Here is a 72,089-nt window from a genome sequence, read left to right as displayed (position 1 = left end):
GGAGTCTCAGTAAGTCTACATTAAAATGCTGGAGCTTTGAAGCTTAATCCTGTCCTTATTATAGAATCTAAAAATGAACTTTTAGTATATAGAGGTAGTACTTTAAATATTTGGGGACCTCTTTAATGGTCTATTTTAGTAGCCCCCAGAGCAACCTGACACTTGCATTCTCTTAACCACTGTATCTCTCTATATAATTAGTAAATGTAACTGTTTAAAATACATCTGTGTCCCACATGCTGCCCCTAGATTTTTGATGCTGTGGGAAGAAGAGGCACACAAAAGGGCTCTCTAATTTCAGTAATTATTTCCACTTGAACTCTAATACTGGTAGTCATGTGTTGGTATCATTGAAACCTTTTCTTGTCCTGTAATGCATTTTCTACCAGCACAATTTGGATATGTAATCACTCGGGTAAATGGGGATACACACAAATGAAAATGCTCAGAAGAGATGCAGGAAGAATGTAATTAATTTTCTGTAATATTGTACATAGAGTATTAGGGAATAATGCAAAATTAACTAAAACAGTGCAGCATTATTTGTCTTAACTATATCCTTCTCTGTGACACACATTTATGGGTACTACTGCATTAGGTGTAGACCAAATCCTTTGTAGTGGATATTATTCCTGTTACAACACTGGTACAATAATCCATACTGCTATAGTCCAAAATCAAATAAAATGTAATATTTTATGGTAAATAAAGTAGATAATAAAAGTAGATAATAAATCTATTTTCCCCAATCATCAATATTGAATCATGTTATTTAAAACTGTGTCTCTAATAAGGGCCTCCGCAGGGTATTTCACAGTAAGGGGTAAAAGAAACAAAACCCATGTAGTAGACAGAACATAATTATGAAAAATCTTCCCTTGCAGATTTCTTTTCTGACACTCACTGAATTACACTCCAAATTCTAAGAATTTTTGGTTCATTTCAAATGAAGATTTTTGTCTAGAGCTTTGGATTCTTTCCCAATATTTTCATTCTTATTTATCCTGTATAAATGTTATTGAAGTCAATAGGATTTTATCTGTTTTATATGTTTTAAGATCAGCTTCTAAACTTAGAGTTTAGAATAAAGTAATTTCAACAAGAAATTTAAGGAAAAATTGTGCTTAAATCAGCCAGACTTTAACATTGTAACTCTACTGGAGACTGCACATCTCAGAATACTCATTTGTTTCTTGGACTAAATGTTAAATTAATTTAATGTATTTCTCCAGTCTTATGGTAATGCAATTTTGCACATTCATCTTTACTTCAAGGCCTTTAATTAAAGGTTGTAGGTAGTAATCCTATGGTCACATTTTCTTTGCTCTGCAGTCTGGTAACTTCCCCTGATAGAATCCTCTTCCAGAATTAGTGAAGATATATTTGCTTTTTAGAAATTAGAGGACTTGAAATGGCTTGTGGAAGCTGCCAAGAAAGAAATGTAATCTCAGTATGGTATTCCTTGAATATCTGCAAAGAATCCTTTGCATGTGTCAGGCAGATTTTTAGCTACTGCATCTAAAAAATCACAGGTATAGGACATGGACTCAAATGCTACTTACCCAGCATAACACTGATTAAGCCACTGAGCTATTAAACCACACTGTAACTTCTCCAGCTTCTTAAGATCTATATATAAGCCTTCTTTAGGACTGAGATATATATAAAATGGTTTTAGTAGTGTTCACTGAGGTCATTTTGGCTTTCCTGTTCTACACACAATTTGGCTCCCCACAGGTAAATAAACTACTTGAGTTTTTCATGTAATTCACACCTGCCAATACCCAATTTGTAAATTGCAGATGGATGCAATTAAAGTGTAAAATTACTAAATAAAACTGGTTCTGCAACTACTTATAAAAGCATGAAAAATCTACTTGATACATCAAGTCACAGACAATACAACTAAATTATAAAGTTATGTATACAAAAATGCAGAACCCTGTATAAATATGTATGTATAATCACAAATTAAAACCATATAGAGAGACTAGAAATATCCTTTGGGCATGGAAAAATATTACATTGTTGTAGAAGAGCATCTTGCCAGCACACTTAGGTTATACATTTGCTATTTTTTATGTGTTATATTTCATAAAATAAACTCCAGCAGATAGCTAATATTCTGAATCCATTCACCATCTCTCTTCTTAGTAAATGTAACTGTTTAAAATACATTTGTGTCCCACATGCTGGGACTATCAGAGAGCTACTGCAGTGGCAGTGAAATAAAATCATGGCTATTGTTACTGCCTCAAGTCAGTACAAAGATGTTGTTTGTCTTGGGTGCTGTTGGAGCACAGCAAAGCCAGCCCAAGATGAGGCAGCCACCACTCCATTCCATCCAGGCTCTTCCTGATTCACCTCCTCCTCCTCATTGGAGCTGGTACAGTTGTTTCTGTCACTGCTGCAGGGAAACAATCTGGGAGCAAAGTGCAAACTCACAAACAAACAAACCAACCAACCAACCAGGCAGCAATACCAGTTCACAGTATTCACACTACTCCTTTCATAGCCCTTTTTTTTTGTTGTTGTTGTTATTCCAGTGTGATTGATACAGCTTAGAAAAATTATTAAATCAGACCATCTGTGTGATGCTGTTTGCTCTGGAGGTGTTCCTACAACCTCATGCTGGCAAGAGGGATGAACTCAAGCCAGGGTTACAAGAAATAACAGGGATGTCAGCTGTCTCAACTACTATTGCAGCTGAGAAGAGAACAGGGGGTACTGAACCCTGTGAATAAAAATGAAGGAAAAAGGCATGTGTAACTGATGAAATTCATTTATTCCAGCACCAGGCTGCCTCATTCCCAAATATGCTGGCTCTTACTGTGCATTTCCAAGTCAAAATAACCTGCTAATTGAGAAACAAAAATCAGACAGGAAAAAGATGGAAGATGATGTCAGGTATATCAAGCCACAGTCCATCAGGAGAATTTAAATGCAATGTCTTTGGAATTAGTATTATCTGACAAGGAGCTAGTGATCTGTCTGGGCTGGTGTGTGAGTCTGGAACACTGAGCTTGCTGCACTTGCCATAAACTTCATCCACATAAGGGCTTGATAAAAACTCCTTTAAATAAAGCACTGCAGCCACCTAGCCTTGAAAATATGCAAGTGTTCAGGAACACTCTGATCACAGACTGGAATTAAGCAAAACCTTCAGTGTAGATCCTTCTGTAGATACTTCAGAAGCCAGTAAAAGATGGATCAGTTGAAACCAGTAACAGAGAAATAATCTGAATTAGGTAACAGAACAACCAAAAAATCACTGAAAGGTGAAAGTGATCCATCAGTAAATCCATCTCTCTTGAGTTCATCTTTACAAAGTGCAAGACAGTCATTTTTACTTGGCTCATAATCAATTCTTGCTAATGCTGTGTTCTCTGGTTCTGCCTAACACTGATGAGATAAGGAACAAAAGGATCAATGCTTTCATTGTGTTTACTGGTAAACCAGTAATCAGGACAGAGGACTCAATTCCCTGAATCCTAATGATACATGAATTTGCTCAAGTATCCATTTAGACTGACATCAATTATGAACAAACAACAACAGAAAGACAAGAATAGGAAAACAGTTTCAGAGGTAGAAAATGTGGACAGCATCAAACACAAACCTGTGCTGCTGTATGAGGGCATTCCTCACTTCCCTCTGTGGTCAACTGCTGTGCCATTCCCACACCTCAAATCACAAAGCAAACCTCACCTGCCTCCTCTCCAAAATTCTCCAGCTGGGCACCTTTTACCAAAAAAGACTCTTATTTCACTGAGATTACCTGCCCATCTGGACTCATATTCTGATTCCTGATCTTCTGAGTAATAAAGACAGCAAAGAAATTTTAGTAGTACCACGCAATAACACAAGTTAGCAACAGACATTCCTTTTCTCCCTTCTCTAAAGGGAATTTTCAATAGGTCAATCAGACTTTTGATGCTAGTTAAATACAAAAGTTAATTTTTAATTTTTCACTCAGCTACAGAACTAGCTGAGAAAAAAAAATACACACAACATATAATGAAAACTGAGATGGAAAACAAAAAAAGATTAAAAGAACAAATGTACTTCTTACTTCCCAGGTACCCAGTAGCTTCAGAAATTTCTCTCTTAAAAGGTATGGAAGGATTACAAGGAGATCTAGTGTGGAAGCCTACAGCATGCATATATCATGAGAGTTACAGTATTTTTCTCTGATGTGTTTGGTGCTGTCCAGTGTTGAGAACAGGCTGCTATGAAAACTTGTTGAGAACAGGTGTGTATGAATCCAGCTGGATAGTCTCTGTTCTTCTCATGGGCTATTTTGTTATTTTTGAATTCTCTGGAAAAATTCAGACTCCTCGTTCAAGAAAAATGCATCCCATTTGAAACTCTATCTAAGCTGAGTACACATACATTCATTTTTTAATCATCTCACTTGCAGATGTTCTATATGGAAAAAAAATCCAACCTCTTGATTACTGACATTTAATATCAACATGGTCAAACTGGTAAAATACTAAATTGGTAAAATATCAAATTGTATTAAAAATATTGTTTTCAATTTCAGTTATTCTGCTTGCTACAGTCTAAGAAAGATTCTTCAGAATAAAAACCTTGGACTTTTGATACATATTTATACATGAAAAGAACAGCCTTGTGCCATCCTCAGTTGTAGGAAGTGACAGGCAGAGCATGACATCACTTTTATTTTTAACTGACTGCTTTCTGGTGAATTTGTTTTGCTGTCAGTACATATTACAGCAGTGTTAATCACATTCAGGCTTTACGAAGACAGAAGCTCTGTGCTGAGTTTGATTCCACAAGCTGGGAGTTCTCAGCTTTTGAAGGAGAAACTTTATTTCAAATTTGCCACAATAGCTGATCTGCATATGGATCAGAAGAATTTGTAAGAATACAAATCTAAAGTACCTATGAAAGGTCTATAACCACCAAATGCATCCATGTGGATTTCTCCATTATAGCCACACCACACAGACTCACCACTTACAAAAGCATCAAATCCCGGACTCAGGAACACAGGTAAGTGTGTTCCTGAGTAATTGACTATAGATATTGAATTAAACTTACCTACAGATATTTAATTAAACTTATCACCAGTCTGACTTCAGCACATTTTAACAGCTTCCTATTATCACTGTATCACCGGTCTCCTTAATTCACTTGCATGCGATGTCTAAAATAAGACAGGGTCAGTAAGCTTATTACCAGAGAACAAAAACATGTTTCTATTCTCCTACAGACTGTGAGAGTCTGTAAAATAAACACGTGGAGAAACTGCATCTTCCTGATTCCCAAAGAGAGCAGAAATCCAGCACACACCATGTTTACGCTGCCTTGTCTCCACTGCCTTTCAAAATCCATTTGGCTTCTCTCTAAGGAAAACACAGCCATTCATTAATCCAGCATTAAAGCACACTGTAGCCTTGACAACTATCATATCATAATTATTATTACTAAATTATGCTACTAGTAGGACTAGTAGGAGACCAAGTTCTGAAACCCCAGGTTTCCAGGTTTAAACAAAAAAAAAAAAAAAAAAAAAAGGCACAAGAAGTCTGGTCTTTTCTCTGTCCTTCATTAACACTCCCACCCCAGGTGACTTTATTACTTGATTCAGGTAACTAGTACCATGAACTAGCTACTAGCCCAGAAGGCACTAAGACTCTGCAAACAGCACACACAATTTAAAGCCATAAGGGAATTACTTATTGGCTAATTCACACAGCAGCTGGAATGAACGAGTCATTAATCTCTGTTGGCCAGACACCTTATCAGTCGTGGCTGAATAAAGTCAGGCTTTAATGCTTTTTGCATCAGGCCAGTAGCTCTTACTCCTCCTGCCTTCCTTTCTCCGAGGATTCTGTATCTTTTCACACTTGAATCTATAAACTGCTGACTTCATCCCAACAATTTTGATTCTGTTGACAAATTTACCTTTCATGGCTTAAGGCCTTCTCAGTATTTTCTCACAAGTAGTTTTCGCGATTTTTGCGAAGTCAGAAGAAAGGTTATTTGGCTGAGCTGAAAAGAGGGTCTGTGCCCTGAATGCATTGTGTAGCCTACAAATTCTCAGCAGTACTGGGGAATTGCCCCTCGCCGCTTATTTTTCGACCCACCGATAAATAAGCAGCCCCAGTCGCGACATGACGTGTCCGGGGGCTCAGCAGGCGCCCGGCCGCCACGGCTGAGAAGGAAACTCCGGGGCAGCCCGCGGCTCTGGGAGCATTCCGGGAGGGACCTCCCGGCCCGGGGCTCCCCTCACGGACGCCTCTAGAAAAGCCACGGCAGCACCGTCCGAGGCAGCGCCAAGGGCAAGGAGAGAGCGCCGCCGGGGCGCCGCGAAGCGCAAAGCGAACCGCGCTGTGTTCTCGCTCACTCGTTTATTTGTTCTTTTATTTGTTTGTTTGTTTGCCCGCGCTGCTCGGTTCATTTCCTTCCGGTGCATCTCCGGCACGGCACGCCGCCACTCCCCGGCGTGCCCCGTGCGCAGGCGCGGCCGGCGGCGGCGATGGGCGGGCGGGTGACCCGCGTGTTCCGGAATTTCAATGTGGAGAACCGAGCCAGCCGCGAGATCAGCAAGGAGAAGCCCACGCCCGCGCCGCGGCACCGCACGGCCCGGCTGGACGCCATGGCCGGTGAGTGAGCGCCGGCCTCGCCCGCCCGCCGGCTCCCGGTGCGGGACCGGTGACATTGAGAGCGGCGCGGGGCGCGCGGGGCATGCCGGGAGCCGCGGCGGCAGTGGCCGTGGGGCGGCTGTGGGGGACCGGGGCGGTCGCAGCGGGCAGCGGCGTGAGGGAGGCTGGTGGAGCTGGCCTGGTGGGCTGGGAGACGGGGGCGGCTGCTGGGACGGCTGCGGGGGGCGGGGCGGTCGGTGGAGGTGGCTGGTGGGGACAGGACCTGGGGACAGTTGATGGCGCGGGTGGTTCCGGGGACAGCTGCTGGAGGCGGTGGGGTCGGTGGTGGCAGGGATGGTGGCACGGAGCGGTGGCTGAGCAGCACCGAGCGTGTGGGCACTGTGTCCCGCCGTGCTGTGACGGGTGACAGGCCCAGCCCCAATTGTGAAGCCGTGTCGCTGAGGTCAGGGCTGTGGGAGAGGAATGACACCTTTCCCAGAGGGCAGGTGCATTTGCGGGAGCCGTGCCGCTGGGGAAGAACTAGAGGAAACGATTTGAGTCAGATCAATCTTTTCTTTCTTTTTTTTTTTTTTTTCTCCTCCCTTCCCTTCTTCTTCTCACTGCCTTTAGATAGCCCAGAGATAAAAGAAGAAGTTTTCAGAAAGGACGATAGGTTCCTCACCTTGCTCAAAGACGTTTATGTCGAGTCCAGAGACCCACCGGTGCGGGTGAGTGCAGCTTTGTGGTCTTCAAACGCAGCAAAAGCCTGTGTCAAGAAAAATGCTCTTTGTGCATAAAAGTTACCTTTTTTTCAGTAGATAAAAGTGGTATTTTTATTACTCTTCTATACATCAATAACACTGAGTGTGTCTGACCCCAGGTTTTGAATGTGTGACAAATCGTAATTATGCAAGTTCAAAATGCTAACACAGTCTTCCTTTTTAACGTTGTGTTGTTCTTATATTGTTTTTCACCTAAATTCCTATTTCTGCTTCCTATGAGGCAGGATCCTTCTTGAGGCTTTTGCAAAGATAAAGTAGTTTGCCAGAGGTCATTTGTGGAGTTGTTGGAAAAGACTGGGGCTGCTGGGGGAGCAGGGATGTGGTAGAGGACAAATATGATTACTCTTTAACTCAATTAAATGTTACACAATGCAGAGACTTTTTTTATCCAGCTCATGGAAGTGCCTTAGGTTTTTTCTACATAATCTTGTGGGTTGTATGGTCATCATTTCCTTATTGCCACTGGCTGCAATCTTTTACTTGACAGGCTAAGCATACTCCTTTGTAAAATGCAGACTGGGGTTCAGTGTCCTCTTTTCTATCATATTGTGCTGTGGCTTGTGTGTTTTACCTGTTTCATTATAGGACCACTTTATTCCAGCTGCTTTATTCAGCAATAAAAATTTTATAGTCAGCTAGCAAAATCCCTAAGTCTCTCTAATTTGCCATTTATATGGTATTCAAGTCTAAAAATATTTAAAATTCAAATAGATTTCTGTAGTTTCTACCTGAAATTTTCAAGAAATCTCTATCCTTAATTTCCACCACAGAGGTTAGGACTCTAATCTTGAAGTGCTGAAGGCCTAAATTCAGTATCTTTGAATATTCATGTATAAAGCTGCCAAGAGAGATTTGAGAAAAAGCCAAAGTGGAACAGATCTTTGCTTGATTCCATGCCTACTCTGAGTTTGCTGCCACAGACTTGCCCTTGTGCTGTGTCTGCTTGCAGCTGCTAGAGCACAACTGAAATGTAATCACAGAGACTTGTGGGCAAAGCAATAGAGAAGCTTTCTCCCATTCCTGATGTTGTCCTGATGACTTTGTGCATTGTGTACATGATGTGCACACACCTCTGTGTATGTTTGGGGTGTCTGCCTGTGGTAAGTGGAAAAGCACCAGCTTGGGAGCCCTCAAGTGGCAGAGTCCCAGAGACAGATGATCTAATTGAGAGTTGAAAATTCATTCATTATCCAAGCGCAGTTTTAGCAAAAAGCAGAAGACATGGAGAACAGGCCAGACATTCCTTGTGGCTGAGAAACAGACACACAGGTGCTGTAGGATCCACATCAGTTTTCTCAGCATCTGAGTTAATACTGAGTGTCTGTGTAATAATCAGTGGTTCTAGGCTCTGATTACTATATAACCACTTCTAAATTTAAGATAAGATTAATTGTGTCTTTTTTTTTTTTCAGTGTGATTCACTGATTAAATGTTAAAAAAGGAAATATGAGGAAGTGAAAGCTGTTTTGGAAATTACTTGGAAATATGAAGGGACACTAGAGAAGACGCTTTGTTGCAGTAATCATGGCAATTAAACTCCATATGATGCTGCAAAAGAGCAGGAAAGCTTGTTCTCTAGACAGAGCAAAAGAAGGGATTTATTTTAGTAGGAAAACCAAAATTTGAAAACAAAAGGAAGGGGAGAGAGACTACATGAAAAAGTTTTCCAGTGGTATCAGAAGGATACCAATTTGTTGTATGATTTTTTATCTCTTCCAATGAATCAGTACCAAGTATTAGGGTATCTGGATTTACATTTGCCTACCACAATCTGTAGTTTGCCTTGTGTGAAGGGCTGCCAAGCCAAGACAACACTTAGAGTGCAGTGAATGGGAGCTTTTCAGCATTTGGCTGGGAGCTGATACTCTGTGTAGAATAGCTGTAGAAGAAGCTAGGCTGGCTAAGCTTTTTTTAAAAAAATGGGGAAAGCTAACAGGAAAAGCTAAACAAAAAATATTTAGGAAAGCAGCTTAGCTGCTATGGTATACATAGTAAACAGAACTGCTGTTGAGCTCTTTTTGTTTTCCTTCCCTCAATTAGGTAAAAGATGGAGGTGGTGAACATCTTCCAAGTAAACAGGAGGAAAAGAGACTTACAAAATTAGGCCACCTGGAAGGTCTAGATGTTAAAAAAGTTCCTAAAGGCAAAATATCCCTTGTGGAGGCTCTGACACTTCTTAATAATCATAAACTTCAACCTCAAGTATGGACTGCAGAGAAAATAGCAGCAGAGTACAGTCTGGAACTGAAGGAGGTCAACTCTCTTCTGGAATTCTTCATTCCTTTCGCTGTGCAGGAATTTCCTAAAGAAACCAAAAAAGCTATAACAAGCCATAAACCAAAACAGTTAACATAAAAATATTTGCCAAAACCTTTTGTGATCTCACTCGTGTCTTCATTTTACTCTCAAGTATATTCCATGTCTGAAAATTCAGTTGATAAGGTGTCATTCAGCAAGGCTACTTCCTTATGCCAGTGAATGTATTCAAGCAATTCCATTCTCCATTGGATGGCTTCATTGAAATGCAGCAACTACAGTTTGTAAACCAGAATATGACTAATTCATGGAATGACAGCATGTCACACAGTTCTGACTACCCCATTCAAATGTTATGAACTCAGTTAAAGCATTTTACTGTAAGAATTTTACTTTAAGAGATTGCCTTTCTCAGCAGAGACTTCTTGGCCTGCAGCTAAAGAGGTGCTCTGTGGGTGTTGGCTCTGTAATTTCATGTTGCACTGCTCTTTCAAGGAGTTGCTGTCAAGGTGTGTGTATATAACAAACAGCTGTGTTTCTTTTGTGTAAGAATGGAATGGTATTTATACTTTGTAAAGAAGGTTAACCACAAGGAAAATTCAACTGTGTCAAACATAAAATAAAAAGAAAGTGAATAGCAAGAAGGCCTCTTTCTGGTGCTGGAACAGCAGTGGTTCATATGTAACTCCTCTTATACTCTATTCTCATTTAGCTTAAGTACCTGCACCCCTCCAGGTGCTGTTTGTCAGGGAATTTGTAGTGATGATCTTCTGGCATAAGTCTCTTGCAGCAGCCCATGGCATCTGCTGTATGAGGAACAATGCTTCATATTAATAGGTAGCAAGGACATACAACTGGATCTACTAATTGGACCCACTGGTAGGTCTTCTGTGAATGTTTGCCCTTCCTGTTACAACAGTCCTTTTTCCCTGTGGAAGCCTTGTCTGATCCAAGTGTGGGCTAGATCAGGTCATGTTTACTCACAGCATGCATCTATACAGATGCCACGAGGGTAACACACACCATGAGGCGGTGGTGGATTTTAACCCCAATACTGTGACTAGTCATGTCTGTAGGTAAGATGTTTTGCAGTGATGGTTAATCCTGTAGCAAAATGCGGTCAGATAAGCTGGGGAGATGGGGCAGCAGATAATCAGAATTGATATTTAAAAAAGCATTGTGGTTGCCTTCCTTTAAAAAACAAACCCAGAATCTTTAATTTTATGCCTGTCACCAAAGAAGGTGAATTTAAAGGGTGTAAGTCTGTGCCAGGCTTACAATGTAACTTTCAAGAACCTTTCTGCCAAGTCTTTGATTTGGAGTCTGGTAAACGTCTTAGCAAGAAGATGATAACTTTGTTATTTCACAGCAAGATTCCTTCACCTTCTTTGAGTTGGAACTCAGTATCTCCAGTACAGTTTGCCACAGTGTATTTAAAGGTTATGTTTGATTCATTTCTGAAGTACATAACGCTGTACAATAGTGGGAGATGTCACTATGTGCATTGTATAAAAATTCAAAATTGTTAGTCTTAGGATGTGTGGCTTGTCATTTGTCCTCTAATACAATGGGATACAGAGCTGCACTCTGAAGGTAATACACCTGAGTTGTGTACCACATTAAGATTGCTTTGCACAAAATACTGTTTTATAAAATGTTATAACAGAAATACTTAATTGTTTGAGTACTGTTCATCCTAATGTAATATTTAAGGTAACACTCAGAAAACAGCTGTGGAATGCATTTGGTACAGATACTGTTGATATTGAAGATGCTGCAATTTCCTGTAAAATGAATTTTATTATGGATTGAAGTTGATTAAAAACACACTACAACCAGCACCAGACACCAGTTTAACCATGCCCTTTGACTACCTTGATATGTATTTTGGCATCTTTTGTGTGCCTTCATGAAAGTCTTGTGATGTGGCCCCACCATGACAGTGCTCTGTTTCACTTCATTGTACACTACTGTGTTGCTTAGGCCCTCCAGGAGCAGGCTTGTGCTTTGGGATGTTTGCTGTCATCCCATCCAGTGCCCCAGCCTACCTTCAGGACAAAATCCTATCCACAACTGTGATGATTGCAAAGCTGTTCCCTGTTTTGTGGAGCCAGGATCTCTTCCTCAGAATATATTATCCACAGTGGGAAAGCAGATGTCCCACAGCAGAGTTGGTGTAGGGATCCCAGCTCCCTGCAGGCAGGTGAACTTGTGGCCCAGAAGGCCCCAGGAAAATTGGATGCAATGCAATTTGTCAGCAAGGATTCTTCTGCTGGTCACCTGCCCCACCTGCTGGGCAGTGTCAAACCAGTATTACCAATACCAAAGGGTATTGCCAACGGTACAGGATCATGTAAAAATTTGTACCATTATCTATCCAAATCATCTGAGGTCTGAATGTTTAGCTTTCACTGTATCTTACAACATGGAGCATGTCAGTTCCCCAAAGCTCACAAGAACCTGGAGCATGGATCTTTCCTTTACTCTGCTGGGAAAGCCTGTCCCTGATCAAGCTCTCCAACACTACTATCTTGTACAATTCTGACCACAGCATGTGTGTGTGCCTACAGTGTTCCAGTATGTGTTTGAAGGTAATGCTGTCTTTTAGGCTTGATGTATGGAACAACTCTTCTCACTGTTGCATCTTTTCTAGAAGTACTTGTATCCTTTCTTCCAGTTTCAAGGGACATTTTACTCATCAGTTATCTTGCCTGGTTACTAGTTTCTAATTGGAAGAACAATGGTATTTTCTTTACACTTGAACCATGGTTGTGTCTGTGTCCCTTTGTGTCTCTATCCCTTTCCTGTTTGGCTGTCAGCTTAAGAAATTCTTCATGCAACTGTTTTGAAGAGGTAATTATGGGGAATTTGTGGGAACCTGCAGTTCTGTTTTCAGGTACTTCTATGTGAAGAATTTTTCATGTGTCATTGCCATGCATATGGTGAAACAAATTTAGCTCAGGTGGTTTTGTCCACCATGCAGAAACATTACATTTGGTAGGGAACAGCCTGTCTCACTGACTGCTTTCTTATTATGGAATTAATGCAACGTGTTGCAAGTACTTTGTGATCCTGCAAGGGATTTGTTTCATTTCTAGTGTGGCACATGGTTGACAAACTTCTTACATGTGACATTATTCTACCAGAGTTTCAAACATCACAGAATAAACCCCAGACCACTTTGAGCACCAATGCAGAGTAAATACACAGGAGCAGGCTGAGCCTCATTTGATAATGAGGGTTACATTCCTGGTGAGTCATAAAATTGACTGTCTTCAAGGGAGTTCCAGCAGGTATACTGGAATTCCTGGCTTGAATTTTTTTAAAGAAAATTTCTTTAGGGGTAGTCAAATACCTAATTTACCTGGGTTTTTTTGGACATACTCCTCTTTCTCTAGTCTTGTTCTATCATTAAGTCTATTTCCAGCCTTCTGCAGCCAGTCTTTGCTGCTATGAAAACTTCATGCAGTTGCATTCTTTCTCTGTTCTAGATCACATGCAAATGTTGGTTGTATTCTGCCCTTTCAGTAACAACTGTTTTATTTCTGCAGAGCTCTCTTGCCTTCTGAGAGTAGCACATCTGCTGAGATAAAGATGAAAAGACTGAGCACATTTTGCGCTGCAGAACTTATGAACAGGACAGGTTTTCAAAAGGAATTTAGCTTTGACATCTTCAAAAGCTACTCTTTAGGGATATGTGAACCTAGTAAGTAATCTGTCTCACCATATATGTATTAATTGTAGCTTGTTTTTGCAGAGTGATGACAAGATAGCAAGGTTGGAGCTGTGAGGCAGGAGTGAGTTTTAACTGTGCTCCCCATGCAGTTTAGTAAGAGGGACCTTCTGTACAAAATGTGAATTTTCTGTAGCCTCCCAGCACAGAAAATTTGTCTTTTAAGCTGCCTTTTTTGCTCAAGGAGAGAAGAAAAGTATATGTGTGACATGTGTATTAAACTTACAAAATGGAAGGTCTTATTTCTGTATTGGAAAAACAAATCAAAGCTTAAGTGCAGCTCAAGTACAGCACATACAACAGGATCAAAATGCAAAAGTTAAAAAAGGGTGGCTGTCTCACTTTGTTACATGTAAGCATCATGCTTGCATGTTTGAGCTTGCACGAAGCTTCACATTTCACAGCTCTTTCTGAAGCCCCTTTATACAGGAGTTTCCTGGCTCTTAATCAGATGGTGCCACTGTTGAACTGACAGGGCAGGCATGACCAGAGCAGGGGAGCTTTAGGTGCAAACAGATTTTGGTACTTGAGACTGTAGCAAGTTGAACCCCAACTGAGGTGGTACTTGCAAGCAAAACACCCTGTTGGTGCTTGTTATTAAATCTCTTTCCAGCAATCTACAAGTCTAATGAATTGTGTTAACCTTTCACAATTTACGTACTGCTGTGTTGTTACCAGAGCTAAGTTTTTTCTCCTGAAAAAAGCCACAAATCCCATGGATTAAATTCTCTTAGAAACTTAACATTGGTTTTCTTGGTCTGAAACAGAGACTCAGATGTACACAGCAGCAGTGGTAAGGAACAGCAGCACATCTGTATCGTGTTGGAGGGAGAACACTGTGGTGCTCTTGTGTCTCTGCAAGGTGGAGTGGGGTTTGATGTGCCTGCCACCAGGAAAAGAATTTTAAAAATAAGTCTGCCGAGGTGGTTCCTTTGTGACTTGTGCAAAATCTCCTTTCAGTGTGGGCTACTTCAACTGCAGAAGCTGTTTTTAGGTGAGATGTTTTGGCCTCCTGAGAGGAGTAGTGCTGCATTGCCCTGGAGGGAAGCAAGTGGGGCCAGACAGACCACACAGGTATCTCCTATCAGGATTTCTCACATGGGAATAGAAAATGCATGAGTAGCATGAGGCCACTGTTTTTAGTAAGCTGAGGGAAATGATGGTGTGGTTGCATCAATCTCTACTTTTTCAAAAGTCATTCAGTGGCACCCTTGTCTGGAAGCTGGGATCACACAGGGACTGAGGAATCCCAATGCTGAGTGGGATGAGCTGCATGTGGTGCTGGTGAAAGCTGGAATCAGTCCTGCCAGGGCTGCTGGAACTGGAAGCCTGAGTGTAAAGTCACAGCTGAAAGCTCTACTTACACAGAGCTTGGGGTCTGGAGATAGGACAACAGACAGCACTGGTAACTTGGGTGCACTGGGAGTGCAGAGCTGCTTATAATTGCCTGTTTTGGCAGAGTGAAAAGAGAAAAGTGGAGTCTCTTTGAGACATTTTCTCTGACCTAAAGTGTGCCCTTTTGTTAACTGCACAGGGCTTTGCTCCAAAAAAAATCAATACAGTTCATGTTCAGCAATGTGTGGAGTGTGAAATAGAGGCAGCGCAATGAAGCAGGGGCAGAGCACAGTAAGCCTGGACAGTCAGATCCTTGTTCAGCTGCCATATGTACAGGAGTTGTGCACTGCATGTCACCCTTCACTGCCCTCTGTCCCAGCCTCTGGGGTTCACAGCACGACACTGTGGCCTAAAGGATGGCTAGGTGTCCCCTTGTAAAGTGGGGTTGTGGATTTCCATGTCTCTTAAGGCCAAGCAGAAATTGAATGTTAGACAGAGCCTATCTTAGCAGTCTCCATGCCCCCTAAAAGCTGGAACCTGTGTGTCTCAGTTGCATAATTCCTCCACACCATGAATTTCCTTCATGAAAACCAAGCATAGCAGGGCTCAAGCCCCTCTTGGTGGGGCTCAGGTGGGGCAGTGGTAGGGGCTACAGCCTGGTGGGCAGGGGAAGGGGCTCACTGCTGCTCAGGGAGGGAAGCCTTCTTTGTTCCTTACCACCCCACCCCTTTCCCAGTGCTACAGCCCACTACAGCCCACCTTCTCTCTTTTTGCTAGCTCAGGCAATTGTCAGGCCACTTGATGAACCACTTTAATTCACTAACATGGCAGAAAACAAAGCAAAAGAGATAATTTTATAACTGAGAAGAATAAAGTCTTTACCATTCTCAGCATCTTTGGCTGGAGCCACCATATATTCAGCTTACTTGTATTATTGGACATATCTACATGGAGAAACAAGTTATTAAAATTTGGTATGTTTTTCTTGCACAAAATTTAGGGACAAAAAGCTGAATATGCAGATGTACCAAAATGCTGCTACGAATGCATTGTCCCTAGGTTATTTTTAAATGCATTATCCCTAGGTTATTTATTTGAAAAGCATACTGTTAAAAGCTTTTTTTCTTTTTAAATTTTAAAAGCATATTTAAGTGTGGTGGTATAAGATGACATTTATTTCTAAGAACAGTTCAAACTGAAGACAAAATATTTTGTTCAGACACCTGTTTTGTTCTTTTTACAAAATAATGAGGCTGTTTTTTTCCTTTGGTCAGTCTTCAAAATAAATGCTAAGACTTGTGTTAAACAAAGTTTGTCACATTCTGGTTATTACCATTCCTACCCTTACCTAAATCCAGTCCTCCTCATACTGCTCTACTTTGCTGACAAGTAAAGTTGTAGGTTTCTAGTCCTGTTTCATAGATAGGCAATTAATTGTGTACATTGAGTGAAGCTGATTTACTGTCTACCTAAAGCTATAGTGAAACTGGAATAAATAGAAAGCAAGTGCATTGAATAGCAATGAATCAGTGTAAAACAGGCTACTGAAGATGTCTTCAGGAAGAAATAATGCCAGACTCTTGGCTTTGCTTCTCTGCAGAGGAGGAAAGTGGAAATAAATTTCATACTATGTTCTGCCTTTCTCAATTAGCTGTCACCAGTTAAAGATTTCCTTTGTGGGAACAAATTCACAGCTGTCATCACTTAACAAAGATAAATTCTATCAGCTCACTTCAGCACATGCAATTCTTCAAGATTAAACCCTTTTTATATTGCAAAGTTGTCATTAATGTAGCAATTTGAGAAATGGAGCCATTTTTCTTGTGTCTCTCTTAATAGGCTGGCATTTAATCATGACTTCTTAACCCTTTGAAATAAATGTACTGCTGAGTACATTTTGAATAAAATTATTTGAATTTTACCATGGACACATAGCTATGATTAAAAGCTGAGAAGATGCTACTAAAAGCAAGTTTGTTCTTTCAACAGATAGCACAAATACCTGCTTGTGATGCATACAGTCCATGACTCTGTACATACATACATAATTTTCTCTGGCCTTCAGAAAGCAGCAAAACTGCAATGTTTGGGAGAAAGGCTACGGAAATAGGCAGTTTTACTGACAGAGCAGTATGAGAAACCCTTGTTGGACTTCTAGGCTCAGGAATTTGTGCTATCATTCTGCTGCTGTGGAATTTGTTACAGAATTCAGCCCTTGCTACAACATTGCACTCTAGTATAACATGTTTAATGTTGCCAGAAAAGCATAATTAATTCTCAATCAAGAGCAAAAACTGAACTGAGTGTAAGCCACGCTTACTCAAATCCTCTTGAGATTGCTGCAACTTAAAACACACTGTGAAAAATGAACTGCTTCTTCTGTCTTAGCTGCTCAATACTTCTGAAAATAAAAGATGAAAACCTAAATGTAGTTAAAGTCAAAATGCAGGACGTACTGATATAAATTACATAGAGCTCTTGATGTGCTACTACTCCTTTCTGTCTTGAATTTAACACAGGCTCTGTGACATTTCCCCTTGTTTTTAGTTTCTAACAACATGAAATGCCTTTTCTAAAATCATCTTTTGTCTTTGGTGAAATGGTAGCATCTCCTTTGCTTTCTCCTGCACAGATTATCTTGGCATCCTCAAGAGAAGAGAGAGGGAAATGGTAGATAAATATTCAAATGTCAGGTTGAAGAATGTGTTATGAGGGATTTTCAAATGTTATGTCCTTTCTACACCTGGTGCTAGACATGGATATGCTGTATTTTTCCAGTCTTCATCAAAGGTTTGTTTCAAATGGAAGACAGCTTGAATCTGAACTACCTTCACATTCTATTGAATTTCAAGCTATTTTCATGATAAGAAAAAATGGTTACTTAAGAGATAAAAATCCAGTATGCATTCCAATTGGTCAAACTGTCTCTGGAGTTGCAGAATGGTTATCAAAGATGTAGCTGAAAAAATGTGGCTTAAAGATGAGAAAACAGCTTATCTGTTGTGTCCCTTCACTAGATACACTAGACAAAAATAGAGTTTCAGGCTGTGGAGGAGATGCAGGCAGATGGTTTTGTTGCTGAATCCTTGCAAATAACCCCTCTCTGCAAATCAAACTTTTCCCCCAAGCCCTGGCAAATCTATATATGCTGCAGGTGGCCAGAGATTTTTATAAGAACATCATTAAATTTATGCAGGGACATCTCAATGGACCTGTCTGGATCATTTGGGAAGGTAACTTACCAGGATCAACTACTAAATAAAAGCTATGATAACAAGAATAATATTTGTTTTCTCTGTTTTCTGCAAGGACACTTCACTCCATAGCTCTGGGATAAGTTATTACACAAAACATTACTTGATTTACTGCTATGTTTTTCTCTGTTTTGCTATTAGGAATAGTTTTACCTATTTTTTTCCTGAGGTCTGCTAGCGGCAGAGTAGGAAAAAAAAAATTACAGGTATGAGAAATCAATATAGACTTTTCGTAGGCATGTTTTTTTACATATGCATCTCTTGCCATGCTACCAAAATATTTCTATTTCACTTTTTAATTTTGCTCATAAAGTTGCAGATCATCAACATCATCTATAAGGTCTGTAATACTTTCAAAGCTTGTCCTTATTGCATCAAGGTTATACAAAGGCAACAGGAATAAGGAGCACTGGGGTCTTACTGACCTGCAGGACCCAGGTGACAGCTTTAATCATGGCTGGGCAGCTTCCAAGTCAACTGCAGGACACCATCTAGAGACGTGGGATCTAATGGCAGGAGGAATGATCTTGGAAAAAGAACTGAGCATTTCATTTGGGAATGAGGCAGACCCCTTGCTACCCCAAAGCACTGTGCACTCTGTTGTAAACATTTTTGAATTCATAGAATCACAGAGTAATTTAGATTTTAATAACTGGAATAATTTATCTTGTCAGTCAAGCTTTGAATACTTCCAAACCTGTAGATTCTACAACACAGGCAACCCAGTCCAGTGCTTAACTGTCTTTGTGGGAAAAGGAATTTCTGTACAGCTGGGCAAAATTTCCTGTTGCAACTTGTGACTGTTGCCCATTGTTGTTCTGCTAGAAGACTGGAAGATGGAAGAGTTTCTCCATATTGCTTATACCTGGCCAAATATCTTTCAGCATCACCAGAATATTAAAAATTATCAAAAAGAAACTTGATTCCATCCATCTGTGCTTTACTCCTTTGCTGGGAAAGTCATCTTTCCAATTCCTGTTTCTACTGGGAGCTAACTCTACCACCTCATCTATAAAACATGAATAGATGGAAAAGGCACTATAATGCAGCTTAAAAGACAAAGAAATCATTCAACAGAATATAAACATACAATTTAAGGATTATTCCTGCAATAGTAACACCATCACTCTTCCTGTCAGCTTGCATGTTTTCTCTACATATACTTAGGACCAGGCAAAGCATTTGTCTCTGGAAAGCAGCAGCCAGGGCTGTGGGTGGGTGAACAAGGAAACGAGCAAAAATCCAGGCAAAACTTATTCCTGTTTTTTCTCTGTGGTTTACCAATGGAAATAATATTGCTTTATTTTATTTAATGAACAGTAATGTAGAAAAATTATACATAAGCTCACAACTGCTCCTCTTCTCTTAGCAACTCCTCTGTAGTAACATTTTCTGGTAATAAGGTTACGGGATCCACATTACAGTCTGAACACTTTCTGAAAATTGTTTCCATTTATTACATGCTTAAAAGATCCACAGTTGTTATTCATTTTCTAAGGCATCAAACTTAATGAAATATTTGGAAACAAATCTTGATTCTATGTTTTAATGGTACTGAAAGGCATAAGTGAGGTGACATTTTACTTTCAAGTTCTCCCACATTTTCTTAGTGACACAACACAAAAAAATCCACAATTTCTTAATGCTTCAGGTCTACATCAGACACATGAAGAAATGTGGCTGCTATTTTTTTGATCAATGCTTTAGGAGCATACACCAAATTGTTATCATGTCACTTAAATCACTTCAGGAAGACTCTCTGATAGTCCTGTGACATATACACATTTGTCTTTCTGGCAGGTGTTTGAGTGCAAACTAAAGGTAAAAGAAAGCCAAAAAATTCTCACCTGCCACAAAAAGGCTATGGGAGAAAAGGTGAAGTCCAGGGGTGCACCATTATCCTTGCTAAGTGAATGGAATGACCTGGACTCTCAACTCCTGATTGTGCAGCTTAGATATGAGTCTTTATTTACATAAATGCTCAGGTTTCCACCAAAAGAAATGATGCATGTGATCAAAAGTATGTACAATTAGGTCTTCAGACTAACACTAAGGTGTCTATAAATTTCTCAGAGATAAGACTAGTTCAGATTTTGTTGTTCAGGGATTTTTCTGGCTGACAGATAAAAACATTGAAATATGCTCTTCTGTGAAAGTGTGAAGTGGTACCCTGTGAAGGCTTCTGAGCAGTAAAAGGCAAAATAATGTTTAAATCATGTGCTATTGTTCTGACCATGTGAAAACACTCTTAAATTACAAATGATGTTAATAAAGCCAGTCTAACACCCTAGAGCCTTCCTTTTACACATGGTGATATAGCATTATGGTTATGAAATACTGTACATCCTGAGTCAGTAAATGTCAGTGAACTTTAAAAAGAGAAAAAAAGATATGTTGCTTACAGACAAGTATGATTCATTTCTGCACAACAGAGAAAGACATACACAAAAAACCACATGGTTTTATCATTGTTGTATTAGATTTTGAGAGCAGTCAAGCTTACTCAAGTATCCTAAGCCACATTTGGAAAGACATAATAGTCCTGGTTTTTTTTTACAATCTCCCAAGAGAGAGATTGTAAAATCTCTGGATCATCAATTTGTGCTGTGTCATATGCTGGCACTGGTGTGTGGGTTGGTTAATACCAGCTAAGTATAAAGACATTTCACCTGCCTTACTGAGGAAAATATGTGTATGTGAAATGAAAAAGAAATGAGGCAGCAAGTCAAGGGAGGACTCCTCTACTCCAATCTAGTGAGACCCCACATGGAGTTCTGCATCCAGCCTGGGCTCCTCAGCAGAGGAAGAACATGGACCTGTTAGAATGGGTCCAGAGAAGGACCATGAAGATGATCACAGGGCTGGAGCTCCTCTCCTAATGAGTAAACACTGAGAGAGTTGGGGCTGGAGAGGCCTGGAGAGGATTCTGGGCAAACCTTACAGGTGCCTTTTGGTACTTAGGGAGGGCCTGTAAGAAAGAAAGGGACAGACTTGTTACACAGGCAGACAGTGATAAATCAAGAGGGAATGGCTTTAAATTAAAAGAGGGTCAATGTAGACTAGCTATAAGGAATATTTTCCTTTTACGACATGGGTTGTGAAACCCTGGAACTAGTTACTCAGAGAGGTGGTGGCTGCCACACCCCTGGAAACACTGAAGGTCAGGTTGGATGGGGCTCTGAGCAACTGGATCTAGTTGAAGATGTCCCTGCTCATTGCAGAGGGGTTGGACTAAATGACCTTTAAAGGTCCCTTCCAAACCAAACTACTCTGTGATTCTATAAAGGTTAGCCTATTTCTCCTGTACCATCACCAACAAGAAAGTAGCAATACTTTATCTCTTCACTCATTATTATAAATAAACTGGATCTCCATCCAGATTTACCACATAGGTAGATATCAAAGATTTGTATAACAATATTTAGTGTTTATAAAATATTTAAGCATCATTGTAGAATAAAATTTGCATTATTCCAATTTTTCATGCCAACATGATTTGTAAGGCAGCCAACATATGCTAATTAGAGAATATTCCTAATTAATTTCTGAAAGTGTGCTGCCCTAACATGACTTAAAATGTACAGCTTTCTGTATTAAATGTATTAGTATTGCTTATACTTCCCATTGTAGAAGAGGGAGTAAAATGCTATTAACAGCAAGTGTTTACAACAATCTTTAGATGCACATATCTAATTAAAGTGAACATCCAACATGTTGGGCAAGGATGAGTCATACCTCACAACAGCTCTACAGGGAAGAGATCTGAGTTTTGTATTCTTCTAAAGCAATAGCCAAAAAAAATTAAATTACTTTCTTTTGTGTGAAATGTATTTTCTGCTGCTTATTGAATGCCTAAAGGCTTAATGAACATGAAAGAATGAAGCTTGGGATACATACTGCGTAGGACAAGGGTGGCAGCTGTAATGGAGGGCTAGAAGGAGCTGTTTGAAAACCCAACCTTTTTGTTGCTAAGCCCAAAACCTACTCTATGTGCATTTTTATCACCCAGGAGCAAGGTACCAGCATTATGCCACCCCGGTTACCATGGCTTCCCCTCAGCCACAACGCCCTCTTGGAAAAGAAACAACTTTAGGTTTATATTCATTACATGTAATTCCTAGGTATTTTAAAACCAAAATTACAACTCAAATTATCTTAAAACCAGAATTACAACTTGACCTATCTATGGACAGATCAACATGATTTTGTATTTGAACACAATATACTTTCCCAGACCCAAAGCATCTCCTCTCACTACAGCAAGGTTTGAAAATAACCCTTTTTTCAAAGAGTGCCAAACCTTCTGAGCATCACAGATTTTGATGAACCCTGAGAGCCAATGTGTTTCCCAATCCATCTGGCACCACCAACACCGCAGTACCTTCATGTCCCCAGCGGGCAGTGATGGACCTGAGAGCTGGAGGAGGCTGCTGGGAACCTCCGGCAGCACCAGTGCTGCTGCTGCTCCTGCCCCTGCCAGGAGGGAATGCTCTGCTGCTCTGATGATCTGCAGTGTGAGAGCAGAGCCCTCTCAAATCGAGCAGTTGCTTGGTGTCTCATAAAGGAATGAAGGTGTTTTGAACACAGTATTTGATGTAAAGGTGTCAGGCTAGATCAAGAGCTTCTGCACTTTTCTGATCTCTGCACTTTTCAACAGCTCCAGAAAGTGCGATGTGCACTGACCTGCTCTCTAGCAAGGTGCCTTGCTGTCTCTAGGTATATTTAAATCACACAACTTTAATTGTGATACTTCCCTAGGAGGATCTACAGTAATTTAGTTTGGGTGATACAGCATACATGCAGAAAGCAAATTATAAAAGGGATTAATGCTATCAGAACAATAGCTTATGTTGTCATTTTATTCTGTTGTCACCTTTTCTATGCAGCTGTGGTATTCTGAGATATGACGAACAAAGTAGCAGAAGCTGGTCTAAGCAGCAAACTGCATGCTAATGACATCTGAAGTATGCTAAAACAGATGGGATAATCTCATTTTTAAATGTGACTGTAGAAATAACCAAGAATGAAATAATTATTCAAACAAAAACTAATTTCAGTAGGCTTCAGAGTCAGATCACCATCAGTCTTTGTGATTTTCTGACCCATCACCGTTTTGACTCCTACAGATCCTAAAATACTTGTATCATGAGGATCCACTTGTTACTAGAAAACTGCAAGGAAAGGCACTCCCTACCCCAACTGTCCTTCATTCTCCTGCCTCTGTAGCTGATTAGAGCTGTGGTAAATCTGTAGTAAATAACAATTGGAAAATGTTGACAAGTTAACTGGGCTCATAACTGCGAAGGCAATGAGACATTTCTGCAACTGTTTAGATCAGCTTTGTCAGATGTAAGTCAGTTACAAAGGCGACACATTTAATTGTAAAAAGAACACATGGAGAATAAATCAACTTTCAGGCTTGAATTACAGTGCAGGAGGGATAATTACCAGAGCAGAACATGTACTTAGAAACAAAATCTTTTGTAGAACACAAACACCTGGAAGAGAATTACACTGAAAATTAATGTTGAGTATCAAAAAAAAAAAAAAAAAAGGAATAGGAATATTGGATAAAACCATTTTACCATTTTTAACTATGTGAATTCTCAGTGGGGGTGGAGAAGGGCAGCCTTGACCAGAGTTCCAGAACTCATCGTGGTGATGCTAAAGGTTCACTAGGCATCCATTTTTCCTCCAAGTCAATGCACAGTTGTGGAGCTCCTTGTATCTTATTTGTTCCATAGTCCCCATATGCCTGGTAGGTGGATTTCATGGGTGTGCAGTCTGGAAGGCTTGCTTCAGTTAGAAATGTATATAAATCAGAGCCACTTATAATGGTTAAAAGTATATAAAAAGCCTGTGATGAGCTTTGAGATCTGGGTTGATAGAATTGAGTTCTTTTAAGTTATTGCCCTGTACTAAATTTTGCCAATTTTGTGTTCAGCTAACTACAAACTGGCAATTTATTCTTCTTGCTACATGTATTATCAGATATTAAAAACCTGAACCTAGTTTAAAACCTAGCAATAGTATATTGTGTGCTAATTAAAATGTGTATGACATTTCTATCTAGGTAAAATAAACTCAGGCAGGTGATGTGATGAATTACCGAGTTTTTCAAAATTTTATCTGTTACAAAAGCTTTTTGTCTTTGTTCAGCATACCACTGAATGTTCCCATTAATTGAGAGCATTTTGGAACAAAGGATACACATTTGAAAATAAGTAACATCTTCACTTTGGAGTCACTTAATCTGTATGAGTTTGTGGGAATGCAAAGTAAGGCTATAAAACCATCTAAGTAAATTCTCATTACAACAAATGGCTAAAAAGAGGTAGGAATTACAATATTGTTCAGTTCCAAGCATGGTAAAGTCTTTTGTCCCAGCTGTCAAGAATTGTATTACTATCCTCAAGCATCAAAGAATTTTAAAAGAAGTATGGGATCCTAGGGTTTATTTAGTTTACAGTTACTGAATCTTTGCTGCAGGTTTATATTTTCTCTACAATCATAAGGCTTAGAAACTTCAATTAAAAAAGGATGGAAATAAAACTTTTCATCCAATAATAGAACTGAAGGATTTAAAACTTCCTGAGTAAAAAACCCATAATACAATTTTCCTCTTTGAGAAAAAAAATCTATGTTAATGCAAAATCTAAGATATCATAATCAAATACTGAGGATTGATTTGGAGGAAGGTTTTTAGCATATAGTTAGGCATTTTCTTCAACATTTGTTTCCTATTATTTTCTGAGGAGGAAAATGGACAGCAGCTCATATATTTTGCCTACATATGGAATTATCCAGATACCCAGAAATCACAGAAATCAGAATACAGTGCATTATTGTTGATAATTACAATTTTTCTACTCAATAAGAGATTTTTTTAGAGATGTATGAAGTAGTCCCATACATCACCTGTATACAACTTTGGACAGCACTAAATTGATGTATTACATAAATCTGCAGTGTTGATGTTGTTATTTATTAGGAAAAACTCTCAGTAGGTTACTGAAGGAGTTTTTGTTTAAACTAGCTGATCTTTATTAATTCTGAATTGTTCCAGAGGAAATTGTGTTTTTCAATCATTCATGGTTATTCTGAGTTCTTTTATTTTTATTTCATAATTTATATAATCTTAGACATGACCACTGTGATACTCTAATATGATCTAAAATAAAGTGATGTAATGCTTCCTTAATTTCCCATTTCTTGAAAAATACAGAAGAAACTCAGGGAAAAAATAGGAAACCCACTATTGATCAAGTAATTTCCAGTGAGAAACAATCCTGCATAGTCCTTAGAAAATTTCCACAGTGAGTTACTACTTTTTTTGTTTCAAGACTGAGATCTACTTCCAGACTGACAGTTTGTGGTAAACTGTCACCAATTTGTTGCCTCTTCTTTAACCAATGTTTATGGTATGGAAAACTAACTGTATTCCCCATGAAGATACTTACAATCTGTGGTTCATTAATACAATAATGTAATTTCTGTACTACCTATACAAGGAAATGCACACAGTGTTAGTCTAGCAACTGTTGAAGAAGGACAGGAAATATCTTTAGAACTACAGTGGTGAGGAAAATGACAAGCCTACTCAAAAATATCAATTATTCCAATAGAGATGTTCACAGCAGCTCTAGCCCTGTTGAATGAATCCTGCCCTGTTCATTCTGTTGAGGAAAAACACCCTGGGGGCTGTAGAAGTCTTTGTTTTCACACCCTGCAGACTGTTCTGAGACCTGCTGTATCTTTTAAGTACATTGATGTTATCATGTCAAGCTGTGACTGAAACATTTTCTATTAAAGCTGGAGCTAACACTGTGATACAACAGATTTTCTCAATTTCTAGTTTGTCTGTGTGTCCCTGTAGGCTGGAACTCTGCAACAAGGGCACTAAAATGGCAAACAGGCTTTGAGAAATGTGTTGCTACAGTGCATTGCAAGTCCTGCAAAACAGTCCTTCTTTTAATGTGTAATTAAATTGTGGAACTCATTGCCATGAGATGTTACAGAGGTCAAAAGCATAAGTAGATTTAAAACAAAGTAGAAAAATATCCCAAAAAATCAACACTGAAGTAGAAGTTCATATGTTAATAAACACAGCAGTTGGGATGTAACTCCTAGGAAGAACAAGTGGTCTAGGAAGTTCATAAATCACTCACTGCTGGAAAGCAGATGTTCTCATTTGGCACATATTTCTTACTTCTTGCTCCTGTAAAGATCTACTGACTTTCATTGGTCATGGTGTCAAGCACCCCTTCAGCAGCGTTTCAGCACTTGCAAGGACCAGCAGTGTGGTGCAGATCCATCCAAACAGGCCCAGAAGAAATGGGCATCAGGGCAGCATGGAAGCAAGCACAAGTCTGCATTGCCCATTGATTTTTCCTTCCATCTATCAGGCATTTTTCAGTGCACCACAGGAAAGCATCTCAGAATGCATATATCTGGAAGCACAGCATTGTCAACCTGTCCAGAAATGTTACAAGCCTAATATTTCAGTGGCCTCTCTGCAAGGAGACTGTAATTCAGATTGAAGCAGAAATAACTGGTTGCATGGATACAGCTACTGAGCTGTGTCAGTCACCACAGAAATGGCAGAAGCTGTCCTTTCCTTCTGAGTTCACTTGCCTCTGGAGCTCAGCTGTGGAATGGCCTTTGTGGGCACTCCTAATCTACTTCTGCACAAGGTCAGCTGGCATAGTTTAACCTACTGTTTAATGTATTTTGATCTAATCTTGGCTGACCTTTTGCTGAGGAAAAGAAGAAGCTCTTGTATGAGAGCTTCTGCCAGCTCTACTCTGATGGCAGTGCCCTCCAGCAGAAAAACAATCGTGTCTAAAACTTCCACCGATGCTTTCACAAAAGTTATGTTAAATAATCCACAGCTCAGGAAGAGCTCACAGGCAAGGTGTAGTGGACAAGAATGTGGATTTTTTTTCCTTTCAACCCCTAAATTAGAAATGCAGCTATGTCCCACACAGACAGTAGGATGCTTAGGCTGTGGAATTCAGGATTGGGGTTTTTATTTTTTGGTTCTGCACAAGAAATAAAGACTGCAGGCTGTGTTACAGTCTTGTGATTAAGTTGGCAGAGCTAGAAAACACACATGTCATCTCTGTACTGAAAGATCATCCCACCAAGACTTCTGCTGAAAAACTATTCCAGAACCTGATTCTTCTGATTATTAGAAACGTTCTAAATTTATTCATAGCTCTTCTCCCTCTTTGGTGATTGCCATCTCACTGCCTGAGTACTTACAGGCATCAATCATAATACTAGAGAGGACACTATGTAGAGCAATCCAGAGAAATATGCCTCAGTAGACATGATCTGAAACTGAAAAAAGGATGGTTTTATCAAGTTTTTTAGGTAAAACACAACTTTGTTGTAATCATTGCCTCCCTGCATAAAAAAAAAAAAAAAAAAGATCTGGTGTCAGCTGGTCTATTTGAAGACAAAAATGGAGAGGGTAGGCTGATCATTAGTAAAAGGTTCATTCTTCAAACTTGTTTACTTTTAATAACAGATTTGCTTTAAAAGGACACAGGGCTTTCACATTACCAATCCTTTCCTCTCCAGTAATCAGCATTCATAAGAATAGAACAGTGTGAAAATATTAATTTTTAAATAGGTATTTTATGTATTCTTTGGATATCTTACAATATGCCCTAAAACCCCCCAAAAGACAGTACCTTCTTTTATTTGTTATAAAATGGGATTTAAAATGTCTGGATTTTTAAAATACAAAACTAAAACAGCAAAGAACCTTATAAAAGAATAGTCTGCTGTCTGTGCAATTGCCTTTACAGGTGCCCTACATTGCTGTTTTATATGAATAGTGAATTGACAAGAGCTAATGTGCCAAGAAAAATGTAATATGCAAAATGTCTCATTTCTGGAAAGCAATTACTTTAAGGAAATAGATTTTTTAAAAAAAATTCTTTTACCTCTTTGTTTGAGCTCTACTGCAGGGCCTTCAAGTCAAAGAGTGCATCATATGAGGGATATCTCCACACATACACATACAAACAGCTCAATATCATAAAGTCTGTGATAAAAACCTCTCCTAGTTGTTCACTTTTGGCACTTCTGCATCTAGAAATTGGAAATGAAATTAAGAAATAAACCCAGAATCTATGAAGACTTCAATGATGCTTAAGGAACATTCCTTCCTCTCCTCTTTCCATACTCAGCATGGACATAACCAGCCCCAAAATAAGCAGCTGGCTTATCAATCTTAGGTCTCAGGTACTGATCCAAATTTGCTCTCTCTATTGTCTTCCTAGCTAGGACCTAATGTTTTGTCACCTCATCTACCTTATAACAAAGATATGTTTGAGCTTATTTAAATAAAAGTTTCACTTCATTCCAAGTAGAGCTGTTCCTTTGGAAGACTTATAGCACTGGGATCAATAGACATGTTCATGCATTATACAAAAGATGGTAAAAGTTCACAGGACCTAAAAAGAAAGTGGTCTCAATATCTGGAATAGGACATGAAAAAGGTAGGGAAGGTATACAGAAGAAAACTGAAATTATTAAAGGGATTAAAGGGAGAGGCTGTCTTAGGAGATCAGACTCAAAAATTTTCAGCGGGGAGAAGGCAGGGGTTGAAACTTCTTCAAGCTTTATGAAATCATGAAGGTGACTAAAAGGATGAATATTTTGCATCCTTTAATTCATAAATTTCAGAGTTAGGCTCATTCAGTGGAATTAAATTAAAACAGCTAAAAAGAACACATTCCTTTACAGTGGTTAGTGTATTTCTGGACTTGCTACCAAAAGATATTGTGGAAGCAGATCCCAGCAATAAATTCAGATAGGAATTGGATAAGTTCATGTACAAGTCCAAAAAAGGACAGTGAAAGGACTAGGCAAGGATTTACCTTTGTAAGAGCCAGAGAAGCTAGGGGAGTACAAAGAAAAGAGTTTGAAGATGGTGGCCAAACTTGTGTGCACTCTGTAAATAGTTTCTCCTACTGCTGCTATTTCTATTTACTTTTCTGTTTAGAAAAACAGAATTTTGTATAAGCAAAACCTTGAAGACCCCCCAAGGGAGGGAGAGGGCTATAGGTAATGAAAACAAGGACAAAAATAGACAACAACAAACAACAAATGATAGAAAGGGAAGAGTTACAGCACTGAAAATACAGAGCTAGGAACTGGAGGAGGGCATGAAGCAGAGAAACCCAGACATCACTCATCACTTCTTGAAGGTTGACCAAGGAGCAGGTGGATGCTGCCCAGGGCTGCTCTGCCTGGAGATGTGGGAGAATGATGACATGAACATACACAGGTTCCACTGCCACCAGGATCCCTCCATCCAGCTTCCCTCCTCTGGTGACACAAACAACCAACAGGACCTGGAAGCTGTTGATGAGGAGATTCTGCAGCTTGAAAGGGCCTTGGTTAGGGAGTGTAGAAATAAAAAGTGCAGAGGGAAAAGCACAGCAGGAACTTCAATGAGCATATCTGGAGGAGAGATGGCATTTGATGTACACTCAAAACACCTGATGTGTGCTAGAGTCTCTTGCCACTCTCTGAGAAAAAAAGAACCACAGTCCAACTCAGTAGGGCATCTTCCCCACTCATGGATGTTCTTAGGCCTTTTTTTTCTCCCTGAGGGGTGTGAATTGTAAAGGCCTCCACAAGTGAAAGTCACTCTTGAGTTACTAGTGCTGTTCAAAAAATGGTTTGGCATATTTACGACAAAGGGGACTTACAAAGAATTTGACAACTTAGATAATCCCAGGTGCAATTAAAATAGGGTAGCAACTATTTTAAAGAGAGAACTAAAAATTATGTGCAACATCTCAGTAAAATTATTATATTTTCATTAAACTGACTGAACATAAAATTTTGTTTAAAAGTACTATTTCATGTTCATTCTTTGCTGAAGTTACTTACCAGTTCAGAGAAGGGGATTCCAACACAGGTATTTTCCAGTGGTAAATAAGAATAACATCTTATTTAATGCAATGCTCTTTTCAATGATAAATGAGTTTTTCACCATTATTTTTATTTAACTGGAGGATCTGTGAAGAATTTGTCATTGGCTTTCAGTTCAGAAACCTCTTTTATTATAAAGATAACTTCATAAGATGAAGTTCATGAGGCATTGATTTTGGTTCTGAATAAAAACAAAAGAAAATGTTTCTAATGAACATCATCTATGCTGTCCATCTTCACTTCTAGGATCTTCTAAAAGTCAAATTTGCTGAAGAATGAATAGCAACAATTCTAACATGATGCACAGAATTAGATAACCAAATCTATGCCATCTCAAAAGAAAGGTGCTTGTGGCAGAAGTTCAACTACACTCTTTTGTTCAACTACACTCTTTTCTTAGAGTGTAGTTGAACAAAAAACTGGACATGCTCAGACACTACACTGTAGATACTTTCCTTCACAAAGACATTGGAAAATCATTCCAGCCAGTTTCACTAGACTGTAATGTAAGGATCCCAAAGGATTTGCTGAAAACTAACATTACTAATTTTAATTCCTACGTTATCAGTTTAAAAAAAACTGTTTTGAAACAGAGATACCAATATGTATGATAGAGATCCTACTGAAAATTATATCAAGTAACTGAAGTAGATATAAATCTAGGCTGAAAGTGGCACAACAGCAAATTTCCAAGCCGAGGCACAGATGCAATTGGAATGGGAAAAAGACTACACTTCTTTTATTACACCCTAACCATGGAAGCATGGGAAACACTGAACTGGGAGGAGGGGAGGGCAGAGAGGGGGAAAGAAGTTTATAGTTTCTCTCTAGGAAATCCAGAAAATATTATTTGCCCCTAGGTCCTGGATGACAGAATAAAAGGAAAGAAATTAAAAAGAGTTTATCAGTTTCAGTAATACTGGATGTAGCCTCCCTGTCCAGCATATTAACTGCAAGAAGAAGTTTGCTGGTTCTATTATGGGAGAGTTCAAATGAAGAGAAGTGTAGTGAGTCTCATTCCTTTCTTAAAACTAGGATATGGGATGAATATACATGGTTCTCAGAATTGAGCAAAAAATATAAGAGCAAAATATCACATTGGAGACTATTCTGTGCTATGTCCTTTACTCCTCCAAGCTCCTTAAATTATTATAATTACTGAAGGATTTGAGTTACTTAAGTTATAGCCCAAACATTAGAGGGTCTTGTAGATTGGAAACTGAAAGCTGAATTTTCTCAAAACATTCTTTTTGTGCTGATGTGGATGGTGCACAGATGCAATAGAGCTTTGGTTTATCTTGCTTCAAAGGCAAACAGTAGCAGCTGAAGCAGCAAATGGCCTTTGAGAGGCAGGTGAATTTGTGAGGTTTGTTGACCATCTTTTCATCTTTGTTATAAGAAATAAAAGAAGAATTACTTCAATAGCAGTCAGATGGCCAAAAGAGGACAAGAGACTCTGAATGTATGGCAATACCTGAAATTGTATACTAAACTATCTCAATATTTGCTTTGCAATGAGAAAAAAAATTTGTTGGCATGCTTTCTCTTCCTCTCAGAGTGAAAACAGGATAGAAAACAAAGTAACGAAGCTGTGAGGAAATGATTAGTTGACATGTGCCCCATTGCAAACACAGCTCTAGAGGATTTAATTTTCCTAGACAAAAGGTGTGAAAGCATTTTCGTGCTACATTTCAAACTCAGCTCCAATTCGCCAACCTTCTGCACCAATGCTCAGGTCAATGTCATAAATTTCCATTTCAAAATAGCAGCCCTTTTTTTCCACTATAATCCTTACTCACCCAGTCCTTCTTCCCCTGCTCCAGTTACTGTGGTAAGCAGAACAAAATACCTGTGTAACTTCAAGCACATGAATAATCCACCGAGGTCAGACCTCAGTACTGTCTCTCCCTTGTTACACTATACTGTGTTTTTTCATGTCTTCAAATTCATTCCATTACAAAGAAAAAAGCAGGCAAAAAGGATGATATGGGGTTTTTTATGTTGCATATAGCAGAAACTACATTTTGAAATCTCTTCTCTCTTGGGCATAGAGTTCAGAGGCAGTTTTGAAACTCAAGACTGTATTGGGATTGTGTACAACTCTCTGCTTAATCAAATAACTCCAAATATAAATTTGCTTAACATCTGACTTTTGTTCTGTTCTTCTGCACGTTTTCTTGCTACTGTTGGAAATACCCCCAAACTTAACTTCATTGTTTTGTCATCCCTGTTGAATGCTTTGAAAAAGTAGACTTCATTTTGGGGAAATCTTCCCTGTTACCCCTGCCCCAACATTACTCTTGGCCTGTTCTGTAAGAAAACAAAATGAATCTGTGAGGCTGAACTGGAGTAGATGCTCAAGAGCAGTTATGTCCTGATTTCCCCTCACACAATACTAGTGGTTTCACAAATAGGTCTGGTTCTTTGCTCCAAGTTTTTACCTACAATATTGAAAAGTATAATCTGAAAGAGTCTAAATAATGCCAAAATGCTTGTGTAGGTTTCTTTCAACTGAGGACTGTTACAAGAATTCTGGCAGTTGCGCACAAAGTGAATTAACATAAACATTATGTTACTTTCACTGCAATAATAACAACAATTTAATGTAATCGGTGCAGTGATGGAGTAGTGAGTCATTGCTTTAGGAAAATGACCAAGGAGTCTGGAAAAGGCTAACAAACATTGCAGTCAATGAAGATTGCCTGCCTTCAGTATACATCAGGGATTAATGAGACCTGTCTCCACTATTAGAATAGTAGACAGAGACACTCCACCTTCGAGGCCTTGTTTGCACTGAGGCATTAGTTAGATCAATTCAACCTTACTAGACAGCTCAGTCTGGAGCAGTAAAGCACACCAGCCTTCAGCAAGTTGCTGTCCAACCCCCTCCCTGGTAAATGATACAGGAAAGGCCAGTGCTTCATTGCTGCTTCTGCAAGAAATTGGAGAGTTATGGGGGAGAAAAAAAGAAAAAGAAAACGAAAAGCATAGTTCATGGCTGCTAATTAAGTTCAGTCTCCTTGTGGAACCTACTTCTGGGGTGAGGTAATTCAGAGGATCCTCATTTGTACAATAGAATTTTCTCCAAAATCCTTCCCATGCAAGACCTGTTTTTCCCTGCTTCTTTGGGTCTGAATGACTAAGCTTTTCTACAGTCTTTTTTCAATAAAACCTTTTTGCTTCCGCCCCAGGAACAGTTAGAATAGCTAGCCCTTTGTATTTTAAGTTATTCATTAAAGTTAAATGGCTTTATCTTCAAGCTTGTCCTAGGGCAACTATTATAAGGTTAACCTTTTTATAGCAGTGAATTCAGATAAGTTTCTCAATTTTCTCTGAATCTGGTCAGACACAGGTATGTATGACTATGCCCCTGCTATGGTTCACAGTTGTTGCCTCAATACCTATTTTGATTTCCCAAAGCAGCACTAGACATCAAGGGGAAAAAGGTCACAAGCCATGAAAGGCAGTTTCAGAAATACATGAGTGAATCTCATCACTTCTTTTTTTTTTTTTTTTGGTAAGACAGTGATCCTCAAAACAGTGTCCAGATACAACTGGATTATTGTCCTTAATACAGGGGTAACAAAAACCCACCAAAACCACACAGACCAAACCCCAAACCCAGCAAGTTCCTTACAGAGCAATCTTGCTAAGCAGTCTTCACCCCAGCCACATATTCCCAACAGATTACCATCCCCAAATCTCTCCCAGACCTGGAGTGCTCCTTGGCAGCCTCACCTAGAAAGCAGAGTCTTTTCTTCTTTAGTTCTGCTTTTCAAATTAGGCTCTTCGAATGCTTTCCTAAAGCTCCTTTCCAAAACAGAGAATATGTGAAGCTCATATCTAAAAGCAAGGGACATTTACAGAAATCCACTGGGTACAATTAGGCTAATTAAGACTTAAGCAACTTCTCAAATCCATTGCTATATGTAGTTCTCTGCTTTGGCAGTAAGAACCAAACACTGTTACGTTTAATTACTCAAACCACTACAGAATCATTTAAAAACATGTTGTTGTCTCTTCCACAAGATGGAGTGCAGTGATAATATCTGAGGATTTTCAAATTGAATCAATATATCATGTCTCCCCTATGCTAGAAAAACCCTTTAAAAAACGTTATCCAACCACAGCAAGACAAATCAGGTTAGTTGTGTCTATTTCAGATGAGAGGAGTTCAGAGTGCATCCCAAAACTCAAACCACACAGGTTCCTTTAGGTCTTTTCTTTTGCATTCAAAATGAACAGCAGAATTTAACAGTGATGAGAACTGAACTTGACTCTGATGGGAAATTGCAACTGAAAAATAGTGCTTACACCCATTTGTAAAAGAAAATTTAAGAATAAAGAAATAATTTTACTCAGACAGAAAGAATCACTTTTTCTCTGCCTTGCAGTTCCCAGCCATAGCCTTGTGGGTGCAGGGCTGCTGAACTCAATCAAGAGTTGAACTCCTCAAAAATCAAACAGTATCAGTGCTTTGATTAGATGTAGCTGCTAGCATTCTGCTGACATCCCATCAGCTGTGTGCTTAAGAGATCCATTTGGGAGAACGAGAAGCTTCCTTGTTCTCTTTTTTAATGGTCTGAGTCCACTTTCTGCAGTTGTGATCTAATGTAGAGAGAAAGGTGTTTGCTGGCAATCAGGTAAATGCACTTTGAATAGGAATAGGGATTGTGAAAGATTCTTTCTTCAGACAGCAGGCTTTGTAAGAAAAGATAGCTTTCACATCAGTTTGCATCCTTCTATAGCCATTTAATATGATATAGTGAGTCTTGGCACTAATACATACTAATATATTAAAACAATTACTAAAAACTACATTAGCTACCCTAAGCCTTAGCTACCTAAGACTTTGGCTCGAAATGACCATCTATGGCCTTGCCCTTCTCAGAATCAGGAGTCACCCTAACCCAGTTTGGAAGTGACATGGCTACCAGTGCCACATACTATGCAACCTTAGCAATGCAACTACATCCTATTTGGAAGATCCTCCTTACCAAGTTAGCTGTGTGGACAATGAGGAGACACAACGCCTTCTGTTGGTCCTTAAAAATCAGCTGGAACAACTCTGTGTAGTAAAGCCATGCTTAGAAATAAATTAATTTTCCCTTTATGTACAGCAGGACTGCAGTACCACTAAGCGCATACCGTATTGATGTCCCTGCCCGGCAGGAGGCTTGGCGCTCCTCTGCATTTGCTAATGCTGCTCCTCAGCATCTTTTACCGGGATTTTTAAGGAGACGCCTTCAACTTTACAGAGCAGCCTGCCCGGCGCTGGGCGATGAGGAACGGCACACGGAGCGGGTGGGGGGGTTGCGGATGTGCCGAGTGCCGCCCGCGGCCGCGGGGCACGGGGCGGGCGCGGGGGAGGCGCGGCGGGGGCACGGGGGAGGCGCGGCCGGGGCACGGGGGAGGCGCGGCCGCCCCGCCGGGAAGCGCCCACGGCCCCGGGGGCGGCGGGAGCCACTGGGCCGGAGAGTGCGCGCGCCCCCGGGAGGCGGAGCCGCGGCGCGGGCGGGGCTCTGCGGCGGCGGCGGGCGGGACGGGGCGTGCTGCCGGCGGGCGGGCAGGGACGGACGGAGGCAAGCGGGGGAGGCGCTGGCTCGCCCGCCTGCTCCTCGGTTCGCCGATTCCGCGACGCTGCCCGGGCAGCAGAGCCGCCGCCGAAGCGAATGGGGAGGCGGCGCTGAGCGGGCTGCCCTCCGCGGGAGTCGGCAGCCGAGGGCAGCGGCGCGGCGGGCGAGCAATGCCCCTCACTTCTCTGCTTGCGCTGCTTTTCCTCCTTCTCCTCCCGCTCTCGGCTCTGAAGCTTTTGTTTTCCGCGGCCGCTGTGATGGCAGGAAACTTCCCGGAGGGATGGGCTCAGGCCGGGCTTGTGCTGCGCCGGGCTCCGCAGGGCTCCGGCCACACCGTGAGGTGAGGCGAGGCGAGCGGCGGCGTCGCGCCGCGGCCGCGGCAGTTCCGCGGGACCGGCTGCTGCTCCGCCCGGCCGAGGGCGGCGGGACGGGCGGCGGGAGCGCGGAGAGAGTTGCGCCGGGGACCGCGGGGAGCGCCCGCGGCTGTGCCGCTTCCCCCGGCCGCGGTCCCACCACCGGGACGGCGTCCTAGCGCCGGGGATCCGTGCCCGTGGGCCAGGACTGCTCGGGGGTCGGCGCCCCGAGGAGGCTGCGTGGGCACCGGGCGTCTCTTCTCCCGCCGGGGCCGTCGGTGGGCAGCGGGGGCAGGAGCGCTGCCGGAGCCGGGTGGGCGCGCTCGGCCGCGTCCGGGGCCCGTGGTGCCGCCTGTGGGGGGCTGCTCCTCCCCCGGCGGCGGCGGGGCCCGCGCTTCCGGCCGGGCTCCGTCCCGGGAGGTGGCCGGGCTCCCTCCGCTCCCGGGACACTGCCCAGCGGCACGGGGAACTGACTGCTGGCTGTCACCTGCTCGTCTGGCTGCTGCTGCTGCCCAACTCCTGAGCTCGCCGCTGTCGGTACGGTGTGTGTGCGTGTCGCTCCTGCAGAAAAGAAATAGAAACGCCTCGCTTGGTTTTGATTGTTTTTCATCTACTTAAAAGCGTATTTAGTTTTTGTTTGGGTGTGCAACATGGTGTTCCAAACTTGTTTTGTAAAAGTCGAATGATACAGTACAGCCTAGTATAGATATATATAGATATGTATAGATATGTATATATTCATATATATGTATATAACAAAGTGTACAATAAACTTTTTCTTGTAAATAAACAAAAACACTTTTCGAAGGATACAGTTGATTTACAGGAAGATACAGATAACATAGGAGTTTTCAATGGTCAGAGCTAGGCATGCCTGGAAAGTTAGATCCATGCCCAAGAAGCTTGCTAAACAAAATTGTCCTTACTGAAATGGATAATGAATGCTTAAGCAGTGGCAAATGGGTTTTACATAATGCATTTTCTGTGGGACATATTGCACATTCTAACATTAGAGCAAAGGTGTCAGAGGCATCAGATTATGAGAAGGGCAGTTTTAAATAGACCATCTCAAGTTAACTGAAAATGTAAAGAAATGTCAAAGAGATCTGTTTCAAGATTGGTAACATAGAATACGTGCGTATTGTCGGGTGTCAAAAATGGGTTTTTTTGTAATCTGTTATGAAAATGTATTTACCAATGTTACTGTAGCTCCAGCATAACAGTATAGACCCACGAGTAATTACATTCTTAGTCTACAGAAGCAAATTTAGTAATGACTAGTAATTAGAACTAGAGTAATTTCTAAATAATTTCCCTTTGAAATATCTACTGACAAATGATCAGCACTCTAAAGTACATTCTCTTAGCTGTTCTACTTTACTCCTTTATTAGAAGCAGCCTTACTGTAAGAATATATTCTAAATGTATAAAACTTTTTTTTTTAAAGTGAGAAAATAAATGAGACTCTGGAAATTAGTAGTTCACATGCAGTGTCTGCCTACTCAGAAGAAACAGGAAGAAGGCAAGATGAGCTCTCCAAGTTTCTAATTTTCTTAGTGTGCGCTACAATGCGTAGGTGACTTTTGTCAGGTGCTGCTGATCAGGCATTGCTTGTGTGCTTCATCATTGCATCTGCCACTTCTAAAATACTCTTCTAGGAACAGTAGCACATAAAGCTTGGAGAGGCTGTGATTGCTTCTCTGCAGTTAATGAAATGCACCCAAGACCATTTGCTGGTTCTGAAGCTAAGTGCTGTGGGTTAGCCCTTGTCAATGCTGTTTAACTCTCTTGCCTTCCAGAACAGGAAATTTGCATGAGAGACCTGTAGCAGCCCTGTCTGTGTTAGAAGGATGCTGTGCTGGTGTGTGGCAGCTCAGCAGTCTGTGTGACAGTGAATTCCATTTCCAGGGAAGTATTTCTGGCATTGCTTGCTTTACTGGTGTGGCCATAGTCCATCTGTAACGTTGTCTATCTGCAGGTAGCCTCCCTTAACTCTGTACTCAATGGGAGAGATTTAATTTCCCTGCATTGAGGATCTCTGGCACTATAAAATGCTGCTTTTCATAGTCAGCTGCTGAGAAGTGCCAGGACTGCTTTCTTCCTGTTTTCTCTGCTTGTGCATGTGGTTGAAGACAGAGTGGGTGAAGGCTTGGTGGTTTTCCCACTTGTCCATAAGAGGCTTTTGTGACTTGTTCTGGTTGTCTGGAAATGTTCTCCTAGGGCAATGCATGTCCATAAGCAGTCCTGATGGCTGGATGTGAAGCTCCTTGGCCCGCAGTCACATGGAGCTTCCATAATTATTTTGCTACAAGTAGCAAGTTGGGCAGAGCAAGTAGGGTTTGTTCATTTTTGGTTTTTTTTTTTTTTTAATGCTTCAGAGAATGTCAGATTTAGTTGTTAAAGATGAGGTGAGGCAAGAGAAAGTGTATCATCCAAGAAATCCTACTTGTAGTATCCAGAATTCAGGTCAAAAATTGTCAGATCATTCCACCTCTCATAGACATATAAAATACTTTAATAGAATGGTGAACTTTTTATCTCTGTAATGTGTTGTTAATCTTTATTTTGCTAACCTAGACAGTAGCACAGTTTGAACTTGAGTAGTGAAATTGTTTAACCATCTAATTTCCAGCTGAGGGTAATACTTAGATACTTATGTAAGCCTGAAGTATGTGATAGGACTGGGTTAATGCTCTAAAGTACTTTCCGAAACAGGCAGCTTGGCACAGTCAAATTCTTGTTGATTTCATTAGAATGAAACCTCATAAAATACAATTCTTAATATTGAGCTATTTTTGTGTGTAGTTTAGGAGAAAGGTGAGCTATCTTTTTTTTTTTTTTCTCCTTGCCTGTGTAAAAACACTGTTTCAGTAAGGTGTATTACACTTAAATAATGTTGGAGGTATCTGAGGAGTCCCACTGGCTTGAATGGCACTTTGAGAAATCTCTTGCATAACTGTAACCTAATTTACCTCAATCTAGATGTTTATTATACACAAGCTGTGTTTAAAAGAATATTACCAAGACCACATAAGCACAGAAGGGTTTGGAAATTTAAAGCTTTGAAGTAGTGAAGATGTGGCCTGTGGGAACTGTGCCTTAGAACTATCTAGGACCCAGCTTTTTTCAGAATGCTTTGCATCTCGAGTAAGGCAACCAGAATTGGTGACTGGTTATCACTTTTGCATCTCTCCTGGATTTTCTCCTCCTTGTAGTTACTAAAGCAAGGCTTGAATCATGTTGATTAAATGTAACATGGTGACATACAATAATTGTGGAGAAAGCAAGGGTTTGAACTCTTGTTTGTCTTAGTGACCTTCCGAAAGAAGATGGATTCTGTGTGGATAAGCAGAATTTAGTCACATAGTTAAAGCCTATGTCACAGGGTTTAATTGAAGTCACAGGGTTTGACTGCTACTTCTCAAGTCTTCAGAGCTTGACTTTTGAAGACTAATTTTTTAACAATTTTTGGATGTAGTTTTGGGTGTAATTTTCTCAGTGCGTTTTTTTTTTATCCCTAAAAGAAATAGAAGCAAAAGTTGTATTTTTTTTCCTGGAGTATCTTTGATAATTTCTGATATCATTAGCAAAGTGAGAACCTCTAAATGCCAGCTCAGGCTGTAACTGTCTAAAATGTAGTGGTAGGTCATGATCCATAGGTGGATTGACAATTAAGAGAGATGGCAGCCTTTATACATTTGTTATGAAATAACCCTCCTACTCTTTATGTGATATAACTGACTTGAAGCTTTGATGCCCAGTTCCAATTCTGTTGGCCACCCATTGTGTGGGCAGGTCTGTCTGGTGACTTTACTGTCATTTTCCCTGCAATATTCTACTTACCTTTTTCTTCCTGGGCTATCTTATTGTTCTGCTGCTTTCTACATTTTTCTGCCACATCCTTTTCTTTATTGGTTTAATTAATTGTAGTTGCTAGTCACTTCATTTGTCCAGTGTGACTATTTTGTCCTATTCTAGCTTGCAGCCCTGTAGTTGCATGGGTCAGGTCAGCTGGCCAAGCAGATCAGGTCTAGAAAGCAAAGAGGAAACTGGCTTTCAGACCCAGTGCTTGGCTTTTGCAGGCTGTAGTGAGGAAATAATCACTTTAAAACCTAGGTGAACTGAGGCTGGGGCACAGAACTACAGAATAACTGAGGTTGGAAGAGACCTCTGGAGGTCGTGTAGGCCACCTCTCTGCTGAGAGATGAGTCTGGTTGAAAGTTAGATGAGGTTGCTCAGGGTCTTGTCCACTTGAGTGTTGAAAATCACAAAGGGTGGAAATTGTACAGCCTGTGTGAGTAACCTGTTCCAGTGTTTGACCACTGTCACTGTGAAGTTTTTTCCCTAAGGCCTAATTGAAGTTACCATACAGAAGTTACCTACTGAAGTTACCATACTGTCAGTTGTCGTGGTCCTTTGCTATGAGCCTCCAAGAATAATGAGGTTCCTGTGCTCTTAAAAGCAACAGATACTTTTCTAATGCTTAATAGCTCACTTTCTATTTGGAATATAGATAACTTTTGCCAAGTACATAAAAAACAATTCTGTGCCAGCCATGGTTGCACACCTTATTCTGTAACAGGCTAATCAAATCAGTTGGATTACTTTTTTTTTAATGGGGGCAAAATAAAAGTCTTTTGCCAGCCTTGCTCTTTGAATCAGATGAGATGTTTGAAATTTCTCCTTTCTCACACGTGACCATGCATTGTATTTTCCATCAGGTGACTACCTCATTGTGTGTAGTGAATAGATGCCAGTGGTTTAGGAGGTAAATTTAAGTCTTCAAGCTGGGCTTCTGAAAGACAGCTTTGTCATCCTGTGATTTTTTTTTTTTTCACCTTATTGGACCCCCTGCATAGCAAATTTAAACCCACTGACTACTTTTGAGGGCTCTGTTAGAAACGCTCTACAGAGTACTACATTGACACTGAAGTAGTCTCAACTAGCCTTTCAGGCACAATCAGTGGGGAGAAAATGAGCCTGTTCAGAAAGTAGTTTATTCTCCCTATTTGCTCAGTGTCTCTCTGCTTTGTATCATTAGAGTCTCAATGGCTCTTAGCCTTTCTATCCAGCTACATTAAGGCAAGGTTAATCCTTAGTGAGCACCTTTCCAGTCCTTTATTTTCTTGTCATTGCTCAATATATGATCACATGTCTTACTTGCAGCCAATTCTGAATGCTTAATAATTACATTCAATGTGTATTTCTTTTGTGATGTTCATCTCTGTATCTAGTTCTTCAGGAAAAGTTAAATTATCTTCATTACCCTACTGTCTTGTGCAAGTTATCCTGCCTCTTAAAAAGTGATGGGATGAGGGCAGAAAGTTTCACAAACAAGAGGTTTTGATTGCTTTGAGCACAAGGGGAAAACTGTGCAACAAAGCAGAAGAAAAAACATGTGTTTTTAATGCAAATTGTGAAATAATAATCCTGTCTTTCTAAAGCTGTCTTAGAACTTCAAAACTTGCTACTACTTAGAAGCGGTTATTGCTACTAGTTTTCCATATCAGTAGTGTAGTTCATAAAATTATCCCTTTCAAAGAATTGTACAAGGTTCATTTTGTATAATGATAGAAAGAGACTGATACCTTGTGAAAAATAGAGATTACTTTCTTTTTGTCAAAGACTTGAAATGTAATTTGGAAACACATTATATATCTTGATTAAGTTCTTATTTTCAGTCGATGTTCCAACAAGCCTTTTATTATGTGATCATTTTGATTTTGACTCTTTTGTCAGTTGTCACTTCTAAATCTTCTCTAGACCATTTCCTTGAGTCTTATGTGAGACTTGTGGGTGTGTTTAAAAGCACTGTACATCATATACACATGATATTTTGATATTGCTAACTATATGTTCATATGCTTTTGCATATATAAACTTCAAATAATGATTTAAAATTCATACCCAAATTTCCTGTGCTTCATCCTATTACCAAAATGACTTTAAGAACCAAAGAAAATCTCCAAACAAAAATCCAAACTTCCCACATCTAGCCCAAGACATGTTATGAAATATAGAAGAAATGAATGTGCTGTATTTGTGCTTCCATTCTCCCAGCAGTGCCCACATGCCCACTAGTACCCCAGACCTTCATATGCTTGAGTACTCTGGGAAAATCATGTGGCCTCTTTATTTTTGAAGCAAAATCAACTGAATTGCAGTAGGGCCTCCCACCACATGCCTTATTTCTGGTTTGAAGGGTTTGTGAGTTGGTAGAGCTGAGAAAAGCTAATTCTATCCTTTACACAACTGAATTCATTCAGCATGTCTGCTCAAGCTCCAAGTGTGTCAGTTGTGATAAGGAGGTGATATTTAAAAGAAATTTGACAATATTTAATAATGACTCATAAGGCATGTTGAGAGTATTTATAACAGGGAGAAGTTGTACTATGCATTACTGATATTGGGACATCTGCATCTGCTGTCAGAAATTTCCTTTGCATTTATTATGGCAATAGGGATGGGGTTGAGTGCATTTGCTGACTGAAGTTAGGAGTGTTTTCCCTCTCCATTCCATTCATTTTGATAAGAAGGCAATTTCCGACTGCATTCATCTTTTCTGGAGATATCAAATCAAAGCATGAAATCTCAGGTAATAGCACTTATGCTGTTAAACTGTTAGATCCAAATGAACTGGATTAAATGTGTTTTCAAGGCTGCCACAAATGATAGACTTGAAAAAGCATCTTCATGGTACACTGCCAATATGGTGAATACGCTTCAAGCTATTTCAGCAAGGCTGAAAATAAAATAGCCCTGGAATATTCTCTCTTTTTTCTGCACTGTTTGCAAAGTCTATCTCTGTTCTTGGATATGTAGCTATTTGAATAAACAATCAGATTCTTTGTTTATCGATGCCAGCATAAATGAGTGTGAATTAGGCATTGGTCCAGAGACTTACCTGTCTCTTTGGTGGTCTTCCAAGACTTCACATGTGTGAAATGATGGGAAAGATGGGTTATCTTGATTCAGTTACAGTGTTTGTGGGATCGTGGCAAGCTCCAGAGCACACTGAGGATCTCAGCATCTTAACTCCAGGGAGCAGGGCCTGGTGAATCACTCCTTGGGGAGGCTGGTGTCAGCTGTTGACAGGGCAATTTCTGCAGTTTGCTGAAACTACAGAATTGCAGAATGCACCTATTAAGTATTATGTTACTCTTATATGGAATCCTGAGTCAGATTTTCAGGCAGATGTGTGCAGACCATTATAGGTACCAGAGGTGTTCATATACAGTACTGTTACAAAACAAGAGAAATAAAATAGGTACATGAAATGATTTAGGTGAATTCACTTTCCAGAAATACATGTTCTGTCTGACTGCTGAGTAAGCTTATGTGGTTACCTGAAAGCCATGTTGAATTAGGTGGGATCAGTCTCAGCCCCAGTAGGAAGAAAAGGAGGAGGGGGATAGTGTGTGTAAAACCAGATGCTGATAAGGAAATGGAATTCCCTAAGGTCTGAGGTTGGGGATTCATATTGATAAACACTTCCCAATTTTGTCATGCATTCCCTAAAGGGCTACCCAGTTCAATCCTCAGCCTGCTCAAATCTCTCTTCATTGCTGTCAGCAGGTCAAGCAATGAGGACTTGTGTGCCACCACTGTACAGCTGAGTCACACAAAGTTGTGCAGAACTGAAATGGCTCACTGCATGCCAGAGGTATTCTGTGGATTAAAGACTGGCTTGCTGTTGATGAGTCTTTGAGATAGAGGCAGTGGTGGTTCTATTGTACAGAACTCTCCAAGGTTGAAGTTGTCAAATTCATGCAAAATGGTGTATGTTTAAGATACATTCTGTGATTTTAAGTTGTATCAATTAATCTGTGATAGAAGGTCTGATGTTATCCAGTTTCACTGGGAAATTGCTAGTTACCATCCAGTTCTTTGCCTGGATATCCTGAATAGTTTGACCCTGTTATTTATACCCCATTACTGTTGTGGACTGAATTTTTAGTTTAGTTTGTATAGATGATGCTTATAGTTTTAGATGCAAAAAGTTAAAGAGTAAGTACTTCTAAGACAAGTGGCTCTACTTTGTAATGTGATCAATTTTCATCAGGGTTTTCTGGCTGTCATTCATGGCATTGCATTCTAGGTCTTGCAAATTACTTCTTTTTGAAAAGTCTTAAGAGAACTGATTGACCAGGTGCAGTTCTAAAGGCCTCTTCAGCTGGACATGGTGAAACAAAGAGGAAGTATTTCATTTCTGAAACTCTTGGTGGAAGATATTTGCAGTATGGGAACCAGCTTTTCAAACTAGAGCAGTGAGAATTTGTGTGTGTGTTTTAAGGACATTACTGCCTTTTCAGATTCATTTACATGCTCAGTAATCACGATGACTGTTTAAAATATAAATGGTTTTGAGCCTATTTCCGGTGTACAGGAGGATATGGTTTGAGAATTTAGCTTTCTGCAGCCAGATGGATTATAGTGTTGCTAAGGAAACAGACTATAAATGAAGTGGCAACTGGGTGTCCCTAGAATATCAGACTGCTTGAAGCTGGTATTTTAAACTCGTTTGGGTGGGTAGCTAGATGATGTGATGAGAAGTTAATTTCCTGTATTTTATGGTTCATTAATTTTCATTGCTTTATTAGTATTTAGAAAAGGTACCTTAACTTCCCACTCCCACTACCTGGCGTGTGGGTCACTGAACCAAAAATTGCTATGGGAATTAGAAAATGGACAGAAGCTGTACAGAGACGCAGGTTCTAAAATAATCATTCAAACTACTGACTAGTGGATAGGTAACAGTGTATAACGACCTGGCAGCAGTATGGTCTGACTGAAAAACTGATATAAGGAAGGGAGCTGAGTTGTTTCAGAGTACTTGGGAAAGAACAGAGCTTCTACAGACCTGGTGAAGTTACAGATTTTGAACTTCATGTATAAACATATATATTATAGCTATTTGATACACATACATGAAGTTGCTCAGAGTAGGAGAATGATACTTGCTGTGCCCAAGAAAATACCTGGCTCTTTTTTTCCTAGTGCTTTTGCTGAAAATGTATCATATTCCCATACCAGAGTTAATGACTGATACATCAGAGGTGGTGGTTTTGGTTTTTCTTTCCTTACCAGTGAAAAGGGCAAGCATACCTGAGCCATTCTAGCTAAGCATGCAGCTAATAGATGAAGACTTAAGTAAGCTGAGCCTGCAGGACAGACAGCAACCTCTCCTGTTGATAAAATGGACTGAGAGGAGGACACATGATGGTTCAGTCTGTGGAGCTTCAGAAACTTGCCTTAGCTACTTCTGTAACAAAAAGGTCTGGAGAGCTCTTGGTAAGACCGAAAATGGTAAGAACTTGCCAAGCAAAGATAGTTTGTAAGCTAAATATGAAGTGGAAGGCTAAGGAAGGTTTTCAAGTATGTACAGGTGGTTGATAGAATTTCCATTCTATGCGTTGTGAATTGAAATTAAACTGTTTCCAATAAAACCCATTCTTGAAAATGTGTCTTTGTTCCAGCAATGTTAAACCTTCTCAACATGCAGCATTTGAACTTTTATTTAGAGTGCATTTGAGAGAACTGTTTCTGGTCTTTTCTGCCAGGTAGGCAACAGAGGTCTTTGTGGATATGGCATTAAAGCACTATAACTTTTCCCTCTGTCGTTGTCAAATGACTGGATTTATTTGATTTATATGAGTGCTGTCAGTTTGCACACAGATCAGGATCTGCCACTGTCTTTTCACGGAACAGTAGCTAGGGACAGGCTAGAACTTCATTGCATGTAAAACATGACCTCCTTTCCTCTAAAATCACTCCTTTGCTGAGGGGCTTTGGAGCTGAGCAGGTTCAATTGTCCTGGTGGCTGGTTGCTCCTGATGCCTTGAATCTTCCTGTGTCACTCTCTCTGTGGAGGAAGGAGCGGTAGGACCCATGAGGAAGGTGTCAATAAAGAGGTTTTTTTCTTTTTTTCTCCTGAGCTGGAAATACAAGAGACTCATCACTTCTGATTTTATGTGAGTTGGTTTTTGATGTCTTAGGCTGAATAATGTTAATTCCAGCAGTATCATTATGGTCTGTAAAGAGGTTTACAGAGAGCATAGAGACAAGGGTTTAGTTTTCTGGTCTCATGGCAGATGTCATTGCACTTGTTTTCCTATAAATCATGCCTGTAACTTTGAGTTATTTCTAACTTTTGTGTGTTTTAAAAGGTTGGTACAACTCCCTTGGTCTGAATTTTTCAGCTGTTACTGAGTAACTGTAATTGAATTAGAAATCATATGTTATAATTATATGTTACATTTATGCTATTCAGAGTCATTCTGGTTGCAGGATGATAAATTCCATACAGTATTGTCTCAGGTTCAATTTCATGTCTAAAGACAGACTGAATAAACTTCTCTGTAACAGAAGAAACATTGTTATTATTTGCAAAATTCATTAGTTGAGCATATTTAAACAGCCTTTGGTTGAGTAGGGAAATAGGATCTTTAGCTACCAAAGTGGAAGACAACAAGAATTAATGGATTACACCTTTCTGGTAAGGTAATACTTTGTAGGTTGGAGGGATTTGGGATGTTTTAATTTTTCAGTGTTTTTTTGTTGGGTTATTTTTTGTTGTTGTTGTTAGGGTTTTTTTGGGTTTTTTTTTTGTTGGTTTGTTGTTCTTTTTGGAGGTATGTGTTTTTCAGATTTTTGGTTTTCTATTTTTCTGTGTTTTAAAAGTAGTGTGAAAATTCCTAACTTACTGCTGAAGGAGCTTTTCCATGGAAAGAAACCTTTCTTAAATATGAAGTTTGTGAACTCAGAACTGCTGTAACTATCTATGGAAGGCATTTGATTAGGTCATCTGTTTGCCTAAAAGGTACCAAGTAGCACAGAACCAATTGGCAGTACAGAGTCCATTTGATTAACTTAATTTATTTGTAACAAGGAATTATAAGGTACTTTAAAAAATCATTCCTAAAAAGGATTTGAATTATTCAGTTGATATTTGTTTATGTTGCATTTTTATGATTAAAAAGCCTGGAAAAAATTGAAGTACTGATCTCTTGTATTGCATGAAAAAAAAGTGTGCTTTAAAAATCATTAGACTAGCTCATTTAAATGTTTTTGGCTTGCAAATGTAATCAATTTTTTTATCTCTTTGGGATGTATGTTACAAGCCCTGCTTGTTGGTCTGAACAGAAATTGTTAGTGCCTGTATTGCATAGGGTCTGAATGTCTGCAATATGTCATCTCACCCTGAGAGTGTCCAGATGGGAACTCTTGATTTAACTGTCTTTTAATTCCTAGTGTGAATGGATTTCTGACTATGATTGAATCTCCAAAATAGCTGCTGTCTTAAAGTTTTATTCCAGTTGGCTGACATGACCCAAAAATAATTCTGAAGCTATCATATGAGATGACACAGATAACTATCAAAAATTTGATTGTTTATTTATTCTCCGTTTCTGTATTAGGAAAAAGAAGTTACTATTGTAACATGCAGCTGATTTTTAATAGACTAATTTAGACTAAAAGCTAAGTACAGGGTAAATCTGGGGAAAGAATCAAAGGAACCTTATGACTTAGATGGTTTTTTTGTATGAAACATTTTATGTTTGTCTTTGGTTGAATAGAGGTGATAATAACTATTGGAAATATATGCACATGTGTGTATATGTATGAGAAAAAAGGTTATATAAATAGGCATATAAAGTAAATCTTTGCTTAGTTCTCAGCTGAATCTTGCCATTGCAGCCTTTGAGCACTCTCAGGGCAGAATGCTGTGAGTGGGAGTCGCCTCATTTAACTCGCTACCGGCATCTCTTCCATGGGAGCCAAGAAGTGAGATCCACAACACCTGTATTGCAGCAGCAGCACTCCTGGGCAGGCACAGAGCTTGGCTCCAGCATGGCCTGAATCCCTGAGGGAAAAGCAGGAGCAGGGCTGAGGGCTTTGCTCTGGGAGCTAAATCAAATCCCAGGAATCTGTGAGCAGCACACTGTGTGAAGAGTGTACACATCTCGCCATTCTAATCGCTTTTTCATTAGCATCCCTGCATCTTTTCATAAAGAGCTGAATTTTTGTTAAAATAAATTTCGTTTCAAGAAGATATGTTTCTGTGGGAGATACAGCTTAAATTCCAGCAGTGTAGAGTGCTGCTGCTGGCATTACCATTTTAATAGGCTGAGTTTTCTAAGCCCTTGCTTACAAAAGAAGACAGTGTGCTAACAGCTGTTCAAACTATGAACAGAAAAATTAATCTTCCCCTGATTTTAGCAGTAGGCAATGCAATAGTGTATGTTGGATATGCTGGGGCACTACAGAGGAAGTAAGAATGATGTAATGCAAGGAGCCTTAAGGTCTTTACCTTAAGGTATGTGAAGGTGGAACATTTTCACAGAGCTCAGAGAATATAGTGGAGAAGTTTCCGTAGTTGAAAAGCCAAAATAGCCTTAGGACAACTCTCTCAAAGCTTTCTGACTTGAAGCAGACTTTTTTCCTTGCTTATTGTCTTCTGATGGACTGGCTCTTTTGTGAAGGAAGTAAGCTTTCAGTATTTCATTTCATTGTTGCCTGTGGTTTGACTTAGTATCCTAAGAAAATGTTAGAAAAACTTGATAAAATATGGCTATAGACTAGGCATTAAGAGACAGAGAGAATTGTCAGTAAAGTATGTAACAAAATTACAACTCACTTGAAAAGCAATTTCATAATATTTCTGATCTTCTCTAGGCTCTTGCTAAGTCTTTAATGTAATCTGGGTATTTGTGGTTAACTCCTTAAAGTTTAATTATGTGTAAGATCTTTGTGATTTTAGTTCCACTATTTCAGTTTTTTGTAAATGTCAGCTCCTGATTTGGGGAATCAAAGGTGCAGATTTTTCTGTGATCACCTGTAAGTACAGGTTTTGCACCGTTCTTGCTTGTGGCACAGGACTGACTGTTAAATTAAAATGTCTCTTAGTATGTAAATCTAAGAGATTTTTTTTAAGCCTTGATCTGTGTTCCCCAGCATCTCACAGCTTCAGGCCAGAAATGTGAAGCTTTTAAATTTGCTTGCCAGGGTCAGTTTTAGTTCAGTTTATTCCTTCTGCTTTGGGACTGGGGAGCTGGGTTCAGGAATGAGTGAATGAAGAAGGAAAAGGTCAGGACTACCCTTTCAGTAGCTCTGCCAGGTCTAAATGCTGATATCATCAAGGTTGTAATTCCACAGGTAGAGCTCCTTGCAGTGTCAGGAATCCTTGCGCTCAATTTTCACAAAGGTTACGAAGCTTTTCCCCTCTGTTCTTAGCAAAAAGCCTGACTAATAATTTATAATGGAGTGGGGGAAAAAGGAATTTCATTATGAAACACTTTAAACCCCTAAATGTCAACAGAAAACTACCCAAAGCAATCTTGTCCAGCAAGCTCCGCAATGTACTCCAAATTTTCCAGATTTACTTTGCAAAAGTACTTGTGTTTTTTTTTCTTCTTGGAAGTTAGAAGTGAAAGAATTTCCTAGTTCATCATGGTGTTTCAGATGCTTGTCTAAATTGATTTTAAAGATACTTTTATTTTAGTGAGAGTTAGGAATATTTTCTATGATCATGTAAGTAGAGATTGGAAATGGCTCTTGTGTCAGAGGATGTGCTTGTCTGGTGGGAAGGTCTTACAGGTTATTGAGGTATTTAATCTTGTCCTGGCTCCCAGTAGTTTTCTGCCTCCTTGCAGACCTATTCACTTTTTTGGCACTTCAAAAAGCAGAAGAGGGAAGATTACCAGTTTATATTGCTTATCTCACGAAAGAGGGAACAAACCAAATGGAGAAAGTCTATTATAATCCAACAGCTACGTTTTATCTCTTTATATATAAGTATATCTGAGAATTGTTTTCCTTCCCCCTTTGTTTTTTGGAATAAATGCAAAGACCAAATTTTGTGCTCATGGAAAACAACTTGTATTAATAGATTATCAGAAAAATCTTTCAGACACCAGCTTCCCTTGTGGCTAGATAATGTGTTCTGCAGAAGGCAGATGTCTCAGCAGACTCCAGTCTGGCAAATCAACCCTTATGTTTTGGGTCTTTGAAGTCCATTTTGGGTTGGCTGCAGACACAGAAACTCAGCACTGAGTGATTGCAGGGGTCAGTACATTATGGGAGGTCTTAGAGTGCAGCTTGTTACTGCTTCCCTTGCTGAAGGCCATTGTAAACTCATTGGCTGGCTTGTCCTTCAGCCCCTGTGTGCATCATTTATTTAGAAATCTGTTCCTGAAGGATCCTGATATCTTTTGTCCCAGTGTGGAGGTGACTTGGAGATGTTCCTAAAGCTTATTCTTGCAGAAATTAAAAGGTGGATAGCCTTTTAAAACCAAGCATACAAAGTGTCTCATATATTTGTCCTTTTTGTATATAAAAAGATGTAGATAGATATAGATTTCAATATATAGATATTTATAAATTAATTAGGTCACTTAAAACTATTAGTGTGACATAAACTCAGTTTTCAAGGCTCACTGAATTTTTATGGCTTTCTTCTAAGAGTATAAGGAAAAGCTACCTCAAAAATTGACATTCTCAGATAAGAACTGATGATATCTGATAATAACTGATTCTGTCATGAACTCGTGATAGAATATGCAGTTTTTAGCTGTGTTAGGTCCAGTTTGCAGAAATAATTTAGCTATCTGAGGTATATTAGCAGTGTGATGATGATTGATTGGTACAATCATGCATAAAGGAAGTACTGAGATCCTTCATTGAAACATTAATGATTTATTCTCTCTAGACCCGTTTTCTTGTATTTTGTCCAATGCTGTTATCTTTACTGTTTGGGGGAAATTTATTTGGCTTCTTTATGATGCTCAATAGTAGATTTAAATGTTGCTGTTTTGAGCTCCTTTAGGGGTTTAAAGATCAGAATCCTGATGGTTAAGGGTAAGAATTTATTTTGATAGCTGCAGTAAGACTTACAACAGCTGGCGGCTGTGTGCTTATCTACAAGTGAAATAAACATAGCTGGATGAGACCTGAAACAATGTGTTACTCCAGCCCTGACAGACCCTAGTATGAAATGGTGAGATTGTTACCATCCATAGATGACATAGCTGAGGATTTCTTTGGTTTGATGAAACTTTGATGCCTTAGTCCTTTCTATACCTTCTGCCAGAAAGCAGGCATGCAGTCTGCCTTCTGTCAAGAGACACAGAATATTCTACTTCTCCCAATAAAAATAAAGTTTTGTTAAAGGAAAAATTTTGCTATTCTGCTCTTGTCCTGTCTTGAATGTGAATGTCACTTTTTTCTTTTTTTTTTTTTTTTTTCTAGGTTATTTGGGAAGAGAATAATTAGCTGAACAAAACAGCACAAGATGACTTATGATTGCTGTTCTTCATGGGAGCCTGTCTGGATTGGTATGCTTTGAGTTTTTTTGTGTGGAGTTGTTTTGGGGTTGTGGTTTTTTTTGCTACACTTACATACAGTTACATGTATAATTCAAAGATTCACTTAGAATTTAGGAATTTAGGAAACTTTCAACTTGTTAGTTGCGTGTTAATAACTAGATGGAGACTACGAATGTTTTCAAAAATGTTCAATGTTTACTCAAGGTACTACAGTATTCGCTCAGCTCTTCATCATGATGATGGTTAATGTGACCATTGAACTGGTGTAAAAGTTAGGAGTCAGGGGAAATATGACAGAACTAGAAATGAACCTAGAACTGCCCAAGTCCTTTCACATGATCTGCAAATTGAGAACATGATTTTTGCCAAGAGCTAAGAAAATAGAATTATTTTTTACATTTTGAGTATTTGTGGTTTACAGTAGTGATAATGATTACCATGACTAACATTTCTTGACAGTTAATGGCTCACTGAATGAAGGTCATAAGGAAATATCATCGAGAGACCAATTAATTGTACTAAATGACCCAAGGCAGAGGTGACTGTTTCCCACAGTACTTTCATATGAAAATTGCCACAGCAGTGTTTATAGAGTGGAAAAAAGAACAATTTCCTAAATTAAAGTAATGCCTCTTGTGAATAGTTTTATGGGTCATCTGCTCATGCAGTGTAGTTGATTAGTTTCAATTTAGGTTATATGTAAATAGGTATTAAAACTGAAAACTGCTGGTTTCTTTTAGGTGAGTAAGAACATTGTCCCTGCTGCTTTGTGCTCTGACTCATTCTTTTCACTGGTGTTAGCAGAAAGGATTCCATTGTGACATGTTCCTGCCTCTGCTTAATTGCAAGGGAAGCAATGCTTGATTCATATTTAGAGGGGTGTGTCCTGGGCTTATTTGTACAATAACGTGGTGTCAGAGAGCACATACTTGAGTATTTTCTCATGGCACATAAATTCTTTTGAAAATAAAATAAGCCCATGTCCTTCATGCTTCTTTTTATTGTTTTTTCCCCTAAGAATATTTTGCTTTTTAAATGTTTTTTATGTTGTAAAATTTTTTTTTTTGCCGAAGTTTGCCTGTAAAATAAAACCATTGATAGTAGCTATAAAGCATGCAAAAGCTTCTGGGACCACTTAAAATATCCCAACGAAATAGGATCACTGTACCAGGCAGTGCTGCCTTCAGGTTTCTGAATTGTTTTTGTGTGCTGGATGAAATCGTGGTGGTGGTCAGTATTGCCAAAATATGCTTGATTTTAGCTGACAAATTTATGAAGTCATTGAACATTTTGGCAGCTATTCATAGTGTGTTCTGATCTGTGTTAAACTTAACTGTTATTGTGATACTGTTGTGTTCCCTTTTTTGTCCTTTTTTGGAGTTCCTGGCTTTGACTGATGTCAGTTCTGCATATAACATTTAATCTTTTATTTCCAGTTGAGCATGCTATCCAGATTTTGAACAGGAACCTTTTAGCTTCTGAAGCTATTATAAATAGACGCCATAGTTCTAGCAATAATTATATTTGATGAATGGAATTTGTGTGTTATTTAGCTTTAAGTATGTACTTCATTGAAATAATTGTGTCTATTATGTTCCATAAAAAGAAAGTAGTATATGAGTGAGAACCTTGCTTGAGAGAAAATGTGCATGCACAGTAAATTTCAGCACTGAAATTGAAAAAAGTGATTGTATGAAGCTTTTTTTGCATCTGAAAAGAATCTGTGAGAGTACATGTTCCAAAAGTGAGAATGCTGGGACAAAAAGGTACCTATCTGCCTCTTGCTTGAGTGCCTGACCATCAGTAGACTTGCCCATTTAAACTATCAAAGCATGGTTGTCTTTTACAAGCTGTGTGATTACCATTCAGCAAGGACTGGGCCTTGAAATTACAGGATCTGCCTTTCTCAAAGAGCGAGTGAGGACTGAAATGCTGTTGCTTGAAATTGTCTTATTGGTTTCTTTCATCTTATATTTCTATCTTTACATAACTTTGGAAAAGTTGGAAGGGTAGGAAGAAGGGTGGAGGCACATGGTTAATAATCATGTACATGCTCATGGAAGAAGGCCTTTAAGTAGGAAGAAAAAAAAGGAGAAAAATTTATGTGTGCTGGCAATAGAAGGGAACCTCTTGAGTTTATTGGCTGAATTGGTCAGTCACTTCCATGAAGGATAATAGCCAAGAAAGAGCATTGCCTGCAGGTTAAATAAGTGTAAATCCAAACCAATATCTGAGCATGCTGATTCTGTGTGCACTGCACAGAGATATTTCACACTCAGGGTGATAAACAGAGCCTGGAGAATGGTGCTGCTGGAAGCCATCAGGAAGTAAGGAACACAGGAGCAACACAGGATCCAAAGCCTGCAGTTCTCTTACTAGGTTAGGTGTCTTCTTTGCAACATGTGATCACAGCTCACTCTCTCATTCTTCTTGAAAAGATAGGGCTGATGACTTATGCAGCAGCCAAATGGCTTGTGGTCTTTCCACTGTGAGCATTAGGCTGGGTCCAGGCAGCAGCTTGGATGAGATCATTCTCCTCCTCTTCTCTTAATGCTGCATGGAGAAACATGCAGACATCACACAGAGGGGACAAAGCACAAAAGGGGATGTAGCTACTTGCATAGACAGCTGGGATGGTGAGAGAACATATGTGGGGTTATTTTTCTTTCTTCTTCTGTGTTTGTTAGGAATAAACTATAGACGCTTGCGGGTCCTTTGTCCTTTGCTTTATACTGTGTGCTACTGACTTGAGAAATGCAGGGTAGCACAATCTTTTCAGCTGAATTAAGGTTGCAGAACACTTTTACTCCTTCTCCCCTTGTCTGGCTCCTGTTGAGAAGGAAAATTTAGGATGTAGCAGTATTTTCTGAAGCTTTGATTGTTTACTATAAAACATTAGCAGTTGTTTCTCTAGTTTTTGTTTGATTTGTTTTCCTCTTTAAAGCTTTTATGATACAGGTTATCATCTAAGCCTCTGCTGAACTTCTTCCTTCAGAGTGTGGGGTTGTGTGGCATAATGATGTAAAATTAACCTGAGTGAGCAAATTCTGTTATGGGTATTTAAAGCTAGTCAAGTAACTCCATGTATGTGCTCAGATGTCTGTATTCAAATCAGTCAGCAGAGAGAGATGGGTGATTCACCTCTTTCTACATGGACATCTGTATAATGATATGAAATATGTCCCAAATGCTGTCTGAATTCACAGAAGCTCTATGATATCCATAATATCCTGTAACAAGTGTTTTCATAATTACTTGTGAAATAATAATTTCCAAATGTGGGCTCCTCAGTTTGAGAGATACATGGATATACTGAAGAGAGTAAAGGGTTACAAAGATGATGAAGAGGCTGGAGCATCCCTTCTGTGAGGAAAGACTGAGAGAAGTGGGGCTATTCAGCCTGAAGTAGAGAAGGCTCAAGGGGATCTTATCAATGTTTATAAATACTTGAAGAGAGGGTACAAAGAGGACAGAGCCAGGATCTTTTCAGTGGTGCCAGGTGATAGAGGCAGTGGGCAGAAACTGAAACAGGAAATTCCCCTGAACATCAGGAGACAATTTTTCTCTACTGTGGCCCTTTAGTAGGTGGCCCTGCTTGAGCAGAGAGGTTGGAGAAGATGATCTCTAGAGGTGTTTTGTGATTTCTTTGACTTTTCCTGTTCTTATGCTTTGAGAGACAGCAATCATTCACTTTCCCTAAAGTGTCACTAAAAACTTGGTAGACCTCTATGATAGCTTTTTTCAGTTGCTTTTTAATAGAGATCAAGTGGTGCAGAACTGAACATAGTACTGAAGAGATGCCATAGATGTGTATTGTAGCAGGTGGTGTATCTAAATATACAGTGTATATAGCCAGCTCCTGGTTTTCTTCTCAGTTCCTTTGCTAACAATTCTGAGCACATAGCTGATGTTTTCATGAGCAGACTATGAAAATTTGAAGATCTGTTTTTCTTCTGGATTGTAATTATTGGTTTAGTGTCTGTTACTGTGTAGATAACTGTTTTCAGTACAGGCATAGCTTTATCTCTAGCACTGAATGTTATGGGGTAAACTGTTGGTTTGCCACTAGCTCTTGAGAGATCCCTCTGTACCTTTTTATAGTTGACCTTTTTTTTTTATTAAATTGACCTAAAAACAGTTCATGTTCATCATCAGCAAATGTCATGGTTTTGCATTTCCCTCTTCTCCTCTATAGATTAAAGAGCTTGAAACCCAGTAAAGGTTTTATTTTTAGGATCATTCTGGTGACCAAACTAAACACTCCCTTTTTTTGTTTCCTATTTGAAACTTATTATTGTCTGTAGAAGGGTTTTACATTTATCTAAGGGCAGATTAGTTTCTTTTAGAGCCTTGGTAGAAAGACCTGTACAAAGCCAATCAGAAATACAGAAGTTACTTTTGCTGACTTATTGCTTACACTGCTCTAAAAGATACTACCCTGGGGATGTAATTTTCTTGCTCCAAGATTTTAAATCCAGAATTATTTGTTGAATTTATGTTCTTTTGCAGTTCCTGCAGAATGCTACAGCTTCCTTTCCTTCATAGTGTTCTCAGCTTGTGGAGTCATAAACCTCAGTGGAACTTCGGGTGAGATTTTCTTGTTCATTGTTAAACTATTTATTGTTTATTCCGGAAAGTTCTGTTAACCTTTCTCCTGTTGGTTACATACTTTATTCTAAAAAGTTAAAGAAGACTAGTAGAGGGAAAGTTTATATAGATCAAAGAAAGAAGAGCTTTGGCTAGTATATATGCTTTAGCCTGTAATTAACATTGAGGTTTTCTCTAAAGGAGTTAGTGTAAAAATAAAATATAAAGAGAGAGAATGGAGGGAAAGAAAAATCTAGGATTAAGGTAATGGAATTGGTCATTTTTGCAAAATGTCAATGTACATAGCTTTATGTAACTCTGATGAGTTATATAATCTTTGAAATATAATAGGACAGAATATAAAATTATAACTTTCATTCAAGCAATAAGACCTCTAGAAAGTGGAACTTGTGTGACTCTATTGGGTTTGTGTAATGAGGTTTTGGTAGCAGGAGAGGCTTCTGTGAGAAGCTGCCAGAAGCTTCTTCTATGACCCATGGAGCAAATGTCAGTGGAAGGGACCCACATGTGAGTGTTCAAGAAAAACTGCAGCCTGTGGGAAGGACTGTACTGGAGAAGTTCATGGAGGACTGTCCCCCATGGGAGGAATCCACACTGGAGGAGGGCAAGAGTTTGAGTCTTGCCCCGATGAGCAAAGGGCAGCAATCAACGTGTGATGAGCTGGCTGCAGTCCCTGTTCCCTGTCCCACTGTGTTGCTGGTAGGGAGGAGATAATTAGGCAGAAGCTTAAACTCAGGAAGAAGGGAAGGGAGGGATGAGGTGAAGCTGTTTTTATGATTTAGCTCTATTTTCTCATTACCCTACTGTGATTTAATTGGTAATAATTTAATCTAATTTCCCCAAGTTGAGGTTTTGCCTGTCATAGTAACAGGTGAGTGATCTCTCCCTGTTGTTATTTCAACGTACAAGCCTTTTGCAATACTTCTTCTCCCCTGGCCAGTTGAAGAGGGAGTGAAAGGGCAGCTCTTGTGGGCATGTGGTGTCCAGCCAGGATCAGCCCACTACAAGAGTAAATTAAATTAGGATGTTTATAACAATATCTTTTGTGATACCGTTGAAAGTTAAAGGACACAGAGAGGGTAATCATTTATCTGAAATAAAAATGCTGATGGTAGTCTGGTCCTGAAAATCATCTAGTGATAGGGCTTACATAGTCAGGGGATGAAAGGAACAGGTCATAGTGTTGATTTTATTTGATAAATTCCTGACAGCAACCTGAGCAGGCTTGCTTTCAGACTGCTAGAAGTCCAAACTGGGGGTGTAGATCAGATTTTGTTGTCTTACAGTTAATTTGTTTGTTGGTGAAGAATTATCCAGCAAAAGGTATCCTACTTTTTATCCTACACAAAACATGTGGTTCTTGTGTAAATTCATAAAAAATATTCCTTTCTCCCTTTATTTTTGACTGATATTGATACTAAACAGAACCTGCATAAATACTGTGGGCAGGGTTTGTGTTACCCTAAGCTGCTTGTGTTAGTAGAACAAGCTTGTCATCATGTGCAGAAATGGAGGAGGGAGATTGCCCTCTGAAGATGCCTTTATCCCTTTTCTAATGATAAACATGAAAACAGCCAGAAGGGACTATTGCAGTCATCCAGAATGAATGAGGTGAAGCCCACTTTGTTTCTGGGTGTAGTGATTGTTTTTGAAAAGGGCATTGAATCCTCCTGGTTTCCAGCTTGATCAAATGTCAGTGTGCTCTGAGAGTGTTTAATTTAGTAGTCCAAGACAAAGGGGAGAAGCTAGCACTGAAAAGGTGAGGGAGCTCTCAACTCCTTTGCATTTTCTTTGTTAAGAATATGTACATACAAATATATGTAACAATACAATACTAGTAGTAATAGTGCAACAAGACAGTGCTTGGAACTAAGGAAATGTTGGATTGTGTCAATACCTATAGGGGCCTGCAGGAGGGCTGGGGAGGGGCTTTCCACCAGGCCATGGCCATGGTTTTAAGCTGAAGGATGAGAGATTCACACTAGATATTAGGAAGAAATTCTCTACTGTGATGAGGCACTGGTATAGGTTGCCTATGGATGTTGGGGATGTCCTATCCCTGGAAGTGTTCAAGGCCAGGTTGGATGGGGCTCTGAGCAACATGGTCTGGTGGAAAGTGTTGCTGCTAGAGCAGAGGGTCAAAACTAGAAAATCTTTACAGACCCTTCCAGTCCAAACCATTCTATAGCTATAATCACAAGGGAGGGAATTCAGCAGGATGTGTGCGGATTAGATTTACAAGGAAAAAGAGAGTGCACATGGTTAAGTTATATGGGATACCAAGATGAATTAACAAAAACATGCCCAGAGCAGTGGAAGCAAGAAAGTTTACTGCTAGTGGAAGAGTTGTGGTAACCAAAGAAGTGATGGTTTCCTGTACCTGAATGTGAGTCAGCCCCTAAGTGAAACAAATTGAAAAATTCGTTTATCCTGTGGACAAGTTATTTCATAATTACAGGTTAGGATATTTTGCATGTTTTTCCTGAGGTGTCTGATGTGGATGACTGACATGGAACTAAGAATTCCGTATTATGTGCAATAACTTGGATAAATAGGCTTTGAGTACTTACCAAGCAGGTAAATAGGCAATATACTGATACCATTTAAGCTATTTAGAAATGTTATTAAAGTTTCTATCTGTAGGCAATTTCAAAACAAAATAAAGTTAGTTCAAAAATTACAAGATTCAAATAAAAATACTTTTCTGATTTATTAATTCTTAATCAGTAAAGTTCCAAGCACAAAAGTTCTCCAGCCTTGGTTATGGTAGAAAAAAGCATGATGAGTTGAGAGTATTGAGCAGTATCAGCAGGACTGCAGGAGTAGGACCTATGAGAGAAAGGCCAACTGTTACAAGACTCCTATATTTGGTGCTTAAGTAAACTGTGTCTGCCTGAAATGTAAACATATATTAAGGATACTATTCTTATTAAGGAAAGCTGAGCAATCATTAGGTTACCACTGGTTTCAGAGAGTTTTATATTGTGTATTTACATTTTTTTCTTCTTTTTCAGATGGAAATACTGACGTGAACTTAAGAACTTTGATGCTTTCAAACCTTGAATTTTGATTGTTAAATGTCCAGTTCAAAATACTGCCTGAACAAGATGAAATGCCTTGAAGACCTTTGGTTCTGCTTTCATTTTTCTTGAAGCAATGGTTTTCTCAGCAATGTTGACGCTGGCCCACTCTGGGACCTCAAATGCTACTTTCATTGTTTATGAAAATGCCTATACGAATTTTACCACTCCCCAGTTCTTGCTTCGTAGTGGCACAACGCAGCCATTGAAATATGGTTCAGGTGTTGTGCTCACCACTGAGAGAAGTACTTTCCTAGTAAACACCACAGCTACCCTGCCGTCACAAGAAGTTTTCAGGAGCTTGAGTTTGCCACTCCAGATCATTCTTTCTGCTGCTATGATATTTATCCTATTGGTTTCTTTCCTTGGAAACTTTGTTGTCTGCCTGATGGTCTACCAGAAGGCAGCTATGAGATCTGCAATTAATATCCTCTTAGCAAGCCTGGCTTTTGCAGACCTGCTGCTGGCAGTGCTGAACATGCCATTTGCTCTGATAACAATCATTACCACTCAGTGGATTTTTGGGGATATATTTTGCAGAGTTTCTGCCATGTTCTTCTGGCTTTTTGTCGTAGAGGGGGTAGCCATTCTTCTTATTATTAGTATTGACCGATTTCTTATCATAGTTCAGAGGCAAGATAAACTGAACCCCTACCGTGCAAAGATTCTTATTGTGATTTCCTGGGCAGCATCCTTTGTTGTTGCTTTTCCGTTATCAGTAGGGAATCCTAATCTGCAGATACCCTCGAGAGCACCTCAGTGTGTTTTTGGCTACTCTACAAGCCCAGGTTACCGAGCCTATGTGATAGTTATCTTGCTAATTGCTTTTTTTATTCCATTCCTGGTAATGCTGTATTCTTTTATGGGCATACTCAACACTGTCCGCCACAACGCAGTTCGTATCCATAGCCACCCTGATAGCATATGTCTCAGCCAGGCCAGCAAACTTGGTCTCATGAGCTTACAGAGACCTTTCCAGATGAATATTGATATGAGCTTTAAAACTCGTGCCTTCACAACCATCCTGATTTTGTTCCTTGTCTTCATAGTCTGTTGGGCACCATTCACCACTTACAGCCTTATTGCCACGTTCAACAGCCACTTCTACTACAAGCACAACTTTTTTGAGATAAGCACTTGGCTCCTTTGGCTCTGCTACCTCAAGTCTGCACTGAACCCACTGATTTACTACTGGAGGATTAAGAAGTTTCATGATGCATGCTTAGACTTGATGCCCAGGTTCTTCAAGTTCTTGCCACAGCTCCCTGGCCACACGCGGCGGCGCATCCGGCCCAGCGCCATCTACGTGTGTGGGGAGCATCGCTCGGTGGTTTGAAACTGCAGTTGTTTGAGAATGATTGTTGTTTGCTGGGATAATTTGCTTTTAGGCTTTGGGTTGAGTTTTGTTTTGTTTCATATGGCTTTTTCAGTGTGGCCATATCTTATAACTTGATTAAATTTTTAGTACTTTGTGCAATTTTGGGAAGATAGAGGGAGGGAATGTGATTGGTTATAGTTGGGTTTACTACCAGAATACAATGTAAGCAGAATAACAAATGTTACCTCTAGGATTCCATGGAAATCCATTCTTTTAATGAAAACTATATTTGGAACATCTTGTCAGGTTTATGCTTACTAGGCCTGCAATTTTACCTAATTGTAGGAACTTTTTTTTATGCTGCTAAGATACAGTGTATTTAGTTGGTGTAATTTTTTTGGAAAATTGTTGCTGCTGTCTGCCAGTATATTAGAGCCAAAAAGTCTCATTAGATTATTTCTGTCTAATTTAATGATATTTCAGAAGTTTTCATGGTAACATTAAAATCCTGGTTTTTTAATATTTCCATTAATATTTTTGTGCACTTTACAAAATTTACTATATAGTTTGTTCATTTGAATGTTTTGTTCTGTATTGAAGATGTATTATTATTGCTTATTATTATTTGTTAAGTTGGTGAATTTCAATGAAAGACCCATGTAAGCTCTAGGATGGTGATTTATGTTGGTACAGCTATGTGTACAGTCGTAGATTTTCTAGTTTTCTAGCAATTGATCAAAATTACCTGCTCAGTTATCAGGAGACTTAGAAGGAGAAAACAGAGGAATGAAAGAGAAAGAAAGAAAAATACTATAACCTGAGATTTAGGCTCACATATGGTTTAGAAGAATAGTGTTTGTGTTAAAATTGTTACAGGGTAAAGGGTGACTGCAGTTGGTACTTGAGGCTATTACAAGTCATCCAAACCTCATGATGTGCCTGAAAACCTATCTGAAATAGTGATTTTTGGGCCTGCAATTTATACTATGTTGGTGTAAGGTTGTTTCTGCTTGGAGCTCATATAAGGCTAGGTGTGCTCTACAGAGCTGAAATCATGCTGTCAGGCATTTGTTGGAGTAGGAGTAGAAATAGTAGGGTAAACCAGCACACAGATAGCAAATGAACCATAGTTGAGGTTAGCATTTGGTCTACATAGTAATTGCTGGGAGAAAAAGAGTTCTTGATGTGTTTTGCAATTTAAGTATTGGATCAAGACCATAAACAGTCACAGAATCATAAAATGGCTTGGTTTGGAAGGAACCATAAATATCATCCTGCTCCAATACCCCTGCCATGGGCAGGAACACCTTTCACTAGACCAGGCTACTCGGAGCCCCATTCAATTTGCCCTTGAACTCTTCCAAGGATGGAACATCCACAGCTTTTTTGGGAAACCTGTTCCAGTGCTTCGCCACCCTCACATGGAAGAATTTCTTCCTATATCTTTTCTAAATCTACACTCTTTCAGCCATTACCCCTTATAACAGTCAGCCAGCAGAGTTTGCTGGGGATGTAAGTTAAATTCCCCTTTTCCCTCTGATACTACTTCACATTGATTTTTTCATTACCTCTTTGTCTCTGTAGTGGCTGCTGCCTCAAGGATTTACTCACTGTTCTCATCTATTAGGCATCAGCTTCTCTCCCTAAAATGCCAAACTACCTTTCTGATTAATATCAGACTGTGTTGGCATCCTCCTGGAAAGCAGAAAAACAAGGATTTTCCTTGATGATAGCAAACCAAACTCAGATACTTTTTTTTTTTTCAATCAGCTAAATAAATATTTATTGTGAGACAAGTAGAGTTAAGACTTAGGTTTGGGCTTTGGAGCCAGATCCCCAGTTGCTCTGGGGCTGGGAAGAATACCTGCAGAATCAGCTTTTTGGGGCTGTGATCGAGAGCAGAGGGATTGATGAAGAACAAGAGCTAGGGTTTGGGCTTCTTTTGCTTCCATCTGTCTTTCAGTGCCCCAAAGCATGGGGAGCTCTCTGTTGTTCTTGTACCAGAGGAGCAAAAATAATAGCAGTTTTATCTGCTTCTGTGTGTCTGCACAGTACATGTGTGTATGAAGGAAATGTCCTATGTGGGTGTCCAGGGACTTCTTGCTTCCTGACAGCAGCAAAGCGTTCAATCCCAGATTTTTTTTTAAAGGTCTTCAATAAAGAACTAATTTAAGCTAAGTTAGCTCTGTTCTTCTCATTGATAGCTATTGGTAAAGCTGTTGTTGTTAAATTTTAGGAGTATAAAAGGAAAAATTTTGAATTCTGTAATTTCATTTTAAAAAAACTAACAAACTGCCAGCTGAGACTGTGGATTACGTGTAAAGGCATCTGGCAGTGGTGGTGTTATTGATGGCCATGCTTTCCCTTTCTTGTCAGTTTTACTGATGATGGTATAGATTTTTCTGATCTAAAGGAGTTCCACTATAAAGCAGAATGTTTTAGTATGTCTTTGCAGTAAAGCTTTTATTTTTCAATTACATTTACATTGATAGCACAAGTTTATGACCTGGTTAGTATGAATTTTCTGTTTCAAAGCTGTCATACCTGTTTATCTCTGAAAGCAGCAAAATTCTGCTTAGAGTTAATGTAACAGAGTGAGAGTGTACATTTTCTAAATGGCAGGAACAGGTATTTTTGCTGTCTTCCAGCTCTATGAGGCAAGAGATTTGAATGTTGTAAAACACAGTAATTCAAGAAGGAAAGAAGATGAGCAATACAGGAAAATTAATGAAATTACATTCCTGAAGGAAGAGGGAAAAACATTTTGTGGAATTTTTGTGATCTCTGATATGTACTGGCTGTGAAGTATAAATTGCAAACATCAGACAGTTAATTTGTCTTGGTAATTAAGCACTTGTTTACACTGACTGTAACAAGGTTTCTGGTCAAAGCTGCATCTGCTGATCCTTGGAGAAAAGAAACCCAAATTGTGTGGCCCAAATTCAGAGGTGATTTCTATAGAGATACAGTATTCACACTTGCCAGGTTTTTTGAGGCGATCAAAGCATATAGTGAACAAAAGTGTGTTCAAAAAAAGAAACAAGGTGTGGTGTAGAAGTATCCCCAGGGTAATTATGTGTTTACAGAATCATTTGAGCTCTTGTGTCTATGTACTGTCTCGAGAGCAGTGCCTTGATAATTACAGCTGAAGTCCTAGGACCAAGTTGAAGACCTCTGAACTGCTCAGTCTTGCTGTCTGTGATCCTGCCAAGAATCCTGCATAACCTCACTGAGATTTGTAATGTTAAAACACATCCATATTGGCAGAATGGGTCTCCTGAGGCAATTTAATGGTCTTGACCAAGACCAAGCAGTTTAAAAACTCAGACTGATCCTTCTTGACTTTAAAGGGAAATTATTATTTTCTTCCTCTCCAGAGATGATAGTCATTACTAATCTGTATTCCCTCATGTTCTATTTTCAGACATCTTTAGTATGGAGGATTTAAATGAATGTATTTTGAAGTATGTTGCAGTTTAATTCATTCAGTCAAAGCATGCTGCTTACACAGGTCTCAATTGTACAAATCTATTGCTGAAATTATTCTTTTGTACTCAAAATTGTGTATTTTTGACATTTCTTGTTACTTATGTAAAAATATTTCTGTATATAGAGAAGAAAACTGTTTTGCCTCTTACTGCTTTCTGTCCCTATTTTTTCACTTGTATGCTTAATGCTTTTATATTTTATTTTGGGCATATGCATAAATAACTGTGAGATTTCAGTGATCTTTCTGAACCCATTTGAGATTTTTAATTCCTAAATCATTCAACAATGCCTTCCTTGAAAGAGATTTTTATTTATTTTAGTGTGAAAACAAAAAATTCAGAGCACAAGTTTGTTGTGGTTGGAATGGTGAGAAATATCTTAAGTCTGGTTTTCCAGGAGCCACTACTTTGCCACTACTTTGGTTTCATTTATTTATTTTTTTTTTGGCTAGTCATTTTCTGATGTGGAGAAACCTTGAATTATTGTTTTAAAAAAGTTGTTAAGTAGAATTGCATTGTCTTTTCTGTATATAATACACCCATGAAAATACCTGAGAAACAACAAAAAAGAGAAAATAAACATAAACATTCCCAAAAATGTGGCAAAAGACTTTAGAACTGACTGTCTTGTTAGTACATGAACTTGTTTCTTGTATTTAATGCCTACCTGCATAATTTCAAACACTTCTTTTATCTGTCTATGAAATAACCAGGATTTCCTGATATAGGGGGTTTTGTTTAAGCCAAAATGTTTCTTGCATAAAGCATTTGCAAAATGCTCTTTTGTGAGACACTGTCAAGATATCTAGAATAATTGGAATAGTGTCCAGCCAGCAGAGAGAGAGCCTAATAAGGAAGTAACTTTCCTAAAATACTACCTGAACTGGGTGTCCCACCTTTTAGCTTGCACTAAGTAATTAAGATCATCTTGCTGTGCAATAAATAAAGCAGACAGTAGTACTGCAGGGCATGATTCATATCAACACAAGACAGTGACCTTTATGATTCAAGTGCTCATGTCTGTATGTGATGGATTATTCCTCATATTAATAGAGCGAAAAAAGCTCTCAGCTGTTTTGGGGAAAACTTTCAGCTTGACGATGACTTAGCAGAAATGCTGCTGGAGTAATTTCTCTAAATGAAAAAAGACATGTCCCCAAAGAGTGCCTGAGAGGGGATAGATATTTCTGGTTGTTTGAAAATGGCTGTGCTCAGCTGCTGAAGTGCCTCATTCTGAGACTCCATACCTCTGCAACAGCCACTTTTTCCTCCCTCATCCTCTCCTGGTGCCCCCCCATCCCCCCAAGGTGGCTATTTCTGCACCACTCTGTTGCAGCAGGTGGGTACAGTGGTGGCAGGAGGAAGGGGAGGTCCCTGGGCAAGCTGTGGAGGCAGCAAAACTCTCACCCAGTGCCAGTCTTTCCTATCTCTGAGTTCAGGTTGGACCATCAATGACAGGCTGAGCATGAGTTTTACCCCCTCTGGTTTTAACATTGTGCCAGGATAGAAGAGGTGTTACAGGAGCACATAGGCTTGCCTCCAGTGCTAGTGCAGGATCCTTATTTTATCCCCAGTAGTGTTAGAAATTTTATTCTACCTCATCTTTCAGCAACTGAGTTTCATCCATCTTCAGCCAGTTCACAACTGAATAAGAATCCCTGAGCTGACCTGTGTCTCTGTGAGTGTTCTGGGCACAGGATCCACCAGTGAGCTTCCAGCTTAACAAAAGTTCCTGCAGCTTGCTCCCAAAACAAAATGGCATACATGGAGACAGCCACAACCCTGCTCAGTGAGTGGTAAAAGAGTCCTAAGTCAGTGGCTGCACTGTATGGTGGAGGAAAATGTGAGTTGCGATGGGACTTCTTAAGTGCCCCTTACAGACACGGTGTTTGTTTTTAAAGTTGATGCATGGATATTTATGCACTGACTCTTGGGTTGTGTTGTTCTGCCTCATTGTGTGACAGTGAATGCAGCTTGATACCAAATCATTACAGTACTGCTGGTAGGTAACATAGTGTTCATAAATACCAAAGTAGAACTTGTTCCTGGCTTATATTATTATCCTGACTGCATGACCAGCTTTGGCAATGTGCGGTCACAGAACATAGCAGTAATGAGATATTCTCCTTTAATCTCTTTATTTAATCGGTGCTCTGCCTTCAATAGGTTACTGCACTCCAAACCTCTGTGGTTGACCTGAAATAAAATTAAGCCTTTTTGCCATCATGAGTAGAAATTTCACTAACATTTCCCTGTCTTTTGAAAGAGAAGGTCTTGTGAAATAAATGACAGTTCCTCCAAGAGTCAGTCTGAACTCCAGAGGGGATGTAATCACAGCTGTAATAAATTTAACAATGTCTTTCTTTGATTTATTTGGCTTAGGCTCTGTGTCAGACAGAGGGAAGTTTTTGGTGGCTGAGGGTATTGCCTGAACACCCAGGATGGCAAGAGGGAGCCACTGAAGCCCATGTTAAAATCTCACTGCTACAGTTTGAGCCCCGCTGTTCTTTTGGGTGTCAGTGCTGCTTTTTTCGGTAAAAGTAATTCCTTTCAAAGGAAGAGAGATGAAATGGCATCTCACATAATTTCTTGCTTCTTTATTGACACTTTAACTGTGAGAATAGTGATTTTGAATTTGGTTTCCTGGACTTGGGTTTCTTTCCCTTCCTCACTGAAGGGGAATTGAAGCTGTCATTTATCAGGCTGTGTTCTGCATCTCATCTAGAGGAGAGGATTGGTACCATCAGCCCCTCCTGCGAACTCCTTCACATTTAACACTCCTTGGGCTGGAGAGAAAGGGTGAGTGTGGGAGGAAAGTGGGAGGATGTGCTGCAGCCACTCTTTGGTACCAGATGATGTAGAGTTTCACAGTTTGGCTGTTGGGAGAGCAGCAGTGGAAGCCAGGCTCTCTCCATCAGTGCAGGAGCTACCCCAGCCCAGGTGTCTCCCTTCTGCTGAATGTTTAAGCAATCTTTAAAACTGAAACAGCTTTTACAGAGGTGAGGGAGGGTGCCCATTCTTTTCCTAACTGAGATTAGGTAATAGGATTATCACTGATTCAAGAGGTGAGGAGAGACTGTTGAAAATCCCCTGTGATCCTGAGAACAACTGAAACCACATCCTCTTCCTAATATTTTCACTGCTGAATTATTAGGTTAAGGGAGTGGTCTACCAAGACTTATTGTTTAATTTATGGGCTTTTTTTTGCAGCCTAAGCTGTTGGTTGAGCTCTGAAAATGCCTATGGCTGGATCTTCTCTGTGGCATAGATAATGTAAAGCCTGTTTTGTAAATTCTAGTTTGGGATGGGCATGGCTTACTGCCATCAGTGCTGCAGCACTTCAGGACATAGGCAGAAGCAGGTGTACATGAGAAGATACATCTCTCATATTTCAGCTATCTATAACATAGGTAGCTCCCCCAATCACTTGAGGCTCTTTTGCAGCCAGTGGAGATGAGTGGATGCTGTGAAGTTTTAAGCAGCTCCTCTTTAAGGCTGCCTTCCAAAAGGAGTGAGAGAAAGAGCATGAAAAAGCCCTAAACGATTTTTTTATTTCTGGTGATAACTCCACTGGAAAAAAAATTGGGCACTTCCTCTACTGCTTCTTTGTAGATGAGATGCAAATTCCTGTACTTCTAACCACAATGTGGTTTTTCATCTCAAAAATTAAATTTGGCTCGGTTTGGTCCAATTTTTCAGAAGGAATTAGAGCCCTTTGTTTCTATGTGAGAACCCCTACAAGAGAGTTAGTATTGTTAAACTAGGAATGCATTGCCCCTGTACCTTTAATTACTTGGTCTTTGATTTCTTGTGTTTCAGTGTAGACAAGATTTTATAAAGTCACTTCTAAAATTACCCAGCCTTCTAGCATGAGTTTTAAAATGATACCATTTCTGTTATGTCAAATTTAGAAATCCAGAAGACATCACTGCATAGGCTGAATTGCTCTCATAACTATTTTGTTAGACTAGATAGAGGGAGCAATGGAAGATTTGTAAAACTAAATTTAAGTAAGAATGAAGCCAAGGGACTCTCTTGAGGGACTTGACTTTGCAGCCTACTAATTTGGGCAAGTGAGAATCCTTGAAGACAGTCTTAACAGCCCGTTTGATGTCAGATTTTTTTTGGGTATTACCTGATGTGAACTGCAGGAGCAATCCTGTAAATGTCAGTGGGAGCTGAAGCTTTCCATGTCCTGATCTCCAGGCACCAGCATGTCATTTATTCCTGCTCCCCTCATTCTGTCCCCATGAAGTTTTGTGGCCTCCTGCAGTGTGCTGTGCCTCCCAGGTACGTGGTGGGAGAGGCGCCTGGATCTCGCTTTGCCTCCTCAGCAGCACGTGCTGAACCATCCTGCTGAGAGATAAGTCCTTTTCCATGTGTCTGTGTTTTAAAGATGAGTTTTTTATCATTAGATCCCTGCCTTCCTCCACATGAGCTGGAAATGTATTGTTTCAGGTAGGTGCTGTGGGTGATGGAAACCAGGACTTTAGCAGGAAGGTGTCAGTCCTGCCAAGTATTTCTGCTGGACAGCTGCTGTTCTGTCTCCTGGAGGACCTGAGACAGCCTGCAGGGGTGGCTGACTTCACTCACAGGGCAGCAGGTGAGGGTTCCTACCTCGGACCCTCTCAACAGGAGGCTGCAGCAATTCTGGTGTCCTTCTGCTCCTTAATGCCTCATCTTTATCACACAACAGGAGACTTTTTAAATACTAAAGCAGGTCGTCAAGAAAAAAGAAAATTTCTAAAAGTATTTTATATTGAGATAATTTGAGAGGTGCTTTCGTTAGCACAATAATTAATTCATGTGATTCACATTACACAGGAGGCCAGACTACATGACTGTAGTAACTTTTTCTGGCTGTATTCTATATGAGAGCCTGATTCCACTTACAGGAAACTTAGTTTTATTAGAGCCATTGTCAAGGTAAGCCTGACTATTGATAGAAAGAATTTCAAACATAATTTAAAGAGGACAAAGAAATTGCACTTTCGAGAGGCTAATTCAGCCTAGGTCAACATTGGTGGCACTTGATTCTGGAAAGTTTGCTTTTCTAATCAACTTTCTCAGAGGAATTCATTAACTGAAAACCTGTGACTAATGAAAGATGTTTTGTTCTTTTGAAGTTCAAGTTAATTTCCATGAAGGTTACTATTACTAAGCAACAGATTCTGCAGAATGTCTCCTGGGGGGCTGAAACTGTAATATGTACAAAGAGTAAAGCAAAACACAGCACAAAAAATGATGAAATACTATCCCCAGACACAGAGGCCACATACAGCACCATGCCCAGGGCCTGTTTTGGAGTATCCTTCCTTGAAAGCTGTTTTTTGACCAATGGGAAAGCTCCTGCAATAGCAAAAGATCAGCATAAACCATATCACCATCTGTGGTGAATGTAATGCAAGGTTCAGCCTGTACTCAAATGTAGAGGTACACCAGAGCATGACCTAGGGGAAAAAAGAACGAGTCTCAAATATATTTCAGCATCCATTATTCTTTGGAGAAAAGCAATCACCTGTAATATACTTTAGTGATATTAAAAGAAGAATGATTATTCCAGCTGTGAGAGCAGAGGGAAATGAAATACAGGAGTGATTTCTTGAGTCACAAAAGATGGTGTCATCTGCTATACAGCTTTGTGTCAGAGTAGAAATATGTATTTGCACTTTGCTTAAGTAAAAAAGCTCACCTGGATATTCAGCTTTTTGAGGATAGAAATTTCATTCTGTCCTTTTAATTTGCCTTTACCCACCAGCTTAGCTAAATATAAGGTACAAATGATAAAGAGGGGAAAACCCCAAACCCCTCAATTACTTCCAATAACCTTTGAAATGTTTGAGTGAGCTCATTTGGTCTTGTTCTTTTCTTTCTTGTGTTCAGTTTGGTTGACTCTGTAAATGGTGCAGTTTTCTGGGGTAGAATTTGTACGAGGTGAATTTCAATATTCAAAATAAGATCAGTAGAATTAATGAACTTTACAATATCATGCAACTTGAACCACTAATCATGGTACACGTAGGATATGTACAATCTGGAAATAAGTAAAATATTCTAAACATTTGAGCTAAAAATGTCTCCCCAAAGGTAGGAACAGAATATACAAAGCAGTTGTTAGCAGAGAAATCCAAGTATTTTCTAACTGCTCTGATTATTATATTCACAGGTTTTTTTCCAAAATATATCTTCTGACACCATGAAAGAAAGGTTTATTATTATCCAAAGTTTTTTGAAGTGACCAGTGAGGCACAAGAGACACTAATTTTTAGAGAAATGAACTAAACATAACCTCTGGCTAGATGCTTCCTTGTCCCTGGAGGTACTGAGGGTCAGCAGGTGTCTACACTCCCAAGCTGTGTGAAGCAGGTTCTTTGGACATTTCTAGGAGCAGCTGTGTCCTCATCTGGCTGTGATGGAGGTGCTTAAGTCACACCAAAGCCCTGCCAGTGTCCAGGCATTAATGCATCTCCTGCCTACAGAGGCAGTACAGTTATCTCATGCCCACTCTTTTCCTCAAGGACCCAGGACTTTAATAAAACACGTGTATTCATTACACAAGGACTTAAATCCAGGTCTCTCTCCTTCCACAAAAAGTCCCTGCAGCCACCACACATTGTAGCAATAACTGGTTTTGGGCTTAATGAGCATCTCAGCACAGTTTGGTGCTGTCCCAGGAATTCTCGGCAGCTCATGTTTGGCTGGCTGTTCTGGGAGATGCCCTGTCACATGAGAATGGCAATACCACCATGAAGCACTATCTCAGTACTCAAACAGGCAAATAAATTGAAAATAGAATAGGACTGACCTGAAGCTGCAGATAAGGGCTGTGCTCAACGTCAGGTCTGTTCTCATTTCAGACCTGAAATGCCTTGCACCTTTTCCAGAGCGTTCTATATCTTGTACATAACTTTTGCATGATGGATTTTTTCCAGATGACTGATTCTGAATGTTAAACCTTACTCAGTTTAAAGGGATTGAGATTTAGAAAGGGCAGTCTGTTTCCCCGTGACTTCTCTGTGAGAGTACATGAAGTAAAAATAATCAGGGACAGAATGCCTGGGAATCTGAACCCATTATATTCCTCCCACCCCAATCTATGCAGAAATTTTGCAGCTCAGTTTAAAGATCACCACTTCCTCGGCTTCTATTATGTGTATCAAGTGACTGGAAGGCTTTTAAAAATGAATGTGCAGTTAGAAATAAGATCTCTTCTTTAATTTTATGTTCATTTTATGTTGTTGGCTATAAATCATTTAAGCAAGGGTTTGGAATAAGTAAGTTGTGAGAAGTCTGATTAATTGATTACAGTAAGTATAGCTTTCAGTCTTACAGCAGTAAAGATTTTGCGGTGCTCCCACAGGTCAATTGCATGTAGTAGTGTGTTTGTTAAGTTTACTGCATTGCTCCCCCATTTTGTATTGTTCCCCCCTATGTTTGCAAATGGTTCTGCCCTCCCCAGTTTTCCCGCCATTGGTATAAATTGTCAGTTAAGTTATATAATTCCTCCTCCCCCTTATTCCCTTATTTGTAGACTTTCTCTCCTCCCTGGGCCCAGTCAATCACTCCCCACTCCTCCCAACTTTCCAGAATCTTCTCCTCTCTAGGGGTTGTGGTTGGCTGTGGTCCCAGGGCCCCTCCTTTACTTTGTATTTTTTGGTTTCCCCTTTATGTCAATTATGTTAAGTTCATCCCTCCACCCTTCATGATTGGTTCAATGTAAACCCCTCCTTGGTACACCCACCCCCGTTATAACCTTGTTTCACCACCATTTTGTGGTCTCTCCTTGGGGTTCTTCCTTGGGGTCCTTCCCTGGGGCCTCTCCTTGGATGTCATCTTGGCTCATTCATTAAACCGGATTTAACCCCACCGAGAGTCCAGCTCTTTTCGCAGTTGCCTCGGCGGTGAGACTGGTTCGTAGTGCGAGCACAGCCCGAGGCCCTCAGATGCCGAGGGGTGCTCACATGGAATTGCAGCAGGGTGTCGGCCTGCCCCTGCTAGCCAGACACTGACCATCCCAGGCCAGATACACCCTCGCTGCAATTGCATATCTGTAATGATGCTTATATTTTATAAAAATGTTGAGAAAACTAATGGTTTTCAAAATTTTGATACTAGCACTACTTCAAAATTGGCGTTCAAGTGACATAGAACAGTTACTGTTTTTACTGGTTTCAGTACATTTTGTTATATCCAAAATTATAAGGAACGAAGAGAAAAATGTAGTTAATGTAGGGGGAAGTGCATAAGCATGCATAATCTGTAAACTGGGAAACAAGAATTCCTTAGTTCTGATGCCGGTGGAGTAATTGTTCTCAAAAATAACTTGGCATGGAGGATTTTGGGTTATGTTTCTGCAGTAGGTCCTAGTTTTCTGAACATAGGCACATGCCAGTATAAAAGGTATGACACTCTCC

At 39.7% G+C, this 72,089-nt stretch overlaps 2 protein-coding genes across 2 annotated transcripts; both read left to right on the top strand.

Annotated features, from left to right (window-relative positions):
• The first annotated feature begins 6,459 nt into the window (after positions 1-6,459).
• On the top strand, positions 6,460-10,296 carry NDUFAF4 (NADH:ubiquinone oxidoreductase complex assembly factor 4). Its single transcript, XM_059469261.1, has 3 exons — positions 6,460-6,635; positions 7,245-7,342; positions 9,437-10,296. The coding sequence occupies exons 1-3, from the start codon at positions 6,509-6,511 to the stop codon at positions 9,749-9,751; spliced, it is 540 nt and encodes a 179-aa protein (XP_059325244.1). The 5' UTR covers positions 6,460-6,508; the 3' UTR covers positions 9,752-10,296.
• A 25,364-nt stretch (positions 10,297-35,660) lies between these two features.
• On the top strand, positions 35,661-64,263 carry GPR63 (G protein-coupled receptor 63). The gene is made up of 4 exons (XM_059469356.1): positions 35,661-35,845; positions 51,105-51,190; positions 55,691-55,768; positions 58,804-64,263. The coding sequence occupies exon 4, from the start codon at positions 58,946-58,948 to the stop codon at positions 60,203-60,205; it is 1,260 nt and encodes a 419-aa protein (XP_059325339.1). The 5' UTR covers positions 35,661-35,845; positions 51,105-51,190; positions 55,691-55,768; positions 58,804-58,945; the 3' UTR covers positions 60,206-64,263.
• The last annotated feature ends 7,826 nt before the right edge of the window (positions 64,264-72,089 follow it).

Source organism: Ammospiza nelsoni, chromosome 3 (assembly GCF_027579445.1).
Source record: "Ammospiza nelsoni isolate bAmmNel1 chromosome 3, bAmmNel1.pri, whole genome shotgun sequence".
NCBI lineage: Eukaryota > Metazoa > Chordata > Aves > Passeriformes > Passerellidae > Ammospiza > Ammospiza nelsoni.
The sequence above is the reverse complement of the archived record's forward strand: the minus strand, read 5'-3'. Positions and strand labels throughout refer to the sequence as shown.

What these genes read in the sequence shown, in the direction of transcription:
- GPR63 (XM_059469356.1), top strand. Translation starts at nt 58,946, where the DNA reads ATGGTTTTCTCAGCAATGTTGACGCTGGCCCACTCTGGGACCTCAAAT.
- NDUFAF4 (XM_059469261.1), top strand. Translation starts at nt 6,509, where the DNA reads ATGGGCGGGCGGGTGACCCGCGTGTTCCGGAATTTCAATGTGGAGAAC. An exon ending in CCGGCTGGACGCCATGGCCG is followed by an intron (nt 6,636 to 7,244) that starts GTGAGTGAGCGC and finishes CACTGCCTTTAG; the next exon opens with ATAGCCCAGAGATAAAAGAA. An exon ending in CCAGAGACCCACCGGTGCGG is followed by an intron (nt 7,343 to 9,436) that starts GTGAGTGCAGCT and finishes TCCCTCAATTAG; the next exon opens with GTAAAAGATGGAGGTGGTGA.